Here is a 63,780-nt window from a genome sequence, read left to right on the forward strand (position 1 = left end):
GTAATACCAAAGCCACCACCCACCAACAAAGCAAAAGAGAGAGAAAAGCCACAGTAAAATAGAACAGTCTTAGTAACAGCTTGTAGTAGTTCTAGTGTGATCACTCACCACCTATTGTAACTAGACCAAATGAAGATCAATAACAATAAATTCAGACAGGTAATAGCTCATTGTTAACTCACTTTATTGACAAGTGCAGAAAGTAGTCTACGTTCTTGCTCTGACTTCCGACTCAGTAGCACGTATACGGCCTGCACACATATGTTGATATATATCCTCCAGTAGTTTAGACAAAAAATTTCTTAAGTTGATAATATTTGCAAACCTTTTGTTATAGTAATGTCATGTCACTTTGTAACTTGAAAGGGTGAATATTAAGTCAAGTCTAAAATGGGAACCCGGGAAAAGAAAAAAAAAAACAAAGTATATAAAGAAAACGAACCTTTAATGCCTTGTTTTTTAGAGCAGGTAGCATGTCTCGTGATGCTTCTTCAAGTGCAACAACAAACCGTTCATATCTGAGACATAAGAAGCTATTCAGTGCATCACTAACAAAAGCTTGAGTGGACAACAAAATGCAGTGTCATTGACAATTGGAAATATTCTGCAAGCAAAATGTGTACTGTAAAGTGAAGTAGCGAAGTTTTGGACTGTCTGGTACTAGTATTAGTAAGCCCTTTCTCCTATTCTTCCATGGCAACATTATGACTCCTAAAGCAAAATATTATTTAAGTGTGAAAATGCTCATTAGAATCCAATATTCTTATAATGATGGAGCAAATAATTAAATGTAAGGAAAGCATCCAATTTTTAGGAAACAAAAGATGCACTTCATAAAATTCACTAGCAAATTAGAATTTACTAAAAAAAATCCTTAACCAAGTCAAATCAAAGAAATTGATATAAGATGAAAATGTGGAATTGAGCAAAGTGTTCTTACACATACCTCTGCTTCAAACATTCCTCCCAATACCAGAAAAGGAGAAGGGAGTAACCATCTTTAGTTTCAGGAACATGATTTAGGGGCCGCTGTATCAAGGTCTTCAATTTACGATCTGGTAATAAGCTGCAAGAAAAATAGAAAAACAATGTACTAGATCAGAGCACTGAAACCTTGTGTGATATTAGAACAAATAGGGACTACTATTGGCAGAGTAATGTAAAATGCAAAGCAAAGATTGGAATATATTATTATCTTTCAAATTTGATTACTTTCCACAACTTCAGTCATGAGAGATTTAATCTCATTCTTTAAGAATTTTTTCAAAAGCTATTTATATCATGATGATTTTTTTTCATAATGGGGAGGGGCAAGTGAGAAAAGGGGAGGGGGGAGCAGACCTTGCAATAAATAATTCTTGAAGTGCTTCAAAACCTGTCAAGGCATGGCGCTTTCCAACCTTGGATGTCACCATTCCTAGATTAAATAACAAATGTTGTCAATTGCTCAAGTCTAAAGCACATATGGGGAGGACAAAAGATCATATATGCTCTACTGTAAAGAAAATGTATAAATACAGAGAGACTGAGAGAGACAATCTCACTTCAAACATAATTGTGAAGAAGCTTCAGATTTGGGTAACAGCTAACAATCAGAGGACTACTGCTTGAAATAGATCAAATTTTCTTTTATAGCATTAAAAATGTCACATTCACAACATAGGACCACTAAGATTTCAAAATTTGGGGGAAGCAGATTTTAGAAGACATCGTTTGATAAAGAAAGACGTGCGAGATAAGATGACCAAATGGCCAAACAGTTGGAAAGAAAAAATAACACACACAAGGCGTCATACAAATCATTAACATACACAAATAAAGTTCCACCAGGCCCATGTATGCGTGTCTCTTTGGTTTCAAGTTTCAACAACAAAATGGATTGCACCCCCCCCCCCCCCAAAAAAAAAAACAACAAAATTAATCTTAAACAAACAATCTTAAGCTATCACATTGCCTAGAAAAACAACTCAGAACTTTAAATGTTCACACACAAGTCCTCACTGAACGCTCATTGCTTACTCTTGCTCTTCAACTCACCACTAACAAACACTTAAAATAATAAACCCAATTTAAACACTTGCATGACAGCTCAATCAAAGTAGCCATAAATAACAACACACCAGCAACAAAAATCCAATCAATAAAACTAAACAAGAAAGAAAGAAAAAACGCACACACGCACTAACACGAGAACTAAACTTACCCAAAAGAGCATCAAGAGAACGCAAATTTGCAATTGGATTATCCCCCACAAGCACAGCAAAAGCAGAAACTTTATCAGCAGCAGTCCCAGACCTCTGTGTTGAAACCAACATCTTAATATCACTACTCTGCCCTCTTGATGACTCATAATCCTGAACAAACTGTGCCATCAACCTATCCCCCAATTCCCTCTTTTTCTCCACAAACCCTTTCCACTCTCCCACATCCTTCACCTCCACCTTCTTCCCTTCCCCAATCACCTTCACTTCCAACTCACCCATGTCCTCAAACCACACTCCCAAACCACTTGCCTTCATTAAAGGAAGCTTTGGAAGGTTCCTAAACTTGTTGTTGAACCCCTTTTCCCTGTGGGCACCGTTCTCCAGTGATAGAACAGGGGGTTTCGGTTTCGGTTCGGGATTGGCGTTGCGCTTCTCGTGGGGTCCGTTGTTTTTGCCGAAAGTTTTGATCTTTGGATTCTGGGAATTTTGGGGTGTGAGTTTTTCGGGCGTTTGTTGCTTCTTCTTTGGGGGCTTGTTCGGCTTGATTTTGCGGAAATCGACATCGTTGAAACCTGAGTGTGGTTGATTAGTGGACAAGCCGAGCTCGGAAGCGAAGGAGGCGATGTCGGATTTGAGGAGGTCAACGTCCTCTGGTTTCTTTGACTTGGTGGAATTTGATTTCACCATTGTTGCATGTGGAACGAAGGAGGAACCGGTTCAGAGTTTTGGAGAAGAGAACGAAAAAGAATCAGGTAGGGTTTAAGAAGCCCAGGGCTGGCTCACATAAAACTCAATTTTCAGGCCCAAAACACTTCGCAGTACCCATTTTTCTCCTTGTTTCCGTATTTTATTTTAAAAAAAATCCTTCATGGCGAGTAGAGACCAAATTTTGGAAACAGTATTTGAAAAATTGCAAACTGTAGAAAGTTAAGTTTAATTACATTCTACAATTTATTTAGTTTTTATATAATGAACACAGCAGGCATGTTCAAGAAAACTATAATATGCAAAGTTGAACTGATTCAAACTAATTCAATCATTAAATTAAAAAATTTAAAATATCACGTTTTTTTCTAATTTTTAACCATGGTTTTTTTCTATTTTTAATTGTTGTTTTTTTCATGTTGATATAATAGTTTGTTTCTATCTTAAGTAAAATATTGTATTAGCCTTAAATTCATTCATTGTATTTTAAGGTGGAAATTGAATGGGTTGGATCAAGTGTTACTTAAATATGATTCTATTTTTAGGCTCCAGTCTCGACCTTTGTAAAAACCAATCACGTCATCAATCCATTTAAAAATCTATTTCATATCAAAAGTGCAAAAAAAAAAATTAAACAAGATCAAAGGTTTTCATTAAAAAATAATAAGATAATTTTAAACTAAAAGATAGGGATAAATTTTGCCTACGGACATGCTACCAAAGTCTTTTAAGTCTCACCACAGAAAAAGGCTATATTATTGATACTCATTTGTATTACACTAACTAAAATGATTCAAATCGTCAAACTATTAAAATAATTTTATAATTTAAATAAAATAATTATAAAATTATATATTATATCAATAATGTTTTATTATAACATATTATTGTTAAACAAACCAACTCACTAGACTTAATAAGTTTTTATTAAGTTTATGGTTTGATCTATTCAACTAAATAGACTTTTTAAAAAGCTTGAACTTATTATATTTGTTAAATGAGTTGAGTTAGGCCAAGCCTTAAACTAGTCGAGTCATAGGCTCTTGACAAGTCGTCCGCCTACTTCCACCCCTAATTGTATTAATCAAATATTATTATAATTTGATCTATTTGAAAGACCTAATCAATTTGTTATTCACCAATTCTAAATAATTATACGCTCTACAAAATAAAAATAAAAATATAAATGTTTTAAATATGAATGATCCAACTTAATCAAATCTTTATTATGAATGAGTTGGTTCAAAATGAGATTAACAATGAAAGTATATAAATCTAACTCAACTCAGTAAAAAATTTTATTGGGTCGGGCAATAAGTTTAGCCAAACTTAGACCAACCCAAATAGCAAACATCCCTATATTTGAAAAAAAAAATGTTACAGTTAAGAAAATTGACTATTAAAACTAATTTATAAAAAAATAACATTTCTTAGTGTGTTTTGAAAGTAATTTTTTAAAATGTTAAATTACAACTTCAAAACTTGTTTTTGCAACATCATTGCTCTTGCCTAATCTATTTAGTATCAAGTATAGCCTATATCAATTATCAATTATTAAAAAAAAAAACATAGGTTTGTATCTTCTCTTGTAAACAAAATGGCATAGCAATCATAAAATTATGCTATATAAGGTTGAAGGTTTGTATCAACTCACTCATGAGTAGAAAATAAGAATAGTTGTTAAATTATGATATATTTTAGTGACCAAAATTAGGGTGGATCACTTTAATAAGTGGTCCATTTTAGACCATATATTTTTAACATTCGATTAATTTTATTATCACATGAACACTATACTAGATTCCTCCTACCTCCTTCCAACAAATTCGTCAGGCACTTTTCTATTGTCGGAGGCAATTTTAAAGGTGATGTTTCTTTTTTCTTTTTCACTCCTTTCTCTTGGACGATCTTTCTAATGTCAATGAATTGACCAACGAGTATCATATTCACCAGTTGCACCAAATATAGTGCCCATCATCTCCAAGCAACTTCTTCGTTGCTTCTGCTTTCGTTCCAAATCCACACCATCCCCTCCATGGATTCAAAAATTCAAATCCAACATGATGCATCATTTATAGTTTCAATCACCACCGTCATTCTCTGCTCCGATGGGTCAAAACTCAAAAGGCTTTATCCGCGACACAACAAATATGATTTGATTATACTTCAGTCAGTCATATGCCGTGTCGCTCCTTTCACCAATGCTACCAAATGATAAATGATCTTCATTTCTCCCTCATTCACTTTTAATTCCCAAGTGTCTCTCCCCTTTTGAATCTAACATTTAATATCACAATTATATTATCATGGTTAGATAAATATATGTTTTAATCTAACCATCATATACTCACGAATGATGATAAATTTGTTATAAGAAATATACGGTAAATAATAACATTAATTGTTATAAGAAAAAAAATATCATGTAAGCATGATCTTTTCTTTGTATCCATCATTAACTTTTTTATTTTAGTTATCTACAAATTATTTTTTTCATAAGTTATAGAGAGTAATTCGAAATTTCTAATAAATCTATGTATCTGGGAAAAAAAAAAAACTAGTTTCAGCACCTACATTCACCAACAAATACATTGGGACGGGACAAAGGCAAATGGAGTGTGAAGATGGGAGACGAGGTTCTGATGTGAAGGTAATTTTATTGGGCCTGTTAGTTAATCGACAACTAATTAATTGGGCCTGTTATTTGACCGACCCTTAACCTAAACAACAAAAGCCCAGTCACAAAACCCATTAGGGTTTTCCACGATATAATAGAAACTGAAAGCCTCTTACGGTTGCAGCAACAGCAGCATTCACTGAAAGCACTCAGTAGGGTTTGCGGTTTCAGAGTTTGTGACGCACGCATCCATGGCCACCACCACCAACGCCGCCGCAGCCCCGCCGCGCCAGCTCTCCCAGAAGGAAGCCGACATCCAGATGATGTTAGCCGCCGACGTCCACCTCGGCACCAAAAACTGCGACTTCCAAATGGAACGTTACATCTTCAAGCGCCGCAACGACGGTAACTGAACTTTTCTCGTTCTCTCTTTTATCATCTCGTTAAAAAAATTAAATTTCAATGGATGTTTGAATCTGCAATAGCTGTAATAGAGGAATTGAATTTTGATTTGATTTGGTGTGGTTTGGATTTGGGAATTAGGGATTTACATTATTAACCTTGGGAAGACATGGGAGAAGCTTCAGTTAGCAGCTAGGGTTATTGTTGCAATTGAGAACCCTCAGGATATCATTGTTCAATCCGCAAGGCCTTATGGTCAAAGAGCGGTTCTGAAGTTTGCTCAGTACACTGGTGCTCATGCTATTGCTGGAAGGCACACTCCCGGTACCTTCACCAATCAGCTTCAGACTTCGTTCAGTGAGCCTCGTCTCCTTATCCTCACTGATCCAAGAACAGATCACCAGGTGGATACCCAAATCAGCTTCAAATGATATATTTGATTTTAGTTACTTGTGCTTTGATTGATTGTTGACATGATTTATGTTATGTATGTTGTTTGCGGTTGTTGTGGTGTTGACTGTGTTGTGTTGTTAATGTGTGTGTTTGTTCGTTTGTGTGCAGCCTATTAAGGAAGCTGCTCTTGGGAATATTCCCACCATTGCTTTCTGTGACACTGATTCGCCTATGAGGTATGTGGACATTGGAATTCCTGCCAACAACAAGGGAAAACACAGCATTGGTTGTCTCTTTTGGCTCCTTGCAAGGATGGTATTGCAGATGAGGGGTACAATTCGCCCTGGCCTCAAATGGGATGTCATGGTAAAATATATATTTTTTTCTGCCTTTTCAAAGTAGGATTCTGAACTGTATTCGGTGCACTTATTACTGTTTGATGCCTGATTTCTGAGATAAAATAGGATCTGTCCAATATATATTACGTTTGTATGACATTTTGCCAACTCTGTTTAAGATCTGGGGGCTTAATTCGGGGAGGACTAATACTTCTCTGCTGGATTTGTTGAAGTTTATATTGGCTAAATGTTTTTCGTTGATGCAGGTTGATTTGTTTTTCTATAGAGAACCAGAGGAGGCTAAGCAACAAGAGGAGGAGGAAGCTCCGGCAGGTGATTATGCCATCACAGATTTCAATGCAGGTGCTATTGCTGCTGATGGCCAGTGGCCTGGTACAATTGATCAATCATGGAGTGATGCAGTTCCACAACCTATTCCAGCAGCACCTGGTGTCAACTGGGGGGCACCTGCAGAAGCACCTGCTGCTGGTATGTGATTAATTTTATTATATAAAGCTTGACAAAACTGAATGGTTTTTTTGTGTGCTGTTCTTCAACTATTGTTTTCTGCTGTTTGCCATCTTTCAATTTTTTCTTCCTTTTTTTGGCTTCTAATTTGATTGTTACTTTGATGTTGATTTTTTTTCCTGTTTAGTTTTTAATTCTCTTGCATTTAACTGGTGACAAAATGTTGCAGAGAATATGTGCTTGCTTTGCAGTGTTAATTAATTTATCATGTTTGGAACTGCTTTATGTTTTGTTTTTGAATATAAGTTTCTCTTGCAGTTGCAGAAGGAGATTGGGGTGAAGCTGTTCCACCACCACAACAAATCCCTGTTCCTCCCTCTGGAATTGACTCTGTCCAACCAACTGGCTGGGAATAAACTAGTGTTTTTTGATGCTATGATTTTGCCCTGTCCTTCAATTTAGTTGTCTTTCTTAGAAGTAAAATATGGATCAGTTTTTTTGTAGCAAAGCAACTTGGTTTTTTTTTTTTTCTAGTTTGTTATGAGTGGCAAAATATTATTTTTAACATGGTATATTCGGTAAGATTTTATTTTGTTTTGATGCAGTCATGATTCATGAATGTTTGGTAATGATATTTTGGCCCCCTCTTTTGTTTACCCATCACTGGTACATTGAAATATACTTGAATGCCTCGCGATTGTAGAAAACAGCATTTCGATAATCAATTAAGATAATCAATTAAGCAGCGGCTAAGAAAAAATCGTTTAGAACACAAAAAAAAGGCTTTATTTTTAATTTTAGAAAACCCATATGCCAAGAAAATCAATCAAATTTTGGAAGGTCGAAGCACATGCTTGATTAAAAATTGCTACGTTATTTGTTTTGGTTTATTCTATATTCGGGGTGGCTTCCGTTCATTCTTTTGGGTTTAATTTTGTTGGCAATAACAAAATAGAGTTTTCTTATACACATTGTTGTATTTTTTTCAATGCTTACTGTAATAACTGTTGCAAGGTTAGGACTTGAAGACATGTAGATGGAGAGTGGGATTTTGAAGCACCTTAATCATATCTCTGAAACTTTTCAATACTACACCCTTTACGGATACACGTCTGTTACGCTTGTTCATAAAACATAGTCAGGTAATGCAGAAGTAACCTGTTACTATGGGTTGAAAGTGGGGATACGTGATGCCGATTTGGTCACTACCGACAAAGATGCAATTTTCATTATTGAGAAATTGAGTTCAGCCTCTCTAGCATGTCTTTAAAGATTTTCCCCGTTGATATATGTAATGGTTTTAACAGATCATGATTTGAATATTGTTATAATTTAAATATACTAATATGCACAAGTGTAACTTGTATTGTAAATTGACTAATACATGAGAAATGAGTAGGTGTCTCAATTCTCATCAATGGATTTCACAAAATGAAGAATAAAAAAGAAAACTTATAATTAATATACTTTAAAGTGAATTTATGTTTTTTTTTATAATTATGACATTATTTTTTTTTCTTTTATAAAGACTTTTTCTTTATAGGGGTATATTTGAATTTTTAAGACAAACATATATCTGAAATTGGATTTATGATATTTTTTTTGAAGAAATTTATTTGTTATTGTTAATTCATTCAATTGATATTAAAATTTAAAAACATGAAAGTAAATATGAAAGAAATGGAAAAAATAGAGACATGAGGAAACAGATAAAGTTAGATGTTTACATATAGGGGAATTAGAACCCGACCATAGTTAAAATTGTGTAGCTACTAGATGTGTCTGAAGTTAGTGTTTCAACCGTGGCGTGTTCTTTCTTTCCCTTGTAATTCATGACTCTTTGCACAATATCACCTAAAAACACCAATAAATTTGTACCTTTCTTTTGAACCAATAACGGCGTGTAGAGATCCCTTGCTATGTTTTTTTTGCCAGTTGGATTCAAGTTTTTTTAATGATGAAAAGCTTAATTATATAAATGCCACATTGCTGCTCAAACTTGAACCAAATTTATCGCTTATCTTTATATAATCATGTCTCAAATTGCTGGAGACATGGAAGTATATAACTATAAAAGTCTCCCCAGAAATTATGTTTGAATTGACAAAAATAAAGATAACAAAAATCATATTAAATTTTGCTTTTAAAATTAAATATAGAGGACTAATTTGTTATATTTGAGTACAATTTCACTTGCACTAATGACATTAGTATTCCTATTTCTCCTTTTAATATAGCAAATGAGATTAAAATATTTACTACACCATGACTGAAATCCTGTCCTATTTTATCCTATTTCATTGCGTCATATTTCGTTTAGTTAAATCCTTTACATATTTGAACATAATCCTAGTGTCTAGAACAATAAAAAGTTTATCACTGAAGGTCGAGTCAACTACAATACAAGATCATTCCCAAAAATGAAGGGAAGAAAACATGCGATACCAGTTAAATAACAGCTAGTTTGAGTCGAACATTTTTTTTGCTGAATCTAGTTTGAGTCAAACTATAGGTTTCTATAATTGTAACGATGAACAAAGTTTTCTAAACTAATCTAAACCATAGAATTATATTAAAATATGTTCTTCATTAAAGTTGTGTTTAATTTTCAATAAATAAAAGTTAAAATACAAGACACTCAATTGGTATTTGTTTTATTGCATTATGGTGGAGACATCACTTATGATACACCAACCACATTAAACTCCATTCTTATTAATTTATGACAAGTCTTTGAGCCAATATTTTTATAAGAAAATAAACTTCTCTTTAGAAGAAAAAGTTGGACCATATACTTTTTCTGAAAAAATTGAACAGCTATATTTTTATCAGAAAAATAACTTTTAAGAGAGCTCTTTCTTCTCTCTGTCCACTCTCTTAACATCTCTTCTAAGCTTAAAGAAAAGCTATCAAACAACTTAACATTATTTTTAAAGTTTTTATTGAAACTAACTTTAAAAATAACTTTTAAATTATAAAAAAAGTTGGACCAAGCAATGCCAAAACTTGGAATCTCATTATGTCAACTTCTCCTTCCCTCAGATTCTCTAGTCTTTTCAAACTAATTAAACTACCTGAGCTAATTTAAACTTCAGTAAAAAAAAAAAAGAAAATAAATAGCACTTTGCAGCTTGATGATGATAAAAGCACAAATATCCAAGGAACCAAAAAAGTTGACTGCAGATGATTTATTGGGCAGTTATAACCTAAGAACCAGCTATGATTTATTTTTTTTGGTTTTTTTGAATTTAAATTATATACAGGGTTTATGATTATGGAATGTTTGTGGAGGCACAAAAACGAATTAACTATTGACATCTACCATTACCTCCCAAATGATGCTCTCTATTTGAAGAAAAATATAATCAGTAACTCAAATGTTGTCTTGCAAAACTCAGCTTGTCTCAGCTGCTGCCACTCCTATTTGCTTTTGGATGATATCTTACCATTTATTTCTGTACAGCAAGTCAGGAACCGTCCTCCACCTTCACATCCTTCGGATGTGATGATAAAAGTCGAGCATTAAACTGCCTCAAACAAAAAGCATCTCCCCTTCAGTTATCCAACGTTCAAAGCTTTCGCTGTATTTGCTATCTTTGTTGAGTTCTTCTCCACTCGGCCTTCCCTGAAATACAATGAAACCAAATTTTAGTTCCCAACAATTGGCTAAATCCTAGGAAATAATGGACTTAAGTCACAAAATATATAGTTTTGCACACCGTATTCATGCAACATCGGTACTAACAGTGGCAAAAAATGATTTAAGTTTGATTAACTATCATTGTAAAACTTCTTTACCCAAACAATAACTGACAATATGTGTTGTCACGAATTTTACTATGACAATAATAAGAAGTACCAGATAGATCAAACTCTTATAATGATATGACAATGTGTGATTGGATGATAAGGTAAAATGGTCTTTTACACAAACAGATGCATATCAAAATTGAATTTAGAAAAAAAAAATGTGCATTAACAATTTGATCCTGAAAGTATTTAATGCTGAAGTTTGCAGAGAACTCGTGGATAGAAACAGAGGTCTTGAATTGCTGAAACTAGGACAACCAAATCTAGATTCTCAATACTTATTAATATCATGCTAATATATTTACATTGTCAAGTAGATGTTCCAAGTTTTAACCACAAGTTCACAAGTAATGTGTCATTGAAACTTATTCATAAGGTCTTAAAAGAAATACAGAAAGGCATTTTTCTTCTTAACTAGTCAAAAGATATTTCCTCAGTGGAAGCAAATTATGTTAGTCTGCAACTAACAACATATACTGACCTTAATGCTGGATCCAGATTCACTTGCAGATGTCTCAGTAGTTATTAGTTCATTCGCAATATTCTCTGAGGAGATGCTGGTTGACCTGTAAAATCAACAATATTGGCATCAGTCAACAATAAAAGCTTGAAAATTGTAAACCAATCCCTAACACAAGAACTAGGTTTTTACTCCAAATTATTCATATTACTTAAATTTCCTGACCGTGTTATTCAAATATACACCACAATCTAGAAGCCTTAACCAAATAATTATATTGAAAAGAAAAAAGACTCTAAGTTCTGTCCTCGCTCACTTTCAACAACAACAACAAAGTCTTCACCACTAGGTGAGCATCCAGTAACATGTGCTGTGATAAAAGCATTCTTCTCATTCACTAAGCCAAAATAACATATGCCTCTCTACCTTTGATCAAAGATTCAAGGAAAGCATAACAAATGGCAAAGAAAGACCATATTTTAAAAGCAACAAGTGTCAAAGTAAGACGGCATGGGTATATGATTACTAATCAAGGTTTCAAAACTACCTTTCAAGTAATTCCTCTTCACAAGAATTTCCAGAAGAAGAAAGCCAGTCCACATCAAGGAAATTGGAGCAGTCACATGCATCTCCATGTTCATCATAACAAATATGATCACTCTCACAAATTTGGCCCTTGACATATATCTGCCTGTATGATTTGATAAAACGTAACTGTCAAGATTTGTATGGATTGAGTAGTAAATCATATCAGGTCAAACTATGGATCATATTACACACAAATGGAATTGGTTAATTAGGTGCCTAACTGATTATCCTCTACATTCTCTTTTGAATGGCAAACCAAATTTAACAGAAACAAAACAATGAAAATAATCAGTTATTAGGCATTAACAATTTAGGAAGAAATACTTTGTAATAGTATTTACATAAACTTGAGGCAGCAGCTTATTATTTTACACTTCTTTAAAAATTGCTTCTAACAAATTCCTGACAGAAGAACGCAACTACAGAGCACTGTTATTAATCTACTCCCACCCTTAACATGAGTAGAAAAAATTCTACTACCTAGCAAAAAAAAAGGTGGTGACCCACGTTAAATAAGTTTCATTCTCCATGTTGAAATCCTATTCCTTTTAAAGTGAGGAACTTTAAAATATTTATAACGGTTGAAATTATAAGGATTTAAAAAATAGAGTGAGTAATACACTCTTATTTATACTGATGTCAGTGATTTTATACAAAAATACAAAGCACTAATCCCTATTTATAATATACTATTTTTCTAATGCTATTTATTCTAAAAAAACAATTAATAATGCGATTGTCATTATATATTTTAAAATAATAATTAAAAGAGAGGGTTTCCAGGGGCTGCACTGCACAATAACCCCTCATTAAAAAAATCCAGACACTGGTGAGGTTTGCTTGAAACCTCACCTTTCCCTCCCTTCCATCCATAAATATTTTTAGACACCAGATTCCATTGGCCAAATCCACCCTCCTTTACAGGCCTTAGTGCCATACAATGCATGTCCCAGTTAATTGCATGATTCCTCCTAGAACTCCTACTCATGACCCCAGATTGCCTATCATAATTGAGTTGAATGAGTGCAATTTGAATCAGAGACCCAGTTCAGTCTAGCTCTTTGATGAGCCAGTGTTATTATTAAATTTTCAGCAGGTCTTTCAAAAAAGTTACATTATATTGCTTAATTTAGCATGCAAAATGCTAATTTAGAATACCTGCAATGACAAATATCACTTCCACAGGTAAAGATATCTGGAGTAGACCCCGAAAGGAAACGCTTATCAGGTTTTTCAGACGAGTTCTGACCATTTGTAACATTCAAGTTCCTAATTGTAGTGTCACTTTCACTGAGAATGTTACCATCTGATAGCGATCTTTTAATAGTTGACCTACCAAAATAAAGGGTTAGCCTCGACAATCTTCAGACAACAGAAGACAATTTTAGACAATATCATTTAATAAAACCCACAAGGCACAAATAACTTTTATTCATTTGCTTTCATCCTCAAAAGAGAAGGACGAATTTGAGCTTACCTTTTTGCCTATATAATATTGTCCTTACATAGATTGTAAGTCAAAGCTAAAAACCATCTCAACTTCATGAGCAAGATCATCTAAAGAAAGTATCGAGTTTTTAAAGTAGCAATTCGGTTTTGCAAACAGAAACTTGAGGGGGGAAAAGAAGCAATTACACACTGTAAACTTGAGTAGAAAGACAGGAAAAAAAAAAAAAAGGCTTTCAGTGCCAATACTACCTCAAAACTACTTAAAATGTTTTAAAACAGGCATTCTGCATTCCTCAAATCATCAATATTTTCAGTTTGAGAATTATTCTCAAAGTTAAAGACAGATCTAAATAGAAAAGTATACAACTAAAATTTGACAAAATATCAAAAGTTCATATACACCTATTAAATTCTTGAAAATTAAATATTTAATGCTTCATTAAATGAAAAGGACAAAAACTGGAGCAACTCAATAATCCACTCTTTACCTAATGCTGTCATCGGCTAAATACAGGCCATGTTTCTTGACAGTGTAATGCTGATCTGAATCTAGCTCCCATAGTGCTGGTTTTCCCTGTTGGGGCTGAAAATGCCCCAAGAGTCTGATACAAACAAAATTAAACACAACAATAACTAAATCATTCTAATACAATCACATACATTTTCTTTAAATCAGCAGTTGTAAATACAACTAAAAAATGGGTTTATTTGACTTACAAGTTAATTGCTTTTTGCTTATCACCATCTAAATATGTGTTGTTGTAATAACGCTGTAGTGTTCGAATAAATTCCTGGGATTGGGCTGCTGCCTTCCATTGACCTCTTCTCTCAGAAAATATCTAAATAGCGATACCAATTGCAAAATACTCAAAGGAGTGAGCAGTAATCAGACAAAATTCCATGGCAAGGAAAATAGGACAAGAGGCAAATTTAGATTTTCATTTCAAAGCTTTAGGAAAATTGTGATCTCTATATAACAAATTAATCCATAGATGCTTGAACTATTTCAGAATTTTTAAATACATCCCTGTACTATACAAAATTATAATTAGGTCATTAACAAATAAATCATTTGTAATTCAGTATCTAGAATAGGGTTACGTCAAATTTTTAGAAAATATTCTTGATCTCAGTTATGAATTTTAAAAGTATAAGGACCTATTAAACAAGAATCATGTGATGTAATAGCTGCATCCATATAATTAACCAATTCTACAACAAACTAAACCCTATCGCAGAAGATTGCAATCAAATAAAACATATCCTGGCAAAAAAAGGCATATTTTTATTGGATATGGAGACATCATAATAAAAGCAATAAGCTTTCAGAATTAGATTAACTTATGAGATTTTGGATTCCATGTTAAGCTTAAGATGCAATCATGCAGATCCTAAATAAAATAATTATGTACAGGAATTCTGATGCCAAATTACATTTCATAATCCATAAAGTCCAAACTCCAGAAGGTAGAGAGATTACCTTATTGTGTGCCGCAGAACCCCCATATTGAAAGGCTAATGTGTCGCCCATGGACTCATAGACTTCCATTAATTCCTTGGCCAAAGGGTTATCAAGATCAATATTCGGGGTTTCAGTAAATCCTAAAGCTTGTAGCTGATATCCAAGTGCAGCTAGTCCATAAGCATATTGAGCAACATTGGTTCGATCTAAGCAGTCTATACAATTAGTCCTCAAGACCCCGGATTGAAGCATCTGGGGTTTGACACTGTAATCTTTGTTCTCATCACCACTATAGTAACAATTGATAATTTCTGTTTCTTTATCAACATTATCCTTGTTTATACTAGCTTGATCTGTGATGCAGTGATCAGTGACAATGTAATTCCTGCATTATATTAAAAACACAATCATCAATAAACGATAGAATTGAAAACAACCATTTATGAGTTTTTACCAAACAACTTATAGCATGGTATCAAAGCTTTTATGACCAAGAAGTTTCAGCACAAGGTAGGGTGGACTTGTGCATTGTCCATGCTTCAAGCTCAAAAAGCTCTTGCATGAGGGGGCATTTTATGATATTCATTAAAAAAGAACATGCATCTTCACATAGTTTAAACTTTTGAGTTAGTCCATGACAAATAAATAATAACATTGAGGCAAAAATACTTGTTAAACATTATAATGAAGAAGCGGAAAAATGCTACTTAAAACAAGGTATTGCCTAATCAGTAATACAACAGCAAACAGGATCAAAATGTGTTATGGTACTTACTCAGAGTAGGAATACTGTGAAAATCCATCTAGCCTCACATTTGATGTCACTGGACAGTAGAAGATGCCAGTCAGCTTCAGTGCATATGCTGCCACTTTTCCCAGTTGTCCCAACACATTAGTAGCCTTGCTGCTAAAGGTTTTTGATCTAATAATATCAAAATAACACCCCAAGAATAAACCTGAAGTAGTTGGACAAAATAAGGGAAGAGAAAGTTACCATCTTGAATGCCTATGCAGATCCCAATGAAGGAACCTCAGGCGATTTTCCCCTTTCAAATTTTTATTAAGAGACCTAACAGCATTCGCAAACTCGGCTCGCAGAATAGTTTCTCGAGGCTTCTTCTCACGTGTCTTAAACAAAAAAGACAAAAACAATATATAAGGTAGAAAATCTATTAATATAGACACAAGACAAAGAAACCAAGCTTGCTTGATGGTTCCTTAAATATGTGGAAATGCCTACCTTTATCAAGTTCAGTATAATAATTGGATGTCCATATCTCTTGACAAGATTTTCAAAATGAAGTCTTGTGGCTTCAAAATTTGAGTCCTTCCTTGATACTAGAGAAAAGGAAAGAAAATGAGCTGTCAGCATATATTTCATAACAAATGAGTAACAAAGGAAAGTTGCTTCCATATCATACATATAATGTCAGGTTTTATATTCAATCTAGAGGTTTCCTGAGACCAGAACAGAGGGATTGAACCCCGGATCTGCACCACAGAACTGATTTGCATTGGGCGTCCATCACGAGCATCTGTAAAGATGATCTGCTCTGTCTCAACATCATTGGCTACTCTACCCTTTTCATTCACTCCTCGTTTCAAATATCTGCACCACAAGTGCATAGATGTGAAATAAAATGCAATTTTAATCTTAACACAGACTTGAGAAAAGGCTAAAAAATGTACAAACCTGGTCCCAGCATAATGCCGTGAGCGCCTAGCAATGATAGTCAGGTTGAACTCATTGTCAGATATAAAAAGTTTGATCTACACACCATACCATAAAATGAACACTTGTCAAAAAGATTACATCAAATCTTTTCTGAGAACATGTAATACTAGCACTCACTATTGAAGTAAATTTAGAAACCAGTAATACAGTAACCGTTAAAAGTTACCCAGCAATAAGATGTTAGAATACTTCCTGTAGTAAGTTCCTATAGTAAGTTTAATCAAACCTTGTGTGGACTTGAAGAATGATTTTCCCAATATACGAAAACTGAAAAACTAACAACTTATGGTTTAATGGCTGCAGCATTAACTACTAAATAAAATGCTAGCAAATAAGATTAGTTTCACTTTATAGAAAGGTACAGTAATCATTATTGATCAAGTGATAATTAATAAATACAACAAAGAGAAAATTGTTTCCAACAGGTTTCAGATACTCAAAAGCATATATCAAAGGTTAACGTCATTGTAGAATAGAAAATAAAAAATAAGAAAGAACTAAAGGAATTCATACAAGCCACTGGCATTATTATCAGCTACGGTAGTTACCTTCCTTCACAAATCTCAAACATATTTATTAGCCTATAAAGGATACTTCAAATGTACCTGTTTAAAAAAGCCATACACTAAGGCTATAGTCCAGGAAGTATTCTGGAGACTATTCCTGATTCCACGAGTTAAGAACTCATTCCAAACAAAAAGGGTTTCATAAAGTGATTGTCCTGCAGTATTATGATCAGATAAGTTCCGTTGAAGACTAAGCATGACATTGTAGGAGTAGCTGAAAAAGAAGTCCTTCGTAAGATCCACACTGCATAGAAGCTTCTTGTATCTAAGTCACCACAGAAGAAAGAGCAAAGTACATTAATAAGATGGTTTATGATGTAAAGAAATAAAAGTGAAACAAATTGACATAAAAAACTACTTCTGAAGCCAATAACTTTAACCAAACGTATTAAGAAAATTAAAAGAAAGTGATCTCCCAATTGAACTTGAAACCCTGGCAATACCTTGTCTCAATCAAAAAGTTACATTTACATCATAACAGCAATGAAGATTGTGCCTGTACATTTGCAGGAAATGAACTGACAATAAATGTAGAACAAGAAAACAACAAAGTAGGTATCTACTATACATATTACATGACTCCAAAGTCAGGCAGAAGCATTATTGATTCCATTTAATAACTAAGATGATTAAAGTGTACCCACAAAAAGATGATAAGGTTGATCTGAAGAAGCCCACATTGTGGATACACACTGAAGAGAGACAATCAACAAATATAGTACAAAGAAAAAGTCTAAAATGTATAATTTCAACACAACTATGCTCTAACAGAATGTTTTCACTGCACAATATAATGAACTCAAATTAAAAAATTGTAATTCATAACATCTAAGTACAATGGACAAGGTATAGCTCTCAATGCTACTGTCTACATGTCTCTTTAAATGTACCATAGACACATTACAATTACATGCAAAATTGACTAAAGACCTGTTCTCATCCTTAGAATAAGCCATTTTGGATCGCACAGTAGCATGAGGAATTGGGACCATTTCGCTCTTTGTGATAGCATATATAGTGTGCCCACAGATTGTGCCGATCTTTCTTCGTTTTGTTATAAGCAGCATGTAATATGGCTCAAGAAATTTGATAAACCCTAAATCAAAAGAAAAAAGCTGGATTTATTCTAACGAAAAATGTGGGGAACAAGACTACGGATAGTTAATAACAATTTCGATCTTATACAGAAGATAGAAAAATACCGATGATTCCATAGCAAGTTGTTACAAATTTAAGCCCCCCTGTTGACTTGTTTCCTTCATGTATCCGCCTCAGAAGGTCACAACACTCAATTTCTGAGTATAATGTTGAATCTTCAACGATATTCAATTCAGATGGCTCCAATCTGTCAATCTTTAAGACCCTCCAACATGTTCTGTTTTTGTCTCTTCCAATCATGTAAAATTTCTGGGAGTAGAAAAATGGTAAGACCACAGCAAAAAGTTAAAAATTTCTGGTTTTAGCTATATTATTTGCACAGAAAAAGTCAAAAAGATAACATTCATAAAGGTAAAGTACATCTCAGCTCACATTTTTGGTAACAAAAAAAAACTAAACTTAATCACCCTTATTTCCGAAGCAATTATGAGAGCAGTTTTAACTTCTAACAGGGTGACAGAGTGATCCAACTCACTGCACATGCAATACCTAGGTATATGAAATGAGCAAGGCAATGGGTTTATTGCTCCAACCAGAAACTGCGGGCAATTAGTAATTATGCTTTCTATAAACCCTAACGATTTCAACAGGCAGTATTCTCTTAAATTACAACTTTTCTTTTGTCTGCACAATCATTGCTGCAGTTTGCTAATATATCCGACAGTCTAAATAAATATATTCAAAGTAGAAAAGAAAAAGTACATTAATTCTACCAGATTAAAATGTCAGGTAAATTTGAAGTAAGAAGCTACAATTGCTTGTCCAGCAATCAACATCATTATATTACCATTTCCAAACAAAAGGAAGCTTGATAGTAAGAGATAATATTATTGATGTTGCCCATAAACATTGAACAACAGATAGAAAACACCAAGATATGAAACTGAGAAACAAATGAAGGTGAAACAACTGTGACAAAATCAAGTGATCAATGTGCAGCAAAATTCAAGTGGTAATTTATCAATTTTTTCTTTCAGGTCTCATTTCCTGAATAAAACAGTTTAATTCAATCATTTTGGTTCTGTTTTTTTACCTTTGCCCCATTTTCATCAAAGTTTCTGAATATTCACAATGCTTCTCAAATTTTCCAGATTGAGCAGAATAACACAAGAACATACAAGCAGTGGCTTGAGACAGTAAACACAAACATGTGAAAGTAAGAGACAAATGAAGGTGACACACGTAAGAGAAGATTAACATGGAGTGAAATTTAAGGAATAACTTCATCACATTTTTTCCTTTTATGTCTCATTTCCTGAATAAGAATGTAACAGTTTAATTAAATCATTTTGATTCCGTTTTTATCTTTGCCCCATTTTCATCAAAATTTCTGGATATATTTACAATACTACAGCTGGATAGAGGGGAGTAAGACAAGAATGGACAGGACGTGGCTTGAGACGAAAAACATAAACTTGTGAAAGTGAGAAACAAATAAAGGTAACACATCTATGAAAAGATTAACATGGAGTGAAATTTAAGGAATAACTTTATCACTTTTTTTCCTTTTATGTCTCATTTCCTGAATAGGAATGTGACAGTTTAATTAAATCATTTTGGTTTCTTTCTTGACCTTTGCCCCTTTTGCATCAAAATTTCTGTATATATTCACAACACTACTGCTGGATAGAGGGAAGTAAGACAAGAATGGCAGTGGCTAGAGACAGAAAACAAAAATATGTGAAAGTGAGAAACAAATGAAGGTGACACACCTATGATAAGATTAACATGGAGTGAAATTTAAGGAATAACTTTATCACATTTTTTATTTTTCCATTCACGTCTCATTTCCTGAATAAGAATGTAACAATTTAATTCAATCATTAAGGTTCCATTTTTGACTTTTGCCACTTTTTCATCAAAGTTTCTGTATATATTTCATATGGCTACCCAGTTTTGCTGGATAGAGGTCAGTAAGACAAGATAGGACAAGCAGTGGCCCTCATCCTTTTGATAACAAATGTTAGCAATTTAGAAAAAGCTGAAGCCAAACTATATACAAGATCTGACCAGATGCATGAAATTGATGGGGAAAAAAAACTAGTGTTCCTTTTAAAAAAGATTAGTAGTATGAATGCCTGCATAAACACTCAATCAGTAGATATCACAAGCAGCTTTCACAGTAAGATCCAACGAATAAAGTCCCAATAAACTCAAAGTGGACAACAAAGCCTTGGATGTTCAATCATCCGTTACACTGAAGTAAACCTTACAGATTTGGGGAAAAAATGAACAAAATCCAAATGTAAACATAGTCAAACAAATATAATTTGAAAACAGTGGGGTATAGAAGTTCAAAAACCGTTTGTCAGCAAAATCATTTAAGACTGGCATTTATTATTTACCCTCTCAAGCATCATGATTGAAACAAATGACAGTTACAAATAAATTACAATGATTCAAAGCCAGGAACAACTCATCAACGTATTCTTGTGAAATGAAATCCATGAGAATCCAGACAAGACAAACAACTCAGCAAACCACTTTCGCAAAGACGAGTCTAAATCCCAATTGAAAAACTCCCCCACAGAAAAAAAAAATCTTTTTTACACGTTACTAGATTCCTTTTCCCAATGAAAAAAACATCATGATTCATGATGAGCATACCCACATGAACATGAATCTTACAAGGAAAACAAAGATAGAAATAGAGAAAATCAAATCAAACCAAACCAAACCAAACCAAACAACATCTTAAAATAACAAAGAGAAACATATAAGTGACACAAAAACTCGTATCAGTCTGGATCATGGTCAGAAAAATACTGTATTTGTAATGCACACATGACACATCAATAATGAGTGAAGAAAAAGGGTTATATATATATATTTACCGAGCGAGTCTCATAGAGCCTGAACTTCTGCATATAGCAAGACTTAAGGTCAGCTCTATCTGCAACAACAGCAACACTGTTCTGAAGCTTCTCCTTTGTTGAATTTGAATCCATCTTCACAATTCAGATCCCGAGCCTCGGAAAGCTCGGGTTTTCCAACGAGATCACCAGAAGAAAATTCCAAAAACAAAAACACCAACAAAGAGCTTCTGTTTTGATCAAACAGAAGCTCTTCGCTCTTCAACACACAAAAACAAGTACAACAAGCAAAACTCCTCCAAAACTTTACATCAAACACAAGCTCCAGAATACACACACCCCACAAGAAGTACAATTCAAAGCTGAAAACTTTACATCAATTGTACACATAAAATAAAATAAAATTCTCTTTACAAACACAATGACACCAAAAAAAAATTAACAAAAGACAAAAAAAATGAAGAAAAAAAAGAGAGGCGAATTGAATCTGAATTAGAAGCTAAGAGAAAAGGAAGAAGAAAAAAAGCAGCTTTTTGATGAATCAAGAGAGAGTGAATGGTTTTGGGGAAATGAGAAGCAGAAGAAGCAGATTTTGGGTCTCTCAGAGATGAAGAGGAAGTGAAAACGAGATTGTCAGGGAAAGGAAGCAGAGAAGAGAAGAAAGCCACTGCATCCACACAAAAATAAAAATAAAAAAATAAAAAGAAAATAAAAATGAATGAAATTTATTTATAATAATGAGAAACGCAAAGCAGAAAAACAATTTTTAAAGACAGAAATTTGGAGTTTTCTTTCATTTGCGTATACCCATTTTCTCTCTCTACTGTGAAAATGTGTGATGTCTTTCTTTCTCAGTTTCTCTTCTTTTTCTTTATTATTTCCTTGAAGCTTCATTCCATTTTTACACCATGACCAAATTAAAATTTCGAATCATGTTGATTTGGATTTATTAATTGTGTAACAACTCTGTATCATGTTTTCTTATATTTTAATTATATTTCACCATAACGGTTAGTAAAACATCATGCATGTGATTTAACTGATATAGAAAAATATAAATTCAAATTATTTTTAAAATAGCATTAAATTTATAAAATATTATTTTATTGATATTTAAAAAAATTCAGTTAAATGAAATAATTATGTTCTGTTTGCCAAGGATTTTCATAAATATTTATTTGGGAAAATAAATAAAAAAGAAGAATAAAATAAATCTTTCCAAAAGTTAACATTAGCTTATTTATAAGTTAAAAATAATGGGAAAATTGATATGAAAGAATTTTTATTTTCTTATTTATTTTCCTATAATGTTTATGGGAAAGTTTATTCAAACAAAACCTTAACAATGATTAATTTTGTTAAAAATCAAATGAACATCCTAAAAAAAGTCACATATTAAAAATTTAAAATTTAGAATTATTATTTGAATAAAAAATTATTAGATTTAGGGATGTCAGACCGCATTACAATTTTGTTGGTAGGATTTGATTTAATTCAAGATACAAGATTAAAATTAGATTAGACAACAGATTTGAAATTATGAATCCGATTAAACATAATCCCACTCAAATATACACTAAACATATAAAAATAATAATACTATGTTTTATGAATACCATAAATTATTAAACTAGTTACATTTTTATTTTTTATCATTTTGGTTAACAAGTTTATGGTTTATCCTATGAAAATAGAGGATATATTTATTAATATCGTGAGTATATATTTCATACCACACATGTTATTATGGGTAAGTGTGAATGCTCCAACAAGGAATTGTGTTTGATTATGGTCAGACAAAATATTTTAATAAGTTTTTAGTTTTTTAAAATATTACTTCAAGTAATATTTTTTAAAACGTTAGTTTTATTTTTTTATTTTTGTTTTTAATATTTATTAAATTTTATTTATTTATTTATTAAATAAATAATAATTTTATTATTTTTATGTTATTTTATATTTTTCAACTACTTCAATAGTTAATTTTATTAAATATTTGTAATTTAATAGAATAAATTTTCAATTTTTATCTTTTAGCTATCAATTAGTTTTTTAATTTATTTTATCGAATATAGCATATCTTTATTGAACCTCATTTCAAAGATTAATTGTAAAATAGATTTTGAGTTTGAGAAATTTTCAAAATAAAAAATTGAATAGTTAAAAATGGTGATAATTTTTTTAATGACTTTATCCAATCATCCAATCCAATTCAACTTATTTAAGTTTAATTGAATTGGGCTGAAAAATAAACTAAAATTAACTCAAGCCAAACTTCTTACACCCCTATATTTAATGAGAAAAAAAATTATACACTAAAAATATAAAAAAATTTACATAATTATTCAATCATAATCCATTAAAATAATGATAATATAAACTTATTTTAAAACGTAGTTATGTAATTATTAAACTCATATTTAATCTCGATATAAAAGTTGGCCGAACAATTATGAGCCTTAACCATAAGTCCGACTCCTTTAAGTTATAATAAATCAAAGTTAAATTCTTAAAGTAGAATGAAATATAAAATTATAAAAGAACATTTTCCTAAACTTTATGAATGGTTGGCCAAACTTCTACCAATTACGTAATTTTTCTCCCTTTTCAACAATCCAATTAGTGTGACTTACTGAGATGGTTAAACTTTATAGTTTGAAAACCATATAGTTGATTACTTGAAGCAGAAAGAAAAACTCGAATTAAACAGGTCGCTAATATCCTACTAAATTGATATGTGATGGGTACATCTTATATGTTAAAGAAACGAAGAAATAACAAACCAGTAGTATTTGTTTTTTTTTTTTAAGGAGTGGTATTTGTTTTGAGTTGCGTCAGACTGAACATATATTATGTTTAGTTTGCCTCACTAATAATATCATGCTTGGCTGTTTCAAAAAAAAAATTTGTTGAGTTAGAATCTTAAAAATATAATTAATTAAAATTTAGTGAAATGAATTTTGACATTTTCATTGGTTCTATCCGAGCTACATATTTTTGTGTGTATCTGAGTTAAATATGAATAAATCAAGAAAAAATTAAATAATTAAAAAATAACATTTAAGTGAGCAACTACATATCATATGCATATCTTTATTACACGCATAAGTTCAAAATATATAATTTCATGAAAAAAAAATCAAATCCAAAATACTTATGTTTTAAATTATAATTATTCTGTACACGCTTTTATATTTTAAAAATATTGTATGATTTTTTCTTGCAAATACCAACAAAAGTTAGAAAGATCAAGTGGTGAAATTAATATCCATTAATTCTCTGTTTTAACTCTTATAACTTTTTATATTCATTTAAAAAAATTATCTTATGCAAGCAAAAATATCTTTTTAGCAAAAATAAAAATTATCATCCATATTCACATAAAAAAAATTGTGCAGGCAATTTCCTCATTCCTTTTAACGTGGATTCGTCCCTTCTAATTGTTTAAGACTAATAAGATTATTATAATTTATAAGCAGTCAAACTTTATTTTCAAATATTTTTAAAAACTACATATGTTTCTTAAAAAAACTACATATATAAAACTCAAACTAAAGCATTAATTAAACTGAAGTAATTTTACACTAATTTATTAGCACTCTCAATTATATTAACTACGATTACATAAAATTACTAGTAGTTTAAGTTTATATAAAAAAACTCTTAAGTTGAATATTTCCTAATTTATCTAGTCTTACGATCGTTTCAAGAAGAATAAAGAAAAGGGCATTTTGGCTCATGACTATTATTCAAATCATCCACTATGATTATTATCATTGTAAATAAATAAAGCGTTTACTTCGACAATGGCATAGAATATTAAATTGGAGGGAAAGAAAAAATAAATTGAGTTGATTCCACGCAGAGAAGGAATATCCTAATGTGCCCTTCGGATGGCTTCGAATACCAAGCCACCAATCATTTATGTTATGCTTTATGCTTATGATATTCACATTCTTCTTTTCTTCTTCATCACGTTTTCGCCCAATTTCTCACTCTCGCTTTCCTACCTCTCATATCTTGTTCAAATCTAACATCCATCTTTTCAATATAGGTATCAAAAATCTATCATGCATCTATTAAATATATAAAGATTAATTAATTGTATACCCAAAACTTGTACGATAAGATAATAAAAGGGAAAAATAAACTTCTACATCAGTTTAATTTTAATATTTTCTTCTTCTGAAAAAAAAACCAACTTCATATAATTTTTAGACATTTTTATTATTATTTTTTAGTTTGAGATACCCCCATTTCATCGTCCTTGCAATTTCATAAATCTTTAATTACTTTTGTTCTGTCACATTGTACTTAACTGATATTTCAAATAAGTTTATGGTAAGTAGAGTTTTGCACGTTTTGCTTATGATGGAAGCGCCCCACATTATGTTGGCATGTTGCCACGTTAGAATCACCTATCTTAACCCTTCGAGTAGGTTACTTGTAATTATGAATTTTTTTTTTGAACTGGTCAATGTTGTAAGCCGATTTCATATTTTTAGTTTTGAGTTTCACCATTTAAGGCGCGTTCATATAAATAATTTAATTAAATATTTGTTAAAAAAATAAATATGAATTAGTTTAAATACAAAATATATTAAAAGATAACTTCTTGTGTTACATATAGAAAATAATACGTTTAAATTGATCGAGAGAATAAATGTAAGGGCTTTCAAGCTTCTGGCCAGAATCAAAACAATAAAATAATATGTGAAAGAAACATGCATGTCTGACCTCTTTCCAAAATGCAACGTTCCACGCAAATAAATCTTAAATATAATGCCCCAAACATTTCACGCAAATAACAGACAAATAAATGTTTAGGGCTTTCAAGCTCCAATTGAAACTAAGTCTCAAATATAATGCCTCAAACATCTCATGCAAATAACAAAACAAATACAGTGGTTTCTTTGTCTTGGGCTCGGTCTTTGTTCCACCAATGGCCTTGTTATTTTCTTCTTTTTAATATACTTGGGATTTGGAGCTGATCTTCATGAGTAACATAGTTGAAATATCTATTTCTTTCATGTTGCGCTTTGCAGGCCTCACTTTGTCTATAAAAAAAATCCCTCTATGACGGCCACAAGAAGAGTTGAAGGTAGGAGTTGCAGAACATTTTACTTATTTGGCTCCCTCAAAATATACTCGCAAGATCCACCACTGGGTGTTATCATATGCCAATTGATTACTAAAAGATGAAAAATAGAAACAAAGTGAGATATGGTTTATTATCTCTTTTGGATGACCAAATAACAAAGTGAGATATGGCCACTTGAGTCGGTCATATATTTTCTCTAGGTCTAGCTTTAATAATAAGAAACCCTTCTTTCCCATAATATGAATTAGAGAACGGATGGTTTCTACAATAGCAACGATGTTGTCCACTGTATTTTTGCCTAGCTCGAATAAAATTACTTTTGAGCATGATTACGCCAGACAAACTAATAGATCAATTTTTTTATTCATATTATAATGGATGGATTTAAAACAATCCATTAATCTATTTATGATCTATTAAAATATCATTAACAAGAAGTCTACCCATCCATTAACATTCTCTTATGAATGGGTTATTCAATTCATCCATATTTTTTTAAAAAAATATATATATTTTTTATGATTATTTCAAAAAACTTGTTTTTTATCCACAAAATAATTTGTAAAATAAAAAATTATTATTTTTTGTTTAATTAACTTTAAAGAAATGGTTATTTGTTTTTTTAGATATTTTACATTTTTTTAAAAAATTTAAACTATTTTTGAGAAAGTCATAAAAATAATATAAAATAAACTATTCTATAAACTTTTAATGATTAAATGATAGTTTAAAAATTTAGTGTAATTTTTTAATTAAATTAATTATTAAAATATACCAAGAATTTATTCTTGAAATTCAATAATTCAGGTGACTGTTGATTGACAAATAAAGACAATGACAACCATGTAGGGATGCATCACACACAAGTTATCATATATTGAGAGTTGGGATTAGTAGATGATACTCAAATAAATGATAGAAAAAGTGTTTTTAAAATCTTGTTTTATCAAACATGTACTTACGGTGTGTTTGACGGAAAAGAGAGAAATTTATCAAAAATAAGATTCTATAAAACAATGCAAAAGATTTATTAATGTAAAAAATAAGATTGATGAAGATAAAGAATTGAAGAAATAAATAAAGCGAATGAAAATATGTGAAAAATAATTTAAAGATATTTGATCTAAGAGAAATAAGGGAGAAATGGAAACACATAAGAAGAAGAAAAAAAAGAAAGAGAATCAATTGTTTTTTTATGACTATCAATTTTTGAAACAAGACAATAATTTATGTGGGATAAAATTGATTATTTTTTATTTTATTACACTAAGGTAGTCGATTATGGTAAAAAAAATTACTGCAATAATTACTTTTCTTTAGGTAAACAATTACTTTTTTTATAAGAATATGATTATTGTTCATTCATCCTGATTATGGGATCAACACCCTTTTTATTTATTTTTTCCGACTATTTTTTTCTTTATCAAGCAGGCTCTATTCTATATTTTTCACTTATTTCTTCTCTCCCTTTCCTATTTTCTCACCATTTTTCTACAATCAAACAAACCGTTAGAGTAGAGCTTTTGGCCCTATAACATCCATTTTTAAGAAGAGTTTTTTATTTATTTAAAAAATCACATTATGGGTCCATTTCTTTATTTGCAAAACATTCACTTGTTTAAAAAACCATTTTTTTAGTTTTTCAGGTGTTAGTTTTAGTTTTAAAAAATAACTACAAGCTGAAAAGAATCTAAAATTTGATTAAAATCAAAAGTTGTCTTGAATAGCTTTTCATAAAATCAACTACTTCTTTCAAAAAGAATTATTTGTATAATTATAAACAAACATAAATTAGATTCTACCTTTTGTTTTTAAATCTCTAGAAATCATTTAATTTTACAATTCTATTTCAGGTGTATTTGAAGGCTAAATGCGAGCACATTCTGTTACCAGAATTTGAACCTTGTTCTTCGTATAGTGAGAAACTAATTAAACAAATCAGTTAAGACAATTTCCTTTTTTTTAAAAGGTAAAACATGAATATAAAATGGTTCTTTTCTTTAGCCATTGTCGATCATTATTTTTCTAAGAATATTTGACTTCTGAAAGGTGTGAAGGACTTGACTTACGGTTTAAGCTAATTAAAATAGTTTATCATTTTCACACAATAATTGGCATTTGTCGGTAAATGAAGGTATGCTAAACGTGCCTAATAAATTTGTCATAAATGTTTCTTCATTGAACAATTAACAGTTCAACTAAACTATTTCTTCATTGAATAATATATATTATTTTTTAAGTTTAAAATATAAATCAAATAATATGAAATTAGTCCAGCTTAATCCATAATTTTAAATTTAGGTCACGCACATGCAAATGTCTTACATTAGATAACAATATAAAAGTTTAAACAATTAGATAACGATATAAAAGTTTAATCAACACATATAAATGAGAAAGATTCATAAATCTAATGTGTCAATTTTTTTTATTAAATTGGGATAAGAGGATTTACTTGTGTGTACCCCACACACATATAGTTTTAATTAATTATTTTACAACGGTTACAAATTTTAGTTGGTAAAATAATTTTAAAATACGTTAACTACTAGTATTTATATAGTTTTTTTATAAAATAATTTTACTAAACACACCTAAATTTATTAAAACTACATTCTAGTCATTTTATTCACCCAAATAATTAATATAACTATACTTCGGTAGTAATGACCGGATTGGTAATTATTTTGAAAACAGTAATTATATATATGCAAGACGGGACACAAAACAATTAAATCGATAAGGTATTGAAGTGATTGAGTTTAACTTATTTAACAAAATAATTATATATATATATATATATATATATGTCAATTTATTAAAAATACTTAAAAATAGTTATTATTTTGAAGAAGAAAAAGAAACAAACACTAGCATTATGTTTAATTAATAAAACATAGAGATAACAGAAAAAAATACAAATAATGCTGCATTTTTGTAGTCAAAGAATAATCAAGAATAAAAATTTAACGTTAAGGAATAAAATTTTATTTTTTCCCCTTTTTTATTTATTTAATTCCTTCCATCCAAAGAAACAAACTTCTAATACGGTTATTTAAAGAAAATGCTACTTTATTACATTTAATAACTAATACTATTTGTGGTGGGGCGCACGATGATGGGAGAAAGAAGAGCAAGAGTTTCGAGGTCGAGGGTTTTAATAAACGTGGCCAGATCTTTCAACGTAATTGTCGACAGTTGGCATAACTACGTGGCACTACATGGACATCTCATCTTATACCCACGTGATGTTAACGTCTTCACCCGACAACTAACGCCACGTGTCTTTCTCTCATTCCTATCCCCACTCGCCACAAGCGCGTAAGGTCCCACCTTCCTAATTATTTTCTTTCAGGATGCAAAACTTGTAACATGATCTTCAAATATTTACCAGAAAGAAAAAAAAAAAATACTAGATTTGATACAGATTCTAGAGTTTTGAAACAGCTGCGCCATTATCCCATTTTCTCAGCTAGTTTGAGAATAGTTTATAATGTCATGTGAGTCCATGTGTTCTTTGTCTTCCATTTCTATGATGTTCTAAAACCAAAACACATTGCATGGAAAAAAGGTGTCTCACTGTTTTTTCAGAACTCAAATGATTTTTTTATAATTAAATCTTGATCGGCACATAGGTTAAGTTATCTGAAACATGCACCTTTTAATTTGGCAAGCTTAACCATATCACAAACATACCCAGCGAAAATGTTTTTTTCAAATTTACACAAATTTCCTTAGAATTTTCTCTAAAAATTCAACTTCTCCAAAATAACAGATATCTACCAGATATTCTCAACCAAAATCCATTATTGAACTTCACATATCAAAAACGATATTCGTAGGATATTATATAATATAGTAGTTCACTATATATATATATCAAAGTATTTATTTAGTACAACTTAAAATATATATCCAAGACTCCATATATTATAATGGTATACTGTACAAATATACAAAGTAATTAAATAATACCAAAGAACCACCAAACAAAAAGGCCTGCCCAAAAAAGGAAAAGTATTTGTGGTTTTCTGCTAATTAAATATGTTAGCAACGTACTTCTACTTAGTTACTTGGAAATCTGAAGGAGGGAAAAAATAAAGGGTGAGTCCACAGACCAGTAAAGGCACCGTCAGTAGACTAGCTAGAAGGAGATCGAAACACACTAACGCACAATCTTTTTATGTATATTAATTTTTTTCATACTCAACAACAAATAAGTTAAAAATAAATAAATAGAATTTATTCAAATAGTTTCAATATATAATATGTGCATAAAAATCAAATAATTTTCAAATAACTATTTAAAAAGAAATACTTTTACGTCATCCGTAAATGCTTCTATATATGCCAAAATCACTATGTATATATATATATATATATAAATTAATAATGGTAGTGTTTGATTAAAAATAAATAAATAATGGTACGTAGTGTCTAAAAAGCTTACTTTAAAAAAAATATATTTTAGTATTAGCTAATTAGGACTCTTAATTTTGCTATTTAAGATTCGATTTCCAATTACTTAGAGAGTTACTCGCGATCGTTCTATAGATTAATCTTCCACTATCAGTTAAAGATACCTTTCGTCATGCATGAAAATAAATTAAAAAACAAATTAATTAAATTCAAGTTAAAAAATTGTAATAAAAATCTAATAGATTTTTTTATAAAAAAAAATCATTTTTAAGCCATCAGGTTAATGATATTCACTGATAATTAAGTTATTTATAATCATTTGTGTAATATATGATTTATATAAAACTTAATTTGTAAATAAAATTGTTAATAATTTGGTGAGTTTAATATAAACTTGTTTCTTGACCACCTTCCCAGTCCGGTGTGCTCAAGTTGATTTTGTATATTAGTTCGTTTTTAAATTTACATTTCCTATGAAATAATGTAATCATGCTTAATTTTGAACGTAAAAGAAGAAAAACAAAAAACCTATGTGTGCTCAATGTTTCGATACTGTGTTGTTAAAACAAATTACTCGGTTCAATTAATTGAATTAGCTATTTGTTTTTCTTTATCGTTGTCTTCTACTGTACATTTAGAAAAGTAGGTAAAACTTTTTTCAGAGACTTTGTATAATTGTATGAAATTGCGTTCACGTTGCTCTCATTCGTTCTTTGGCTTCTTCAGCTTCAGGTGACTTTGTCCACGTTTGACATGACCCAAAATCAACATATACACTGCAGCATAGGGCTAATCAATAGAGAGAGTGACAATAATTGAGAACGTGGAAAGACAAACGCAAAGGGAGGGCGTAACATGTCAAAACAAAGCTTTTCATTGATTGTTTTTAATAATAATAATTGAATTGATGGGTGGATGATATATTCATGAATTTTAGATGAGATTTGAGAATTGAGGGTAAAGAGCAATATATCAATTATCAATTCAATTATTACGCGGCACTACTATTCAATAGAAACAAAAAAGGATTCAAGCTCATTCATCACATCTTACATACTTTTCCAGTAGTACCTTTAGTCCTATACCTTTCTTTATGCATGCAACTATATGAATTATTAATAATATTTATATATCATTTTAGCCACCCTAAAGTGAAATCCATGTCTTTATTACCAATATGGATGGATGGCAACAAATCAAAGCCGCCGCTGCATTCCCCCTCCTTAGCATCTTATCCCAATTCCCAAATAGCCAAAACCCTCTGTACTTATTAAGTATACCAACAAATCAGTACTTTGTTTTTTAAGGAATTTGCCACATGAGGGTGGAACTAAGGCAATAATTATTTCTTCCTTTTTCTTTTTTTAAATATTCATGGTAGTTGTTTTGCCCAATTTTATGATGCGCATAAGGGAGAGCCTTTCAAATCACAGTCTTATGGAATCAATTGAAAAAATTCCTTTACTTTTGTTTTAAACTAATTTCTAAACAAATTTAACTTAAGAATCTAATTTAATTGATTAAATAGAATATATAAGATATTGTAAATTTTTTCGTACTTGTTTTTTATTCTTATAAATAAAAAAATCAACTTAATGGACTCAAGATATTTTTAGCAAGATTCACAAAATTGTAAATGACAATAAATTTTGACTTATTATTAGTTCATGTCGACATCTTATCTCAAATCGGTTGACAAATTCGATTAAACATACCTTACAAAAAAAATATACTGGTATCATTAATGAGATAAGATCTTACTAGAAAAGTCATATATCCTTCTTGTTACTTTAGTTATGTTTTGTCACATCAAAATTTCACAAAATATTGTTAAACAATATATGATCTTCAATCTTAACTAAAACAATTAATATCTAACAATTTATCATACTCTGGGTAGCAGCACGATATGATCGTAATTAACTACCAGCCTGCTAAAGTTAATAATTACCACGTACTTAAGGGTGAATCACCTTTACTTATAATCCTTACAGAAGTATGATATAATAATGATCCTTACAGAAGTATGATATAATAATGTTCCATTTGCACTTAATAAGCTAGACAAAATGGATGCCATATGTTTTTAGTCTAGAATCTTCCTGGACATATAGTCTAATGATAGTGTTACGAGTGTTTTTTTTCCTCCTCCCTTTTTAGCACTTTTCTGTAATAATTTCTTGTAGAATGACTACTATTATAAGAACTGAGAACTCATTTGAAAATCATTTTAGCATGGTTTCAATAAGATTAATATTTTTTTCTTTTGTGCCTGAATAATATCCCTTATGCTTATCTATATGGTATCAAAGTTTTCAAGCTATGTTGTGCATTTATGACAATAAACTCGTGTTTTGCATTTTGGCAGTCCAGGTTAATTCTACATTTTTTTAATAGGAAAAATCAACTCTACGTTACTTCTATTTCTCAATCACATATTTTTTAATTGTTCTCGCCTCTCGGGTTAAATAATTAAATATGTACTAGTATCACATAAAGTAGTAGCAAGAAATTAACTAAAAATGTAATGTAAAGTGAGATACAATATATAATAGCTTACAAAATTGATAGATAATAATGACCCATCTTTATTAGTTAGGATTGAGCGTCATTGTTGTATCTCATTTTAACAATTTTTAATATTATAAATAAGATGGATCATGTTAAATACTTAAACAATTAAACAATATAAAACTTTGTTTTTTCTTATTGCGGGAGTACCTTAAAACTGTCTTTGTTCTAAGTAGTAATTTCTCTCAATCTATAGTTAAACGAGATTCTATATTCATTTATTGTTGCGTGTATTAAGTTTTGTTTAAAGTTTAAATTTTTTTTCATCAAATTTAAGATCAATAATCACACATTAAAATAGTCCCTTCAATATACGTGTGGTTCTTATTATTTGATCGATCTATACTTGGAAATGAAAAAATATATGTTTTTGAGGATAGGTATAGCTAGAGATATAAATGGGGGAAAGGGATTGGTGTCAAATTATTCGAGAGACATAACCAGCAAGTTATGTAAAGTTTGTTGTTCATGTGCTCCAAACGGTTGCTTTTACTCATCCCATTGTGGGGGATTTCTTGTGATGCTTATACGTTATAACCACAACGCTTCCGGGGCCAAACTATTAATTTATTTGGTGATTTGACGAATATAATTTATATTTTAAGTAATTGTAATTAACTAAATATTTGATGAATATAAGTTACAACATTTATATTTTAAGTAAATAAAATATTTAATTTGATATTAATAAGTAGCCTACCCACATGCACCTATTTCATAAATAGCAAGTAGCAACTATTTTGAACAACTCCAGATTACCAACTTGCCATGATGACACCATAAGAAAAAAAGAAGAGAAGCTTACTACGATGACATGAAATGGTAGTGATAAAATTTCACCGTGATTAGTCATGCATTTTTTTTATAAATAAATTCCTTTAGATGCCAATGTTTTCTTTAAAAAAAATTATTTTTTTTCTGATAATTATTTAGAACAAAAATGTTTAATAATTATTTAGAAAAAAATGTTGCTGCTTCTGAAATCTGTTGGGCGCAGGTGAGTGAATGTGCATTCATATCATGGTGTTAGTTTCTGCCAGTGATGATAACAATTGAATGTGTAGACTTGAACTCAGGTTAATGTTTGTTAAGGTTGTTCGAGAACTCTAATGAAAATTAACTTCTCAATGCCAAGTTATTTTGAATGATCACCCTTCACGTTGTACCATTGGTTCCCAATTCTTAGCTCCTTGTTGTATGGGCTTGTTCAGTTGCATGTACGTGTTAACTCGTGTTGTGAATTTTTGAAATTTTAAGTATAGTGCGCGTTGCCAGTTGTTCTGTACTTTTTAAGTAGACAGAGTTCTAGATGTTCTTCCTATGAGGAAGTTTATTTTTACGGCAAGTGTTTCAATGTTTGTTAAAATAAAATTTGCATATTTGTAGTATTTTAACAGCACTTAAGAGTATTTCCATAATTACATTTTAACACCAACATTAATTTATCAAAATATATTAGAGGACCGTATTACCAAGTCAGAACTCTTGGAGAAGCATGTTTGATTAGGTGAAGTCATTTATAGTGTCACTATTGATATCTTAATTATCTTTTGAGTTATCCACTCTTATATATACTTTAGAGATCATTCCAAGATTTAAAAATACTTTTGTACTTATTGACTTTTGAGGATAAATCAATACTTTTAGTCATATATGTAATAAATTGATGTTTTGGGATAATTTTTAGTCATCATTAATTATTTTTTATTTTTTAATCATTAGAATTTGCATTTTAAAAGTGAAATACAAAGTGCTAAAAAGATACAAAGTGTTAATTTATTATTCGATGTTGGGCCCAAAATCTTAATCAGACAAAATACAAGAAAAATAAATAGAATAAACTTTCTTTAGGTAATTTTAATTAAAAAACTAATTGAAAGTTGAAAAATTAATTAGTAATTAGATCTAAAAGTTTTTAAGCTAACTTATTAAATTATAATTATTTGATAAGAATTTTAATAAATATATAAAGATAAAAAGAAATGAAAATATAATTAAAAAGTTAGAAATTAACATTTTAAAAATATTAAAACTAAAAAACTATTAAAAATTATTTATTAAATAATTAAACAAATTTTTCAACTAATAAAAAATATTAAAAACTAATTAAAATATCTTACTTAACATAACCATAAGGTTATTTAACAAACTCATTATTATTTAATGTTTCAATTACGGGGTAAGTTATTTGTTCAAACACGCAACTTTGGTATTTCAAGTAAGAGTTTAATACCTATATATTATTAGTGTAAAATAATCTTATATTGTTATTTAATTACAAATAATTATTTGTGTTATTTTAAAATAATTATTTTAAAATTCATTAAATTTAATATGATGGTAAGTTGTGATTTTCGATTGCAAAGCTTCTTTTACACTTTCACTACATGTATAATATTTTTTTCTCTTCAATTAATACATCATATTTAAACTTTTACGTACACTTTTGTTTTGTTATTTATTTATTTATTTGATAAAGTAGACGTATAGGATCATACACCAAACAAACAATAAATACCTTATGAATTGATTATTTTTGTTTATTATAGCTCTATAAGACTAAATTTAACTAGCTGATAGATTCAACATGGAACAACTGCTTGAGATTGTAAAAGTCAATCACATCTTTGTTACCATTCCACATTAACTGGGCAAAATGTTCAGCAGTACTCTCCGTTGGATGAGGAGAATCAAAGAACACATACTCATCAACATTGTTGCATAGTTCATATTCTTCAATCTCCCTTTTCCCTCCGCAACTATAATCTCCCATGTAGGGCCCACCTCCGCAACAAGCAACATTCCCCTCTTTGGAACCTTACCAACAAAAAAATAATACAAAGCAATAAATACATTGCAATAAATTAAGATGAAGTTTCCTTTGTTTAAGGGTATGCATATATACCATATTTTGAAGGGTACTTCATTAATTCCAGAAGTGCGTCGTAGAAGTTAAGAATTGAGTAATTGAATTCCTTTATTAGTTGTTTTTCTAGCTTTCGACGTGATTTGGGAAAGAGAATTATTGTGTAGCCTTGCAAGTGCAGAACCTTGTTCTTTAAGACAAGCATCTATTGTTGTTCCATTTACAAATGTCCTTAGAAACGGAGAGCGATTCAGAGGAGCCACATTTACAAACCCAAATTTTCTTCCACCTTCATTGTAAATTCCCTGCGTAAAAAAAATCATTTCTTAAAATTACTAACAGATGTGAGAAGGAAAGAATAATTACGTACCAGAAAGAAAAAAGTTAGGGCAATTGTGAGGCCATAGGTTCAAAATTCAAATGTACTTTAATTGCTGTTGTAATGTTGCAAATGACTAAGTCTATAAAAATTTGTTGAGGGTATGGAAGAACCACAGTGCCATTGGAGTTTGTATAGAAAGGGACTGCATAGTCATTGGTTCCCACGGAAAAGATATAGACAGCTGTGGACAACAATTTCTTGGCTTTCTCTTCTCCTAATATTTTCCTCAATAGCTTGCCAACTTGGGCAAAGTACAGTGCTTGAGTTTTCAGGTCAATCACCTAAAGGATACCAAATTAATTAAAGTATACATGAATGCATAAGATTCAAGTATTAATTTTAAATTATATATATTTTTTATATGATAGACTAATAAAATATCACATTATTAATTAATTAAAATTTTGATAAATTAATAGATTATCGCATAATCATTTAACCAATTTTGACTAATAATAGATATTAAAATCAAACATAAAAAATTAAGGTAATAAAATAAAATAAAAAACATGAAATTTAGATAGGAAAATCATATTAAATATATTATAGGTGAAAAAACATATTTAAGTTAAAATTCTTTAATAGACATTTTCCAAAAAATTAGGAAAAGGAAACGTACTAGTCCTGGATTAGTTTCAGGCAAATCTCCAGCTCCGGAAGATGCAAAATTCACCCCATAAATGTATTGATGATCATGGTATCCAGGATGCAAGTATGGTGGAATTAGTGGCAACTCTGCATACTCAGCTGCAAACACACACACACACACATATATATATTTAGTATGTCTCTAGTAAATGCAATTAGGATACTATTTAGTATGTCTCTAGTAAATGCATCCAATACTAAATTAAACAACTAAGAACTTAAAACAGAGTCAGGATGTAATCCTATCCCTGCAAGAAAATATTTACTTTTACCTCTTGGAGTGCTGGTAATTACTTAGCTTGTCAGACACATGTCTTGTATAACCTAGATACAAGCCACACAAACATCATTCATTTCCAAAGTCCGCAAAAATTCTCTTGGTACTCGATCATATATATATGTTTTCTTCAAGTCAAATAATTATATATATATATATATATATATATATATAAATGATTTCTATGAACATTCTTATCATAAAATCAAATTTAATTATTCTGTATAATCCTCACCTCTTCTTAATCTATGCATAATCATTTTTTCTGTATATTCATACTTTGACTCATGAGTTTTGTAGTTATCTAATTAGTACAATTATAAATATTTCTTTTTATGAATTATCAATATTTCCTTTGTTCTTAAAGATAGGAACAAGGTGATATTTTCCACTTTTGATCTAACATAATTTTCGATTACAAAATCGATCTCATTAAATAATTTAGTGGATCAAATAATACCTTATTCTCTTACATACTTTTAAACTTTAACAAGAATACTATATTTTCATTTTATTGGTCTTCAAAAGTAGTGAAACAACTCCTTCAGATTGTAAGACTCACTGACAGTGACATCTCTATTTCCACTCCACATTAACTTGGCAAAATGCTCAGCAGCACTCTCTGTGGGATGAAGAGATCAATCAAAGAACACATACTTGTCAACATTGTTACATAGCTCATATTCTTCAATCCCCCCTTTTCCTCCGCAACTATAATCTCCTCTGTATGAACCACCTCCACAACAAGCTGCATTCCCCTCTTCAAAAATTTATCCAAAAAAGAAGCAATGATCATTACATTACAACAAAGATAATGCACTTGATTTTTTTTTCTTTTTAAAATTTCATATATACAGTTTACGGGCATGTACCATATTTTAATTCAGTAAGTGCACCATATAACTCGGTAATTGAGTATTTGAATCCCTTTAGCTGTTTCTCTAGCTCGTGAAGCATTTTGGGAAAAGCATTATTATTTAACCTTGAAATTGCCGAAGCTTCTCCTTCTAGGCAGGCACTTAAGGTAGTACTGTTTTTGGCCATCCTTAGAAGGGGAAGGCAATTTTAAGGACCAACATTTACAAACCCAAATTTCCTTCCTCCTCCATTGTAAATTTCCTACGTAAAATATAAGTGTGTCTATAATTTAAAATTACTATACCAACTAGAAAAGAAGAAATTAAATTGAAAAACAAGTTATTGCAATTATGAGGCTAATTGCTAGAGGTTCACCATATCTTAGCATACGTACTTTGATAGCGGCTGTAATGTTACCAATGACAATCTACAAATTTTTGTTGGGGGTATTGAAGAACCCCACCACTTGTCGAGTCTGTAAGGAAAGGGGTGCCATAGTCATTGCCTTCTATGCTAAATATGTTGATAGCTCTTGACAGCAACTTTTTAGCTTCCAGATCTCCTAGTTTTTGCTTGAATTGCTTGCTTACTTCTGTGAAGTATTTAGCTTGAGCTTTTAAGTCAATAACCTAAAAATTGAATAGGAAAAGGTTACACATATACTCATTATACAATTATAATACCAAAGTCGTAAAACATTTACAAATAAATTTATTCTACTTATACCATATTTTTTATGATATTAATTTTTCTGTTTCCATCTCTCTTCGTTACATTGCTCATCTTAATTATCCTCACATTTTTCTTTCTCCTGCTTTTCATCTCTCTTTTTTGTTGTACATAATTTTATACAAATTTATTCATACAGATGTTTATCTTTTCAAATACACTGCTATTAGCTATATAAGAAAATAATATATAGCGTCAAGAAATAGCATAAAAAATATACTTTTGTACCCCTTAATCATATACAGGGTTTTTAACTCAACTAAAAATACAGTTTTATTTTGTCCTCTCCAGTCTCCATTGATCAATTTCTAGTCCTAACATAAGTATTCACTTAATCATATTCTTTTTTCTTTTTTTGTTTGTTTGTTTATTAAGTATAGTCATGATAACATAGACATATCTAGAGGAAGCATGTTTCTGTGGTTTGGTTTTTTTTTTCTTTCAAATAATATATAATTAAAAAAACTACTCTCAGATTGTTAAATACTTTTAATTTTTTTATGTCAACTTTTTTCTTCTTAAATCTCAGCTTTGTTAATTGTAATATGGAAATAATTACTTTCAAATTTAATTTTATGTTCAATTTAAAATTTCATATTGTATTTTAAAATTTTGAAAGTAAACTATAATATTGTTTGACTTTTTTTTGAAAAATAATAGAACACGATATTGACCTTATAGTTTTTTTTATTTGGCTTAATTAAATTTTTTGTCTTAATATATATTTTTATTTAATTTTGATCCATTATTAGGATATAATTAGATCCCATAATTTTTAAAACTGGTTCAATGTTACCTTTTCCGTCCAATTGAAGTAATGATGTTTTGAAAATTATGAAACCTAATTGAAGTGACAAACAGTAACCTTAACTTGATTTTGAAAATTACGGGACCTAACTAATCATGGCCTCCGTGCAATACACGGTTTTTAAAAAAAACAAAAACAAAAACAAAGAAAAATAAAATAAAAATTGAAAAATTGTTCAGCTGACACGTGATGATGACCGAACAATTTTAATATATCTATTGATAAAAATGGAAGTGTTGCTTTGCCTTTTGACAAGGTGCTTGACGTTGAAGGTGAGGGAGCAAAACCTAAACAGAGTGTTATCATTGTGTCAAGGTTCAAAGAGTGTTGTTCCACACTTAGTGGAGCCATCAGTGTAACATTGATGATTTGATGTGGTTTCTAAGGTCGTGAATTCAGCATTCACAGTACCCGTGTGACCTGCAAGGCAAATCAAACAATTTGCCTTAGGCCTGCTTTCTAGGAAATTATTAGTATCTTAGGTATTAATTTTTTTTTCTTGAACAAATCTTAAATATTAACATATATCTAGAATCTGAATGTGTATGGAAGTGAAAAAGACTCATTATTAATTTTAATTGGGTTGATAGATTTTTTTTTTTGGTAAATTGTAACATTTAATGATGACATTAATTATAATTTCAATCTTTTGTCAGTTGTTTTTGTTGGAGTAATCTTTTTTCAGTTGTTAGTATTGGAGTAAAAAATGCAACAATTATTTATTTTTTTCTATGTATTTTCATTATAACAAAAAAAAATGTTTTCACAATATTCTCTTCTCTTAATTTTTTCTCTTTTTCTCTTCATCAAGACTTGATTTGAACGGTTGTGGTGGAAAATCAACGTGTAATTTTCTCCATTTCTATGTTCTATTGTTTCATTATTTTCTTATATTTATTTTATAATATTTCTGTTTATAAATTTTACTATGCTCTTTTGATTTTATTTTATTCTTATACTTTATAAAATGACAAATAAAAAATTTGAATCTGATTTTAAAAAATTAAAGAAAAAGAAAAAAGTTGATAAATTAATTCAATTTCAACAATGTTAGATAGATTGAATGGATTAACTATTTTATCTATTCAGAGTGGAATATTAGAATTATTAGATTATAAAACATTGATCTTTCAAAAAGTTAGAAGACTAATTTAAAAATTTGAAATTTATATTTTACTATTTATTTTTATAAAATTTGCCTTAGGCCGCAAATTTAGGTAGGAACGGCCCTGACCGGAGGCACGGTAGCATTTGCCTCATGAGGACAATTATAAATTTATATATATATATCATGAAGTTTGTTAAAGAAAATTGGATCTTTTGTTATTGAAGAGGCTAGTGATTGGAATCATGCACATAACTACTATCGATTGCAGCTTTTGGGGGTGACATATACAGTGAATGGGCAAATGTTGTAAGTTTTAACCTTTTTAATACTCCTTTGAATCAATCCTCTTCTTGGCCGGGAAGAAACCATGGCAAAGAAGGAAGACTCCATCACCTTAAGCTTAACACCTCTACCACAATTCATCACATTTCCTTTCTTCTTCTTCTTCAAAATTCAATTCATTTAAATTACACAAGCTTTATAATTGTATTGTACCATCAATTAGGTAAATAAGTATTACCGGACCAAGCGGTTATACATACAATTTATTAACACAATCAAGATATAATGATATCAAGATTTTAACTTTGTTGCAAGAAAAACAATGAACCAAGTAAACAAGTCATGGGAGTTGGAAGAGATCTCTAATAGTGTAATACCCTATATTGGAAGAGTTGTTTGGGAAGCCCCACATACGATCTGCAAATTTTTTGTAAGCACTTTCTGTAAGATGATAAGAGTCCCAAAATAAATATTCATTGGGTTTGTCACATAATTCAAATTGCTTCTCCCCTCTTTTCCCTCCGCAGCTATACACTCCTCTAAATGGTCCACTTCCACAACATGCTGATTTTCCTTCCTTCAAACCTGCATCAAATAAATAACCACAATTTTCAATTATTAATTTGCAAAATCACAACTTAGAGGTATATATGGACGCTAAATATTGAGAATCAAAAGTATAATTTGATCTTTTTTATTCTAACTCTAAAGACTTACCATATTTCAAGGGATGGTTTATCATTTGAGTGAGGTCAGCACTGAAATCATATAGAGCAAATTTAAAGCCCTTTAATTGCTTATCCAGTTGTAAGAGAACAACTTTTAGAACTCCATTGTGTAAACTTGCAAGGGCTGAAAGTTCTTGTAAGCATTTACCATTTCCTTGTAATTGAATTATTCTAGTGCCTGGAAGACAACCCAATGGTGGCAAGGTCATGAACACAAATTTTCTAGCCCCTCTCTTGTATATTTCCTACAAAGACCATTATAAAGCATAACTATATATACAAGCCATTTATCAGAACTCGCCCAACAGCATCTACCTATCCTTGTCGAGAAAAAGAAAACAAGAGAGGAAACATAAAAAATACCATTATTATTAGTATAGACTTTGAAAGTCTACACTAAAAGTATAATACACTAACATTTGTTTTATTGATATAGATAGTATATATCAATGTTCTACACTTAGAAATCATTTGTATATCATATATATTTTTTATCAGCGAAACTAATATATTAGATAATAGAAGGCACCAGAGTATAGTATATATATTATTACTCTATTAGATAATATATTAAGAATGTATTTTTAAATTTAAGGACTGCATAAGCAAATTTAATTAGAAATACTCTAATATGATACTAATTTCCTTCTGAACCAGGTGGCAGGGGCTACTGAAAATTTTCTTCAAAATCTCGCTTAATTTTATAGACTAGCTTTACGACAACAAAAAAATCTTGCTTTTCACTTGAATATGATTATTAAGTATTACACTTTTCGTCCAACAATACATAGAATCCTTTTATTTTTGTGTTTACTTTTCTGTTTTGTGTTTAAATCGGTGGGGAATACCGACAGGTTACATTGTAGGAAAGAGACGGGGGGAAATGACTTTTTTTCCACCTCAATATAGTTATAAGCTTCTTTTTTTTAACACTAAACCCTTGGATATTATCACAGTTAGGAAAGTCTTCTAATTATTCACAATTGCCTTCTAAAATTTTCCTTTTTTGGTCAATTATTGCCTTCTAAGTTCTAACATTTGAATTTTGGTCTAACTTTAAGGACGGTGGTCTGCGTATTACTGCCGGGCCCAACTTAAAGTACTTAGCTTAAAGCTCTCAATAATTTTATACTCTTAAAAAAATGTTTTCACTTCGTAAAATATTTTCAAAAAAATGAAAAAAAGGATTTATTTAATAAATAAAAAAAATTATTACAATTATTTAAATATTTTCCTTATAAACCGATAATTTATGAGCTTTTTTTTCTTTCTATAAAAAAGACTTATTTCCCCTCTCATGGTTTCTATTAATTATAACATCATTTTCTCTTTCTTTATACTACTATCACTTATTAAAATGATATCATGTTATCACTGAATGTAGATAAAAACTTAAAATAAAATTTTTAATCTATCAAGAACTCATAACAATCAAAAAATCTAGTAACTCAAAATAAAAAACGAATATATATTAGAAACTTACAAATTATTTAAGCCAAAAAGATAATTATGAAAATTTCATAAGTAATTTTTTATTAATCAAGAAATTTTTGATAAATAAGTTTCAACCAAAATTATGATAGTTTAAATTAATTTTTTTTTTGTTAAATTAAACGGATTTCTTCTTAAAGTTTGATTTGGCCCTGTTTCGAGGGGAATACAACATCTCATAGCAAGGAAACAAACTAACGAAACAGAGAAGAGAAAATAGATAGAATTTCAACTTTCGTTCATCCTAGACAATTGTTCTACTTAGAATATATTGCCATTTCCTTCTAACTTTTATGAAATATATAACCCTAACTTTGCTGTTGAAATAATATATTTATTAATTACTACATCTCTATAAGTTACCTTTATGGCCACATAAATTATAACAATAATATTATCACGGCTTTTCCAAAAGTTACAGAGTTACAGTAAACAGCCGTACTTGTCACGTTGTCTCTTACTTGGCTAAAAAAATTGAAGTATGTTGGATTACATAAGTAAGTTAGTTAGTTATTTATTTGACTAGTTAAAACTATGTTTGACCAAAATAAAGTATTGTATGATAAAACAATTAGTTTTACTATCTTGTAGCATCTTTTTTTTTTTTTTGACGAAATCTCGTAGCATCTTTTGAAATACTACTTCATATTAAGTTTATAATTACCCCTAAAAAATGTTTATATAACTTCATATTTTATCTATCTTTGATTTTTAATTTCCAGCTTTTAACTTTTGAATATCTTTTCAACTTTCAACGAAACTCACTCATGGAATACTAACAAGTACACGGGCATATATTTTAAATTAAAATAAATGTAAAATATAATATAAAAAGAATATTTTAAATTGATAAACTAAATATGTAAATGATGGAAAATTTGTACCTTGATAATGGAAGTCATGTTAGCAACAACCATACCAACATATTCTGAATGAGAGTAAGAGTTAAGAACATCAGAATGTGTCAAGAATGGGCTAAGGTAATCATTGGATCCGATGCTAAACATATAGACAGCGCTTGATAACAATAATTTAGCTTCAGAACTGCCTAACTTGTGCCTCAACAAAGCTCCTACTTTCTCGTAGTTTCTTGCTTGTGTTTTGAAGGGTATTACCTGAAAGTTTGGAATTACAAAGCGTTATGCATGCAAGGAACAACAAGGAAAAAAATGTAAGATGTTAACAAATTGTCTCCGTCTTACTAGGTTACATATAAATAGAGAAAAATAATAGAAATGTAACTTAATATCATTTTTCTCAAATTTAAATTCCCTGTACTCTCGTTCAGATTTATATATAATTTTCTTTCCCTTTTGTTTTTAAAAGTCCAAGAAAAGTCATCCGTACATAAATCTACAATCCCTTGGCAACTTTGTATTTTATGTGGAGCATTATTTAAAACACACGCACTCACACACTTGATAAAATATTTATCTTCAAAAGAAATATAACTTTTTCACAAAATCACCATAGTTTATTTTAGGGAATCGTTATATGTGGAAGTTTTTTGCTTTTCAAGAAAGAAGATTCTGATCTTATATGAAATGAAATGATTGGTCAAGGTTTGTGCTAATGTCATAAGTTGGCCCGTGGGCTTCTTTAGGATCATGTCATGGCTCATGGGTCGGCAGACTCTGTCTTCAAAAGTAAAAAATAAATAAAATAAAATAAAATAAAAGGTAAAAATGATCATGTTCTACTAGTGGCTGTTTGAATCTCGGTTTTACTTGATGTTTGACAAAAACAATAGGGGCATTCAACAATCTACTAAAATAAAGCCATTGGTTACTCAATTAAGCTAATCATAGTGCACCTAGATGCTTGACATGCATATGACATGTTAATTACCAATTACTATATAGTATTACTGTATTATTAACTTTTTCGCCCCTAGAGTCTTACTTAAAAGTACCATTAATGAAAAAGCAAATAGGGAAAGTGTGAATTGAAGTTTATGAAATGGACCTTACCGACCCTTGAAAAGTTTCAACAAGAGCACCAGCTCCACCAGATGCAAAATTCACTCCACCGTAGTAATTGCTATTGCCAGGTTGTAAATATGGTGGAACCAATGGAAGGTTTGCGTATTCAGCTACAAAAGGCAGACGATATATAATATGACAAAGATTATAAGCTAAGGTTTTGGTAATATTAAGTTTAATTATTCTAGTGGGGGACAAAAATAAATGTTAGTTCAACCAAATTGGATTTTCACTTGTAACAAGACAAGAATCATAAGATCTCTCCGAATCTTACCTATGAAATCTGATATTAACCGTCCATCAGAGAATCTCCCCGTTGGGAACTTGAAGTATGTTTCTCCATATGGCAAGAAATTTGCTTGATCAAGGGTTGTTGTGTTGATGTAGTTGTTGTTGCCAGCATCTAAGAAAGAATCGCCAAAAATGAAGAGGGGAACATGTTTGTTGCTTCTATGGTGGTCGATCTTGCTTCCATGTGTATGAGAGACAAGAGCTATGAAGAACACGAGGAGGAACATAGAGCTTGGTAGATTTGACACCGTGAACTTCATCTTCACAGAATCTGCTGCAATCTCTAATGTGTCAGAGTTGACAAGTATATATAACTAATGACTTTGTTGCTAGTTTGCTACATGGGAGGACCATAAATTTTGATAAAGAACAAATGTATCTTTTATTTGAGAGAAGTCAAATAAGTTATCTATTGGAATATTTGACTTAATGTTATATCTAAAACTCAAATATAAATAATTAATTAAGTTAAAATAACTCACACGTTCCATCAAATTAGATTAATAACTTATTTTAATATTTAATACAGTTGTATTTTTAAGTCTTGAATTCGAGATGACTAGTTTAGTTCAAACAATATATTCATATACAAGGGTGAGCAAAATAATTTTATATGTGGGCTTATTACTTATTAGTTTTAATTTGGTCTAGTCAACGCAATTTGATTAGAAGAAATATATCTTGATGATGTTATAAAAAAACAGGGACATGGATTTGAAGAATATGAATTTTTGTACTTGCACGAACATTCAAGTTAAAAATGACTCCTTGTAAGCCGGCAAATAGTTAAAAGATCTTGTGGATTCCATTATCTGATATATTCGTCCATTCGGCTGAAAACTGATGTAGAATGTATTTTGATAAATTTTAATTATATTTTGTAGATGTGATAATGACTAAAATGAATTGCATTTTATAAAAAGAAAAACTAAATTAAATATTAAAATGAACTGATATTTACATTCTAAACTTATGGTCCATTTGGTTGGAAGGAAGAAAAATGCAGGCTGAGGCAGAGCCACTCCTGCCCCATCTCGTCACGTCATACAAGTCTGACAACATATGCCACGTGGCGCCACTTTGTTGGACTATATACCAAATCATTTCTAAACAAACATTATTCTTCAACCATGTCAAAAGCACAGTGTAATCACTTGGATTATGTTCTCATTAATCTCAGATTAAATGCGATTTTAAATTCAATTAGACATGCCCACGGACAGGCCAGGTTTTGCTAGGCTCTTCACATATCAAATTGGTTTTTGTTTACATTGTATTGGGCAGAGCTCAATGAAAAAAAAATTGAAAGTTCAAGATATTTTTTAATATTATTATTAATTTACAATAAAGTAAGACATTTTCCAATTTTATATTATTTTTATTCCTTTTTAATTTTTGGATTTTTTTAAAAATGTTTTTATTTATCTTTCAATTATGCATCTTCACCACTCTGTAGCTTCTTCTTTTTTCCTTAAAAAAAATACTTAAAATATGAAAAAGATATGTTATTGGTCTTTTGACATATATGTTATAAGGCTACATTGAGAATTTCAGTAGTAATAAACACCAGATTTTCATTAGATAACTTCCTAAATTGAAAATACGTTTGTCAAATAAAGGCAGAATCTCTCACTTTCTTGGCTGCTCTATCTATGGTCTTCTATCACAATTCTGAAAATTATCTCAACATCACATAAATGACGGATTCATATTCTTTACAGCAGATACACAAAGTATAACTCAATTCTATAAATAGACTGAAATAAACATGCTGATATTGTGTTTATACGAGAATTGAACAAAGTATGTGACTATATTTTTATCGTAAACTTCAACCCTTTCTGGGTATAATGATCGCGTACTCAACTTTTAGTTGATAAGCTAACAATAGTTTTTTTTTTTAAAATAAATAACAGTGTGAGCATCATTATTAAAACAAAAATCAAAAGCAACGTACATCGAACACGAGGCATTATCTGACAATGATCCTTGAGAATGTTTCTCATTGGCTTTCAAAGGTTGGACCAACAAAACATACTAAAACAATATTGGATCAAAAGAAACAACGGTTCTTTTAGGGATGAATTTTTTATTTTGCTGAAGTGATGAATCTCCTCATCCTTTAAAATAAGAGATATTTTTCGTTTTCACAATGATATGTTCATCTTTATATGACGTAAAAAATATTGTATCTTGTGTCGGTATACCCCTTGTACTTTCTTAATAATATTATTCTTTTTCTGATAAAGAAAAATGCTAATCATTTAAAGTTATTTTCAGTTTAGTTTCTTAAGCTATAAATTTGAATTCATGAAATTAAGCTAAAAATGCTTTATAGGCCCATTTCCAAAGCTGATCCGACTAAGCTCATGGGCTGAAAGGTTAACCCAACCACTATCAGGGAAAGACCAGCCCATTTCTTATGTCCATTCATCCACAATATTTTAACCTAAATGTATGCTGTGTTTTTTTTATAAAAAAAAAAAAAACTAAATATATGAATATATACTTCAGCCATCTGTCAGGATCACAAGCAATTTTATTTATTTTGAAGCTTTTTTAATTTTAGTTCAATCACTCTAGTCACTCTGATAATAAAAAATTGTTAAACGCCACTATGATTTTATTTACAAAATACAGTATTGTAATATTTTACAGTAACTTTCAACGTGACTTTTGTGAAAGGTATAATTCAACGCAGACCAAACAGTATGATCATTTTTTCCTATTCTGGAAAATTACTGATATAGTTATCAAGCATTCAAGATAATAGTATTGCCATTTCACGTCATTACAGGGTCAATATTTTTCGAAAGTCTATATATACACGCAATGCGAGCACGTTCAAACTCTGGCTTGGTAAACTTTTCCATCGTCTTTCACCAAAACAAGAAACTCCTTGCCTACATAATTAGAAAAATGTTAATCATATATTTTAAACACACTTTTTTTTAATACAATCTTTATTTAGTATTGACTAAATTGAATACAAATCATTAAAAAAATTAATTACACTTTTAATTAAGGAGTTCCACTCATAATTTTGTAGATCTCTTTTAATTCTAACTATGTCAAAATGAGTGTGTTTCTGGCTAACACTATTTAAGAAATTACTCCCTTGATTCCTAAATTGTACTGATGTTTAAGGTTAAGATACACTTATTAAGAAATTATTAATTGATATGCTTTTAGACTAAAATATTCATATGTAATTATGTTGTTAGAAACTTAAAATCGTCATTGGCCATGGATATTTAGGTAACGGAGAGACTAGAGACTATGTTAATGAACATTCTCATTATTCGGCGGTTAGCTATTGGCTTGGGTACTAGTACCTAACTTAGATAGCAACATAAATTTAATATATTAGTAATTGTAACTAAGGATATAGTTGGACAAATTTACAAATTTAGCTTGAATTTATAAAATATCAATAGTTTTGAAACAAAGCTAAAATGCTAAAATATTTACTCTCTCCGTTTTAAGATTCTATTATCTAATTTATTAAGATTAATAAAAATAGTTAATTTAGTTGATAATAATAAATTTATCTTAAATTTATATATATTTTTTAAAGCAATCCTTATAATTAATAATTTTTTATCTTCTAATTATTTGTTAATATATTTTTTCTCTTCTTTAAATTAAGAGTATTTCTTGTCTGAAATTAATTAATGCAAGAATCATTATGAAAAAGAATAAACATCATTTTAAATTTGAATTTGATAAATAAAAATGAAATGAGTATAATTTAGGAATAAAAAAATGATTAAAGTCGGGAAATTAATGAAGTGGGGGGAAAACCAACTTATCACCTTTCTCAATTTCCCTTTTATTTGCATAATAAGAGTCAAAGCATTTGACTTAGCTATTTATAGCTAGCACTAAAATAATGACAAAGCAAAATCATGAAAATCTCTACCAAAAAAAGAAAGAAAAAGATCTTATTTGTAAACATTTAGGAGTGTATTTATTACTATTATATGGATGAATTTGGGGTACCCTACCCAACTGTCTGTCTGCTACCTTTGGTTACCTCACACGTGCGGCAATCAAGAGAGCTTCTCAAATTAATTTTGTTCATATACTAAATTTAAATGCTACCACCAAGCAATGGATCATATATGCTGAGGATGTTCCAGCTTAATTAACATGTATTTGAGTCTTAGATATGCACCTTAGTTAAATACTCACAGTAATCTTATCCGATTTGATTATTTTTGGTGAAAGATAATTATGATTTAGAAAATAAAATGCTAAACAAGAACATGCTAATGATGCTCCGCAGCACAAAGCAATGTAGATTTTTCAATCCCCAGACAACATCGTATGTGTCACACTCTCCGCAGTCCACCTAAACTGCGTAACACGGGTGCACCTAAATGTTGGAGCCGTGACACTTTCCATTAATTCTTTACCTAATCTTTGGAGTATACAAGGTGGCAGATGAATTTAATTGGGTTTTCAATGATCGTGTCACATGCCCCCTGCACCTCAGTTTCTGGCTCCCACATGATGGTAACATTGTACAAAGCTGCATTTTGTGATCTCCCTAGTAATGGCCAAGAATGCTTTATTATATGCAACCAGTGATTCATCTTACCATTACGTTGTGATGGGAAAAAAAAAATGAGACCTTCTGGTCCTTGTCCAATATAATAATCTCCATTATTCAAAGTTAGATTACAATATTTCTCTTTTCATGTAAGAACTTCTGATTCTAATCCAACAAAGATAATTTCCAATACAAAGTTCCTTTTTAGATGGTATGTGAGGTATACCTTTTTTGTTCTCTCTTTCAAGAATTACAAGTATTTTTTGTTAAGCAATGATAAAGATCTATCTAAAATGAGATAGATTGAGACAGAAAGGAGAGAGAATAGAAGGAAAATATGAAAAATAAACCAATTTTTTTTATATAAATATGTGTCCTCTGTTTCATTAATATGCCTCTTCTTGAGTTTGATGTTTGATTTCATGGATCGTGATTGGTTGAAGTTGTTAATAGATAAGCAAATGGTGTTATTCATTGCTTAGCAAATGTTGGGGCTAGAGAGTCTCAAACTCTTTGTATTTGGGATAATGTCCCTTCCTGAAAAATAGATTCTCTACATTCATGTATTCGGGAATCTGAACCTTTTGAATAAATATTAATATTTTGAATTAAATTTACGGAGATATATTATATATGAGTGGTTTGATTTATATTTAACAGTTACGATTAACTGAATGCGTGAATACACAAATTTCTTGACCGCAGGACATCCAAATCCCTCTTCCTCCTCTATTTCTATCCTCCTTTTGAGGGATAATCCTTTATAGTGTTTTTTTTTTACTTTCTTTTTCCCAATGATATATATATATGATGCGATGAAAAAAAGAAAAAAAATAGACAAAACAAAATAAGATGAAAGTAAGTATCAAATTTCTTCTTTCTTTTTTTAAGGAACTTGACCACTTGGTCAATTGGGGTCATTTGAAAAAACTCACTTAATTAAGATTTTTTTTTTCAATAAGTTCTTACAGAGTACTTCTATGGTCTTGAATATAAGAAAATATATATATTTTTCTTGGTCATAAATATAAGAAAATTTTAACTAATTTTATTTAATGTTATTATTTCTAAAATATCTTTTATTTAATTGAGATGGTAATTTCAATTACTTTTTTCTTGATGTCAAATTCTAATGAATGATAAGTTGGAAAAAATATTTTTTATTGAAATTAATACAATTAACTAATTTTATATATATTTTTTTATACTTGAGATCAGACGAAGTATTTTATATATAAGAGCTTTTTTTATATAAGTTTAAAATTTAATAAGTTATTTTCATTTGAATATACATCTGGAAAAGAATTTACACAGTTTTAAAAGATTCGATGCATTGATAGTTAAACACTTAAAAGATGTTGTCTCGTTTTTAAAAATTAAAAAAAATAATACACAAATCATTATTAACATTAAATTAAAAATTAAAACTAACAAAATAATTTATATACTTACATTACACATACTCATCAAAGAAATATTAAAAATAAAAATTACTAGTCACCATTTACCTATTTTTAATTTTTAGAAAACAAAAATTGAAGCATCATAAATTATATAAAAAAAAAAATATGTCACACTAATAAATTAAAAAAATTTAAATCAGTTTCATAAAAAAATTCACCATACACCTATCAATAATTTTAAATTTTAAAATATTGAATAATTAAAAATACGATTAAAATATAAATTAAGGTGATAACTTAAAGTCATGTATATCAAGAAATCATAGCATTTTTTTTACAGAAATCATAGCATGTTATGAAAATATATAGGTAGGTGAAATATTATTCTACATAAACTTTTGAATAACATTATTATTGAATTTTTATTGAATAAAATATTATTCCCTACATAAAATTTTGACTTTATAGAATATTATTATTCTACAAGAAAATTATATTACTCTTTATTTATTTCAATATTTTCATACCATTTATTATTGAATAATATATTCATAGCATTTATTACTTTTTTTAATAATTGCATAGCCTTTGTTATTTTTTTAATATTTTCATGCATTTATTATAGAATAATATTTGTAAAATATTGTGAATAATTCTATTGAATATTTTTTCAAATTTTGAGACAGTAAGCATATTTATTTATATTTGATACTTTTTTCATGAAATATTAAAAATATTTGTAGAAGAATATAAAATTATTTTTTATTTTTTTATACATAAAAGAGTCAAAAGTCGGATAGCAAATAGCAATGCACAAAAGTCTTGCAAAATTGGTTACTTAAGACATCTCCAATATATAGTTTTATAAGTTTTTCCAAATACTCCCACAAATATTTATAACATAAGTTATTTATAAGCTCTTTCAATAAGACTTTTGTCCATTACTATCAAAAAATTTACTTTTATTGATAAAAAATAAAGAGTAATATATTTTTCTGCAATTCTTTTTGATATTTTATGAAAAGTATTTAAATAAATATACATAATGTCTTAAAAACTTTTAAAAACATTGAATATATTTTGAAAATTACTAAAACTACTATTATTCAATAATAAATGCTAAGAAAATTGGTCAAAATAATAAATGCTTTGAAAACATTAAAACCAATAATAAATGTATACGACTATTAAAATAAATAAAAAGTGCTATGCAAATACTAAAACATAATAAATGCTATGTAATTATTAAAACAAATTACTAATAAAAGCTATGCAATGTATTAAAACAGATAAAAGCTTTTTTTTTTTTTTAAGTCAACAGATAATAAAAGCTATTCAATGTATTAAAACACATATTTAATCTTCCTTAACCTTTTCTAAGAAACAACCAAACCCAGCTTGAAATTTCCTAAATGCTTGCTTATTTTCATAAAAACAAGAAAAATAATTTATACTGCTTGTTAAGCCCCCATGACCTAAGTGTGTAAGCAGAGTGCTCAACGAACCAGGGGAGGGATAGAAATGCAGAGCACTCTTGTAGTGAAGCTGGTCCAAATTATGTATCTAAAGAAGGAAAAAACGGGCTGGTCCAAATTAATAGTAAGAAACTAAGCTTCCAACAAGAAAGAAAAAAAAAGCTGGTCCAAATTAATAGTTGTATTTGAAATTTTGCAAATGTAATAAAAAAAAATTGCCAAAAGACCTTAGAAAATTACTGAGGTTCCAAGGTAATTGTAATATTCAAAAGATCTTAGAAAATGAAAAGGCTGACAAAAGAATCTTGGAAAAGTAATTCGGAAAACGATTTATGAACTTATCAGATTCGATCCAATGATGATAAATCATCGATTTAAAACTTCTTCCCTCACACCTAGATTTCCAGCACTTGAACTCTGAAACAAAGCCAATTATTGCAGAAAGATTGGTTTAGAAAGAAAAGAAAAAAAAAAAAGTTTTCCACGTCCATAAATCACCAAACCAGAAAGCAGAATAATATCAAATTGCCACCACACAGAGCATTGAGAAATGGCTGGTCTCAAAGTCATAATCAAATTGCCATAATAATAATAATGAAAATGAAAACAACCAAGTTAAAAAAAAACTGTATCAGCAGTCAAGACTGTATCCAAGACCATATATAACATAATTGATAATCCTTAAGGACATCAAACAGAAAATCCCCTGAAAACGAGGTCTTTGAGTTCACAAAAGGATACCCTATAATAAAAACCTATATATAGTCCTATACTACTGCATTAGCTACAAGATAAAATAAACTCCACATAAGCTTTAAGCAGGTTTCTTGCTGTGGACTCCATCACCAACATCACGATCACAATTCCTGAAAGCAAATACAAAAATCAAAATGATAATAATATACATATACATTCAGAAACATGCAGGGATGCAAAAAAATAATAATAATAAAACTAGAAGCAGAATGAAAATTACGAACTTGTAGCTTTATTTACATAAAAGGGGAGATAAAGGGTGTTCAGAAGACTCCTGCCATGGAAGGCAGGTCGTCGAAGCTCCAAAGGTTCATAGGGTTTCCGGCGGCGTCATGAGTTGCGTCTCCGCCGAGCAAAGACGCCAATGTAGCATCAGCCCAGGCTTCATCAAGAAAAGAAGGGGTCTCAAAGAACTTGAGCTGGGATTCAATGTCTGCAAGCTCTTCGGAAAGGGTTTTTGCAGAATCATCTTGTGCAGCCACCACATCCTGCGAGTTGTTGGTCTTCTGAACCTGATCAGCAGCACCCTCCAAAGGAGCAGCAGAAAGCAAGGATGAGATCTCGGGGGTCTTGGGGACTTGTTCACCCCATCCAAGGTCAGAATAATCAAACGAGTTGCTCGAATGCTCAGAGCTGAAGTAAGCAGTAACATCAGCAGATGGAGTAACAGGTGAGACTTGAACTCCGTTTCCAGGGAACGGGGCAGGGTTAACATACTGGTTAACCAGTGGTTTCTGTTCCACCTGATCTATTGGGCTGTAGTAGCCCTCCAGATTGTGACCAAAATTGAACATCTGGTTCATTTTCGGCTTCACGGTGTTCAGATTTTCCTTCATTGGCTGAGCCTCTGGATTCACCTTGAGGCGTTTTGAGGAAGCAGCAGCGCCTGAAGGCTCATCCGGGAAATTCACCTTGGCTTTCTTGCCCCGGATCCTCCTTGCTTCAGCATCATAAGCTCTTGCAGCTTCTTCAGCAGTGCTGAAAGTTCCAAGCCAAACACGAACCCCCTTTCTTGGGTCACGGATCTCAGCAGCCCACTTTCCCCATGGACGCTGACGGATTCCACGATACTGGTTCTTCCTCTTTCTCTTGGCACACTTCTCAGCTTGCCCCTTTGATTCCACAGTTGCTGATCCTACAATATAATTGGAAAATAACATAAATTATGGGGCAAAGACAATAGACATGCAGTATCATTAAAAATATATCACATATCAAAGACACACGTATACAAAAATTGGCATATATTTTCCCATTTCTTCAAAATTATTCAGTCTATGAGACAACGCCACAACAAGGTATAAGGAAAATCATCAACATGAGTAAAGGAACTGATAATAATGGACATATCTTAACAATGGCTCTGTGTTATTTCATTCAGTTCAGTAATAGATATGGTTACCATCAATTTACCCAACCTATACAACAAATAGATATGAGATTAAACATCAATTATTTCAATTTCATGGATTGATCAGTCAGCAATCTAAATCAAGCAACAACATTATTTAGCCCACAAACAGGAAACCAAATACCAGACCAATAACCAAAACAGACGTAAAAGAACTAGCAATACTCAATGAAATGCCAAAATTGGATCAACTAATAAACAATAATGAAAAAGATAATAGCAGTAATATCAGGATCCTAAATTTTTTATGTTTCAGATCAATAATAGAGACTTGTTTCTGTAAGATCAAAGTATCAGACCTAAAACTTAGAAGTATACAGATTTTATAATACCCACACTGGGTCAACCATATGCCTGCTCAATCGTGCCCACAAAGTGCCAAAATTGAATTTAAAGCATGAATTCATACACAAAACCAATCCCAAAGGCACATGCAAATAAATTCCTGCACTCATCTAGTCAATGATCATGAGCTATGCTTAAAACACAAAACCAAAGCCAAGGGAAGAAAAATTGCTCCCCTCATTTTTTTTTATCAATCAGGAAAAAGAAGAAAAAAGCCTAAAAGATAAATAAACATAATCCATATCTATAAAGGTGTGAAAATAACCGGAAAAAAATTCCAATCTCATTAAGTGCGAGGGGAAAATTCAACTTTACCAAATAACAAAATTAACATCAACAACCCTTAAGAAAATTACAATTTTGTTTGAGACGATTAAGCAAGTAACTGAAACCAACTCCAATTGGATCTACAAAATCATAACTCTAAAGTCGGTTACTGTAATCCCCAAAAAAATTACAAAGGGTGTTCCTTTCATTTTTAAAACATTCCTGAACAAAACACAAAATATGCAAAAAAAAAAAAAAAAAAAACCAACTCCAATTAGATCTACAAAATCATAACTCTAAAGTCAGTTACTGTAATCCCCAAAAAAATTACAAAGGGTGTTCCTTTGTAATTTTAAAACATTCCTGAACAAAACACAAAATATGCAAAAAAAAAAACACTAAACTTCGAGACACTGACAAGATCTAAACCGATTTGAATAAAATTCCCAAAGCCAACTCCATAAACAAAACTCCCAAAAATATTTTTTTTTAAAAAAAGTAACATCCCAGAAAACCATACACCAAATCCATTGTTTTGGTTAAAAGAAATCCTAATTTTTCTGACCAAAAATAAAGAGACACAATCATGAAAAAGTAACAATTTTTCCATCAACCAACAACAACCAAAAGAAACGCCAAACACCAAAGCAAGGAATGCATGCCAAAACTCAAACCGAAACCACAAATCCAGAAAATAAAAAACAAAAAAGCACAACCAAACCAAAACTCTCAGAATGATGATGATGATAATAATAATAATAATAATAATAAAAATAACCAGAAAGAGACAAAGAAAGAGTTGTTGATACCACGAGAGAGAGGCTTAGAAGCAGCCTTGTTGCTGGAGCGAGAGAACCCAAAGGGCTTCTTCTTCAACTCCTCCTCGTCTTCATCGTCCTCGTCATCAACATCCTCGATTTCCGAATCATCCTTGAATTCTCTGAACCCAGCCTCGAAATCATCGTCCAGCAGCGGCTTCGAGAAGCGCTTCCTCAAACTCGGCCACAGGATGTCGGCGGTCACGCGCCGCGCCCCGCTGGCGGGACCTGCCGGTATGAAGTCGGAGATAATCGCACCACCACACATGATCACTCAACTCAACTCAGATCCTTGCTCTTTCGAATAAAGGTTGAGACTTTCTTCCACCCAATGGAAAATTATCGCAGAAAATACAAAGCTTTGGCTCAATCAATGAAAAGTAAACAATGGCTGTGTCTTTCTTCAGGGTTTTGTATAATTGAGTTTGGTGTAAGGTGCGAGCTGTGTAGTATTTATATATAAAAAAAATTGAATTTTTTTTTTCTTTTCCGCAGAATGGGGTGGGTGGAACTGTGAAATGGGGTGTGGTGTTACCGTTTTGCCCTTGCCTGTGGTAACCGGTGAGTTTTCTAGTTTTCTTTTGTTTTGGAAAGGTAAACGGTAAAGTTGATGTTTTTACTGGCAGTGCTATCTGCAATGGTCAGCATGCATCATGCATCATGTGTGCAGACCACACGTGCCTAGCACAGGTTCCTTTTTAGGTTTATTATTATATTACGCAAAAAATGCAATGAGAAAAAAAAAAGGAAAAGAAAATAAATATGGAATGCATGGTTATTTTGTAAGATATTTTTTTAAAATTTTTTAGGTAGTAAATTATTAGTAGTTATGTGTGTGGAATGAATGGTTTGGGTTAGGAAAATGTTTTGTGAGTAGTGAAGATTTTTTTTTCCCTCGTGATATAGTAGAAGATTATTTTGTGTAGATTTTGTATTTAAACCAATTTATAATTTTACATAATCAAATGTTATTATTCAGAAGCTTGGTTACTTGTAAGAGATAAAAATTAAATTGAGAAAATAATTATGGAGGGTAATAAAATGATTTGACATTATGTGATCATGCAAATTTTTGTGATAATAAAATGATTAAAAAATTTATTTTTTTTAGTTTTACTTGATGATTATATGATATTTTTAAGATAATTGTTTATGGTCATATGAATTCTCGTGATAGTAAAATTATTAAAATTATTTTATTCTTCAATTTTCATTGGTGGTTATGTGATCATTTTCATATTATTGTATTAATGATCATGTGAATTTTTGTTATAATAATATAGTTAAAAATATTTTTACACCTTAATTTATTTTGGTGGTTACATGGTCATTTTTAAGGTCATTGATCATGAACATACAAATTCTCATGATAATAAAATAATTAAAAACCTTTTATTCCTTAATTTTCCTTGGTGGTTATGTGATTATTTTTTAGATCATTGTTTATGATCAATTGTTTTCCTGTGACGGTAAAATGATTAAAAATATTTTATTCCTTAATTTGTGTTGGCGTTTATGTGATCATTTCTTGTTTCATTATTCTTGATCATGTGTTTTCTCGTGATAATAAGATAGATAAAAACGTTTTAATCCATAATTTTTGTTGGCAATTATTGGATCACTTTTGAGGTTATTATTCATGATCATGTGCTTTCTCATGACAGTAAAATGATTAAAAATGTTTTATTCCTTAATTCTTGTTGGCATTTGCATGATAATTTTTGAGGTCATTGTTCTTGATCATGTGTTTTCTTGTGATAGTTAGATGATTAAATATGTTTTAACCCTTAATTTCTGTTGGCGGTTACATGATCATTTTTAATGTCATTGTTTATGATCTACGTTTTCCTATGATAATAAAATGATTCAAAATCAATTTATTCCTTAATCTCCGTTGGGAGTTATCTGATCCTTTTTGGATATATTTAAGCTATAGTCATGACCATGCAAATCCTCGTGATAATAAAATGATTTGAAATGATTTTATTCATAATTCACATTGGCATTTACATGCGATTTTTGGGTTTGTTGGCCTATGCACATGTGCAAGACCTAAGGATATTAATGGATCAATTCATTAATTGAATCGATGTTGGTTTATGATTTTAGACCATCTAAATGCTCTGTTTGGTTATGGGAAAAGAAACAGAATAAATGAAAATAAATGAGAAATAATTTGAAAAAAAAAGAAATGGAGTAAAAATAAAGTTGAATGTCAAGTTGTTTTAAAGAAGGGAAATGTGAGAGAAAAATAATAATAATAAAGTTGTTACATATGAATGAAATGGGAATAGAAAATTTAAATAAACATATAAAACTATTATTTGGTCCTTGTATAGTCATGACAACATGGCGTAAATAATTGATTTAATTTCATATATAGTCAATTAAATTGGTGAACTTAATTGATTATGTAACTCAAGTAAAGATTACAATTGAAGCTTTATCTTTGAAGTGAGAGGACATGCAGGAATAAAGGGTCCAAAGGCATGTTCTCACCTATAACGTTTAGAGACCATGCTCCCACCTTCCAACGAAGCTTGCTATTGGTTTTGAGATTCAAAACTAGCAACACAAAGGCATTCATAACAACCCAACAAAGCAATCACTATAGCGCATGAAAGCAAATAGTAAAGTAAAGATAAAGCAGACTTCTTACTTGTAACAACAGTTACTCTTATATTTACTTCCAAATTGTACAGAAAAATCACTCACGTGGATTTCACTAATTCAAAATTTAATTATCTCCTACATGCGCATGTAGACTCATGCTCTCACCTTCCAATGAAGCTACCATTGGTTTTGAGATTTAAAACTAGCAACACAAATGCATTGATTGCAACACAACAAAGCAATCACAGTCACACGTGAAAGCAAAAAGTATAATAAGGGTAAATCGAACTTTTTTACTTTTAACATTCATTACTCTCTTGCTACCCGAAAATTGTACAGATCAAAATCACTCATGTGAATCTCACTAATTCAAAATTTAATTCTCTTGTACCTACGTATAGAGACCTGTGCTCCCACCTTCCAACGAAGCTTACCATTGGTTTTGAGACTCAAAAAGGGTAACACAACAAAGCAATCACTATCACACATGAAAAAGAATTAAGTATGGATAAACCAAACTTTTTACTTTTAACATTCATTACTCCTATATTTACCCCTAAATTGTATTGATTGAAATAACTCATGTGAGTCCCACTAATTCAAAATTTAATTCTCTCCTACATACGTCTAAAGACTGGTGCTCCCACCTTCCAACAAAGCTTACCATTGGTTTTGATATTCAAAAATATCAACACAAATGTATTGATAGCAACACAATGAAGTTGTCACTATACAAATGAAAGCAAATAGTAGAGTAAGGGTAAATCATACTTTTTACTTTTAACCATCATTACTCTCATATTTACTCCCAAATTGTAATGATCGAAGTGAAATAATTGATGTGGGTTCCACTAATTCAAAATTTAATCTTCTCCTATATCTACTAAAACAAATGCATGCATCCTATTTTTGTACGTGCATAATTATTTTTGTCTGTTGAAACAAACAAAACATAAGTGTTAGATCAACTCAAAACATAAAATAAAGTGTATTTGAAAGAAAAATAATTAGAAATAATAATACCAAGATAATATAAGTATCATGCCTTAGAAAATAATTAAGAAGACAAAGTATCACAGAAAAGTGTTATTAAGAACATTAGCATGAGTTTACTCGTGCTTGCAAATAGGGACCATTTTTAAATCCGGTCTAATAAAAAATGCAAACCTAAAAATAAAAAATTGATGAAAATTTAATTTCTTTGATTTTTTTACCACTAATTGGATAATCACTTGTTCAATTTGGTTTTTGAATGATATATATTTTAAAAAACGAACCAATATTTTGTCTAATATGCATACTATTTTGCACCCAAATATTGACACATATTTATTTCTCCTTAGACTCTATATATGAGCTCTATAACATTTAATTATAAAGCCATCTAACAATCGAGCTCTAAATTGACTTGACTTCTTTGGATGTGTTGCAACAAAAAAGAGGTGTATACATTTTGGTTGTACGAAAACAAAGCAAGGTTAAACAATATTCTTAAAAAATAGACACAAAATCATGTGTAAATTATCAAAAGACTCAACTAAACTTAAATAAAATGTCAAAGACGCTCAGTTGACAAATTGTCAACAACACGAAAAAAAAGACATAAACTTCCAATATGTATTTCAATCAACTTGCCTAAACATAAATCTTCAGATTTGACCAATTATCATTGACATGAAACATTAACAAAATTTTTATGGGCATTGCAACTAAAAATTTGAAGTTCAATAATGTAATAAAATATATCAAATTGTAACATATTCTTAAACGAAATATAAGTATGTAAGGATGCGCGGCTAAAAAACTGAATCATTCAATCTAATTAAAATCACATTTTATCAAACTAAAACATTTCTTTAAAAAGTAATCCAAAGTAAATCAAACCACAAGTTGTTTTAATCTTTGGGTTGCATAGCTTTTTGGTTCAAAATCAATTCACAAACAAACCCTTGCATTATGAAAAAAGGTTAAAAATAATTAAATCATTATTAAAAAAATGTCATTTGTTGGTCATTCTAATACGATAATTACAATGAACATTAAGTTTAAAGAATGTGTGTGCCGTAGGTTCAAGATTGATTACAACTAAAAATACTAAGTTTAATAATGTAATAAAAGATTCAAATTGTTTTTTTTTTTTGGATCGGCATAAAAGATTCAAATTGTAATATATTCTTAGACAAAATATAAAGTAAGGATGTGCCGATAAATATTTAATCATTCAATCTAATTAAAATCACATTTTGTTGACTGAATCATTTTTTAAGAAAGTAATTCAAAATAAATCAAACCACAAGTTTTAATCTTTGCATTAGATAACTTTTTGGTTCAAAACCAATTCAAAAACATCCCTACTTTCATTGCATGCATTACGAAGAAAGTAAAAAAAATAAAACAAATCATTATTGAAGAATGTCAATTGTTGTTCATTCTAATAAGATAGTTACAATGAAAATTAAGTTTAAAGTATGTGTGTGCCCAAGGTTCAAGATTGATTAAAAAGTATGCCCCGAGTGATGTTGTAATGTTTTGTTGTATGACATGTATAGTATTTAGAAACTAATCTTTTTCCAAGACAAAAGAATCGTCGAAATAAATATACTTGTTTTAACAAAACTTTTTTAAAAACAAGATGTGAAAAATTAATTCTTATCTAAAATTTCCAAAAAAAAAATACATTTTTTTCTAAAAAATATTTTTTAGAATCTAAAATAATAGTTGTAAAAATTATTAAAAAAACTTTGTCATATATTTTACTTTTTAAAATAAAAAAACAACGAGGCTTTACATGCGTATTGATAAATTCAGAAATTGAACTTTGCAATGGTAAAAGATATTCATCCAATACATGTTCGTGTAAAGAAAAACTTTTCAATGTTGATTAAAAAAAACATTTCAATTTATAGTGTGCAAATTAAAATTAAACACACACTTAACGTTATGTGATTATTACGAAGTATAAATAATGCTTTAATTATCTTTTCTTTCGCCAATATGATGAATGTAATCCAGAAATATTAAAAATCATTTTAAAGATATTAATTAAATAATTAAAAATACCAATATAATCTGACAGACACAACTAGAAATTAATTGGTCCATAAGATTGTTGGCAAAAATTTCTCCATAAAATAAAATTAATTTATACAAATTAATTTTAAAAATTATCTCATAAATTATCTAAAAACTGATTTTAAAAAATTAGGCAAGACCTAATTTTAGCATATAAAAAAGTCTATTTCATATTTTTTTTATATTTTCTTATTTTAAAAATACTCCTAAGTAAATCATCATAAATTTGTTTATCCAAACTAGTCTTAGCGCGGTCAAGATTAAGACCCTTGAATGTGGTAGACTGGTGACCTACAACCTACTGTTTCGGTATGAAAGCAGTTTTACTTCTACCTTTACCGGACGTTGAAAAAAAAAAAAGCTAAACGAGTAATGGGCACTTTTGTAATCTAACCTTCACAGATACACGGCCTTAAAGTTATTTTATTGTGTTTTCCAAGGCCAATACTTAAAGAAGGTTCACTTTTAATACTAGTAATTTTTATTTTATTTTTATACTGTGCATTAATTAGAATTTATTAAAGGTATTACTTTAAAATAGTTATTAAATGTAAGTATTTTTTTATAATAACGATTAATATTTCAAAATAATTATCACTTTTAAATATATAATTTATCTTTCATATTAATTAGATTCTCTTTTATTTATTTTTTATTTTCTCTCTCTACATTAAATAGTTAAAGGTGCATTGAATAAATATTTAATACTTCATTTATATTTTAAAATAGCTTTCAAAATAGGACTTTTTTTTCTTACTAAGACGACGAACAAAATAAAGCAGGGGGAGTAACATTTTAATAATAAAATCATAAGATCTATTTTCTCTTTGTCATTTAGTACAAATAGTAAATACAATTCTTTAATTATTTTTAATGTCATTCTCCGATCAGAATTTAATTTTCACCTTAATAATTTATGTACATTTCTATTATAAATTATTATTGCATAAAATATCGAAGTAGATTACAACATAAAAACATTTAAAGCATTACATATAAGTTTTATCCTTTCATTTACGAGGAGAAATTAACATTCATTAGCATTTGCAATTGACGGCTAAATTTAAGATTGAAAGTCTCTTTGCATTTACAATTTTTATGATGTGTGTAATCGACATATGTTTTTTTTAATAGCATAATCGACATAAGTTAAGAAACATCTAGTTTATTTTTGTACTATAAAAACAACATTGAGTTTGTTTTATTGAATTTATTTATTTAATTTAAAATAAAACATAAAAAGGATATAATTTTGGATATAATAAATATATATTTTTTAAAATAATTTTAATTTTTAAACTTTAACACGTGTCTTTAAATGCAAATTGAAAAAATAAAGATTTTAATTTTTTAATA

General features: G+C 30.0%; 6 protein-coding genes across 10 annotated transcripts in view; 1 reads left to right on the forward strand and 5 right to left on the reverse strand.

The window, feature by feature from the left end:
• LOC100802669 (CCAAT/enhancer-binding protein zeta) overlaps positions 1 to 3,016 on the reverse strand; it is a 7,395-nt gene extending 4,379 nt beyond the window's left edge. Inside the window, exons 1-5 of one of the 2 annotated variants that reach the window (XM_041010705.1) lie at positions 2,204 to 3,016; positions 1,342 to 1,417; positions 941 to 1,066; positions 443 to 518; positions 183 to 251 (exon numbers count right to left, since the gene is read on the reverse strand). In XM_041010705.1, the coding sequence (XP_040866639.1) occupies positions 183 to 251; positions 443 to 518; positions 941 to 1,066; positions 1,342 to 1,417; positions 2,204 to 2,891 (1,035 nt within the window). In that variant the 5' untranslated portion in view covers positions 2,892 to 3,016. The remainder of the gene's footprint in view (positions 1 to 182; positions 252 to 442; positions 519 to 940; positions 1,067 to 1,341; positions 1,418 to 2,203) is intronic. The other variant, XM_003547814.5, reaches the window with a different exon arrangement.
• A 2,662-nt stretch (positions 3,017 to 5,678) lies between these two features.
• Positions 5,679 to 7,709, forward strand: LOC100805318 (40S ribosomal protein SA). The gene is made up of 5 exons (XM_003547819.4): positions 5,679 to 5,931; positions 6,070 to 6,332; positions 6,490 to 6,687; positions 6,926 to 7,148; positions 7,446 to 7,709. The coding sequence occupies exons 1-5, from the start codon at positions 5,778 to 5,780 to the stop codon at positions 7,541 to 7,543; spliced, it is 936 nt and encodes a 311-aa protein (XP_003547867.1). The 5' UTR covers positions 5,679 to 5,777; the 3' UTR covers positions 7,544 to 7,709.
• Positions 7,710 to 10,300: 2,591 nt separating this feature from the next.
• Positions 10,301 to 22,027, reverse strand: LOC100806380 (phosphoinositide phosphatase SAC2). 3 transcript variants are annotated; one of them, XM_003547821.5, is made up of 16 exons: positions 21,190 to 22,027; positions 18,400 to 18,604; positions 18,128 to 18,293; positions 17,237 to 17,462; positions 16,590 to 16,666; positions 16,318 to 16,505; positions 16,137 to 16,234; positions 15,891 to 16,024; positions 15,672 to 15,800; positions 14,915 to 15,281; positions 14,152 to 14,273; positions 13,923 to 14,036; positions 13,144 to 13,317; positions 11,945 to 12,088; positions 11,419 to 11,503; positions 10,301 to 10,752 (listed from the first exon to the last, which is right to left on the reverse strand). In XM_003547821.5, exons 1-16 carry the CDS (start codon positions 21,301 to 21,303, stop codon positions 10,660 to 10,662), a joined length of 2,436 nt encoding a protein of 811 aa, XP_003547869.1. In that variant the 5' UTR covers positions 21,304 to 22,027; the 3' UTR covers positions 10,301 to 10,659. The 3 variants fall into 3 exon arrangements, with proteins under 3 accessions (XP_003547869.1, XP_006598850.1, XP_006598851.1); XM_006598787.4 differs by having other exon boundaries at positions 15,672 to 15,803; positions 21,190 to 21,903; XM_006598788.4 differs by lacking the exon at positions 21,190 to 22,027 and adding an exon at positions 19,389 to 21,123 and having other exon boundaries at positions 15,672 to 15,803.
• A 13,763-nt stretch (positions 22,028 to 35,790) lies between these two features.
• LOC100818302 (GDSL lipase) lies at positions 35,791 to 36,632 on the reverse strand. The gene is made up of 2 exons (XM_041010708.1): positions 36,165 to 36,632; positions 35,791 to 36,076 (listed from the first exon to the last, which is right to left on the reverse strand). Exons 1-2 carry the CDS (start codon positions 36,328 to 36,330, stop codon positions 35,829 to 35,831), a joined length of 414 nt encoding a protein of 137 aa, XP_040866642.1. The 5' UTR covers positions 36,331 to 36,632; the 3' UTR covers positions 35,791 to 35,828.
• A 4,784-nt stretch (positions 36,633 to 41,416) lies between these two features.
• Positions 41,417 to 46,069, reverse strand: LOC100819379 (GDSL esterase/lipase 5). Its single transcript, XM_006598789.4, has 5 exons — positions 45,693 to 46,069; positions 45,407 to 45,528; positions 44,321 to 44,551; positions 41,935 to 42,190; positions 41,417 to 41,802 (listed from the first exon to the last, which is right to left on the reverse strand). Exons 1-5 carry the CDS (start codon positions 45,967 to 45,969, stop codon positions 41,558 to 41,560), a joined length of 1,131 nt encoding a protein of 376 aa, XP_006598852.1. The 5' UTR covers positions 45,970 to 46,069; the 3' UTR covers positions 41,417 to 41,557.
• A 7,616-nt stretch (positions 46,070 to 53,685) lies between these two features.
• EREB (ethylene responsive protein) lies at positions 53,686 to 57,174 on the reverse strand. Of its 2 annotated transcripts, none has more exons than NM_001349033.1 (3): positions 56,731 to 57,174; positions 54,123 to 55,033; positions 53,686 to 54,008 (listed from the first exon to the last, which is right to left on the reverse strand). In NM_001349033.1, the coding sequence occupies exons 1-2, from the start codon at positions 57,005 to 57,007 to the stop codon at positions 54,162 to 54,164; spliced, it is 1,149 nt and encodes a 382-aa protein (NP_001335962.1). In that variant the 5' UTR covers positions 57,008 to 57,174; the 3' UTR covers positions 53,686 to 54,008; positions 54,123 to 54,161. The 2 variants fall into 2 exon arrangements, with proteins under 2 accessions (NP_001335962.1, NP_001335963.1); NM_001349034.1 differs by having other exon boundaries at positions 53,698 to 54,008; positions 54,139 to 55,033.
• Positions 57,175 to 63,780: the final 6,606 nt, after the last annotated feature.

Source organism: Glycine max, chromosome 16 (genome assembly GCF_000004515.6).
Source record: "Glycine max cultivar Williams 82 chromosome 16, Glycine_max_v4.0, whole genome shotgun sequence".
Lineage (NCBI taxonomy): Eukaryota > Viridiplantae > Streptophyta > Magnoliopsida > Fabales > Fabaceae > Glycine > Glycine max.

Excerpts from the sequence above, each read along its gene's own strand:
- LOC100805318 (XM_003547819.4), top strand. The coding sequence starts at position 5,778 with ATGGCCACCACCACCAACGCCGCCGCAGCCCCGCCGCGCCAGCTCTCC. Across the intron at positions 5,932-6,069 it reads CTTCAAGCGCCGCAACGACG|GGATTTACATTATTAACCTT; the intron begins GTAACTGAACTT and ends TTTGGGAATTAG. Across the intron at positions 6,688-6,925 it reads GCCTCAAATGGGATGTCATG|GTTGATTTGTTTTTCTATAG; the intron begins GTAAAATATATA and ends TCGTTGATGCAG.
- EREB (NM_001349033.1), bottom strand. The coding sequence starts at position 57,007 with ATGTGTGGTGGTGCGATTATCTCCGACTTCATACCGGCAGGTCCCGCC. Across the intron at positions 55,034-56,730 it reads TTCTAAGCCTCTCTCTCGTG|GATCAGCAACTGTGGAATCA; the intron begins GTATCAACAACT and ends ATTATATTGTAG.
- LOC100806380 (XM_006598787.4), bottom strand. The coding sequence starts at position 21,303 with ATGGATTCAAATTCAACAAAGGAGAAGCTTCAGAACAGTGTTGCTGTT. Across the intron at positions 17,463-18,127 it reads TATTCTAAGGATGAGAACAG|ATACAAGAAGCTTCTATGCA; the intron begins GTCTTTAGTCAA and ends GTGGTGACTTAG. Across the intron at positions 16,667-17,236 it reads TGTATGGCTTTTTTAAACAG|ATCAAACTTTTTATATCTGA; the intron begins GTACATTTGAAG and ends TATGGTGTGTAG.
- LOC100818302 (XM_041010708.1), bottom strand. The coding sequence starts at position 36,330 with ATGCTTGTCTTAAAGAACAAGGTTCTGCACTTGCAAGGCTACACAATA. Across the intron at positions 36,077-36,164 it reads GAAGTACCCTTCAAAATATG|GTTCCAAAGAGGGGAATGTT; the intron begins GTATATATGCAT and ends TTTGTTGGTAAG.
- LOC100819379 (XM_006598789.4), bottom strand. The coding sequence starts at position 45,969 with ATGAAGTTCACGGTGTCAAATCTACCAAGCTCTATGTTCCTCCTCGTG. Across the intron at positions 45,529-45,692 it reads GTTAATATCAGATTTCATAG|CTGAATACGCAAACCTTCCA; the intron begins GTAAGATTCGGA and ends TGCCTTTTGTAG. Across the intron at positions 41,803-41,934 it reads AAACCATCCCTTGAAATATG|GTTTGAAGGAAGGAAAATCA; the intron begins GTAAGTCTTTAG and ends TATTTGATGCAG.